General features: G+C 43.1%; 2 protein-coding genes across 2 annotated transcripts; both read right to left on the reverse strand.

Annotated features, from left to right (window-relative positions):
• Nucleotides 1-9,408: 9,408 nt before the first annotated feature.
• Nucleotides 9,409-10,466, reverse strand: LOC311243063 (uncharacterized protein; the record flags this gene model as incomplete). The annotated part of the gene is made up of 2 exons (XM_084332134.1): nucleotides 9,409-10,293; nucleotides 10,401-10,466. 2 exons carry the CDS (start codon nucleotides 10,464-10,466, stop codon nucleotides 9,409-9,411), a joined length of 951 nt encoding a protein of 316 aa, XP_084188260.1.
• Nucleotides 10,467-17,753: 7,287 nt separating this feature from the next.
• On the reverse strand, nucleotides 17,754-18,632 carry LOC311243064 (uncharacterized protein; the record flags this gene model as incomplete). The annotated part of the gene is made up of 1 exon (XM_084332135.1): nucleotides 17,754-18,632. The coding sequence occupies one exon, from the start codon at nucleotides 18,630-18,632 to the stop codon at nucleotides 17,754-17,756; it is 879 nt and encodes a 292-aa protein (XP_084188261.1).
• Nucleotides 18,633-72,089: the final 53,457 nt, after the last annotated feature.

A 72,089-nucleotide genomic window follows, 5' to 3' on the forward strand; every position in this document is an offset into this window, starting at 1 on the left:
GGGGTCCCCACCGCGACAGATACAGACACGACTTTCGCCTGAACACCTATTTACAAAACATAGTTTAGTCAAACAAGGGATTGATTGATAACTTTGCTCACTCACTCACTCACTCACTCACTCACTCACTCACTCACTCACTCACTCACTCACTCACTCACTCACACACACAGATGAATAATCTTTCGTCTTGTTTACATCAGGGTCCCCCATTTTCAATTCATCAGGACATATATGACATACATGACATACAGATAGTCAGTACTGCTACATCTATACATTTTAGGGCTGACCTTCGAAGCTTTTTTTGGCAATCGAAGCTTCGGGGCCGGGCTTCGATTTTAATTCGAAGCTTCGAAATTTTATTCGATTTTTTTTTTTATTATTTATTTTTTTTTATCTTATGTTGTGGGACTTGTACAGTACTTTCGTAAACGTTGTTTTTAAATGTGCTCTATAAATAAAGTGGGTTGGATTAATTAATTAAGTAGCCCCTTTCGTGACTGACGCATCCAACAAGGTTTCACTCGGCTGTGTGATTTAATTCAAGGTGGATCGCTGTTGTCGTTTGAACAACTTCAGATTTCATGGGAACTACCAATCCCCCAAATCAAGAATGTTTAAGATGAAAGAAGTAAGATTTTGATTATTTGAAATATGGCCTGTGTAGACTAAACTATGCACAGAATTATGTCAGTCTACAAGGTCCGGATTCTACATGGTCCGGCAATGTAGACCTTGTAGACTCCACTACAGACCAATTATCAGTGAATGTTCATGCATTTTTAAGAAGGGCAACTTCCACAAAAAAACAAAGAACTCACCAAAACATCTCAGTAGCACCTTATCTAAATGTTATATTTCATATATGGAGATTCATATTTATTTATGTATTGCATGCATTTCTACATTTTATTTCCTATTTTGTTTATTCATCCCAGTATCTTTCTTTATGTGTGGAATTCTACAAGGTGCGCGCACACACACACACACACACACACACCTACACACACACCTACACACACACACACTTACATTTAGTCATTTAGCTGACGCTTTTATCCAAAGCGACTTACAAGTTCTGTACGACAAGACAGCAAGAAGGGTACAACTCTATCAGCTGAGTAACAATGTGAGTAACAATGTTCATCAAAGTGTTGCGTGTTACAGTGTAGGTTAGTTTATTAGGACAAGTGCATGACAGTAAGGTTAGTCACGGTTAGATTTTTTTTTTTTTTTTTTATCATTTCAGATAATGGTTGAAGAAGTGAGTCTTTAGTCGACGGCGAAAGATTGGACGGGATTCGGCTGTCCTAACTGGGATGGGTAGTTCACACACACACACACACAAATCGAATTTTTTAACTTCGATTTTTTTTTAATGTTCGAAGCTTGTGCCATCGAATCGAACGTTCGAAGCTTCGAAGCATTTAAGACAGCCCTAATACATTTATGACATACCAGATTTGATTTGCAAATACAGTACTGTTTGTGATACAGAAGGAGTCAAGAAAAGGGAGTATATACATTTGACGTAGAAACTGTATATTGACAACCATACTGGGTAATTTACATTGGAGGTGGGGGGGGGGGGGCACACTGTATAAACAAGTAAAACTGTACATTGAGGGGGGGGGGGGGGACACTATACAAACAAACAAAATTGTACATTGGACTATTGACAAAACAATACTAGGTAAATGACTGTACATTGGAGGGGGTTGGGTTAGGATATTTACAGGGGCCAGTGTTGAATTGCAGTCTCCCGTAGGTGTCCCTTGAGAGATGTTTTGAAAGTGGGTAGTGATCCACATTCCTTTACAGCTTTGGGTGAAAGCGGTGAAAGGAAGGGCCAATCTACACAATCCTGGGTCACATTATTACATTACATCACACTGAGTTACAAACCTACCTTGACTCTTGACATGTGACCGTAGTGTTTTCATAGACAGCTGTGTACCAACAGAACGTATCTTTGGGTTGTCTGTCTGGCAACTGATGTCCCTTGAAGCAGAAGGCAGGCGTACATTGGCGCTGGAACTTGTGGCCTAAGAATGACCAAATAGTCAAACAATTACAATATAATCCAAGCCACAAATATAACGTTACCTTGTTTACCTCTCACTAGTTGTGTTTTTTTATTTAGCAGTTATGACTAGCTTGCTTCAATAGTTTTCTATAACGTTACTTTATAAAGAGCAGCAGTTATATACAATAACGTTAGATTGTATTTATGATAACATATCTCACCCACCCCCCAAGGTTCCCTCCCACATACAAACAGTGAACGTAGCTAGCAACAGTCAGTAAGTTAGCTGGCTAATTACGACATATCTACTTACTACTTGTGTCGGGTCGCGTATTGTCTACTTACTACTTGTGTCGGGTCGCGTATTGTCGGTACAACTCCTTTGTTTAGCACCAACATGGATACCACGCCAGCATCAAAAATAGTACAAACAGTACAAACCCGAGTATTAGACGTTGCGACAGAACTTGGAGGGTCGCCAAAAACGAACTTGTTCCATTGTTGGCGAAGTTCGGCATCAACGGGAAAACCGTGCAAAGACGTATTAGTAGCTTTACAGCCAGGAACAGAACATGTTCTGCGGGGTTTGCTCATCGTGGAAGATAGGCGAGTGACGGCATTCCTGTTTCTAGGTTGTAGGTCTAGGTTGTAGGTAGCAAGAATGGGGGCGGGCATTAGCTCCAACCACAGAGCCAATCGCATCACCGTGCGCTATCCACAGCGCCCAGTGACGTGCTCAGGGACTTCAAATCAAAATGACCCGATTTACTAGAGGCACAGAGGGGTTGGGCTGTAACTGAGCAATTCGCCAATATGGTATTTAGGCCCAAAAACACATTGATACGAACTCCTATTACTATAATACAATGCTAGAGACTGAAAAATGACATTTATAATGCATGGGACCTTTAACTTTAAATGGGACCGGAACAAAGTGAGATATCTGGGAATAACTATACCTAATAACCTAGACAATCTACATCAGTGTAATTATGGAAGTTTGGAGAACTCTGTAAAGGAAGATCTGAATAGGTGGAAAATTGTACCTCTCACTTTATTTGAAAAAATTTATATTATTAAAATGAACATCTTGCCACGTTTTCTATTTTTATTCCAAAACACCTAAATGTTTCAACGTTTGGGAGGGGCTGCTGAGAAAATTTATATGGGATGAAAAGAAACCTAGAGTCAAACTCAAAATCTTGCAACAAAAAAAAGGAGGGGGACTAGCATTACCAAATTTTATTAATTATTATTACGCAGCACAGGTAAAACCGATTCTAATATGGATGAAAAACGAGATGAGACCCAAATGGAAGTCAATTGAGTTGAATCTAGTGGAATCACTCAGCACATTGATCTTCTCCAGATATAAAAAAGCACAGATCAAAATACACAATTACTCTATATATAACACATTTAAAATCTGGAGGGAAATATGTAAAATAAATAAAATTAAGGAACAAGAAATGATCTGCTTAAGACAAATAGCATGGGACCCAGATTCTTCTCCAAACAGTATTGACGGTTTTTTTAAGACATGGGAAGCTAAGGGCCTCATACGTTTCTATCAAATGTACAATGGAGTGGATTCTTTTGAAAATGTAGCTAATAAATATGCCTGTCCTAGTAATCACTTTCACCGATACCTGCAAGTAAGAAGCTACTTAAGAGAAAAAGTCCAAATTAAAACTCTTGAAGATCTCCACCCCCTACTGAAATACATGATAAAGACTCAACAAAGCCATAACCTCAAAAACACAACTGGACAAATCTACAAAATGCTCCAAGAAAACAAAATTGAAGATTTAAGGCGAGACACTGCAGGTGAATAGTCAAATATACTTTTTTTTGTTGATTTTGAGATTGTTATATTTTGCTTCCTAAACATGTCTTCTATGAAACTAGTGACAATAAAACGTCAATAACACACATTTAGTTGTTTATTTTACATCATTTTGCCTTATTGCATCCATAAATGTGCATATATTTAATGGGGAAGTGCCTCATTTGCATATATAAACATACATTTCAGAAAACTTGCAATATATTTTTTCTTAGTTTATATGTACATAACACATTGGGAAAGTTTCATAGTGATATCTATTCAAATATGTTTTGCCTATTAGGGGGTACTACACTGTAGCCTGTGTGTAGTTCTGTTCAGTTCAATAACATCATTATTATTATTATTCAGTTATCAGACATGTGTTTAGGTTGTCTATTACTAATGGTTTGATTAGGTATTGTGTTTGTAAATATCTGTTTAAAAAAAAAGTATGGCATTTTACAATACAGAACTTTGAATGCGTTTTCCCAAAAATGAGTTTTAAGAGTTTTTCCTCATACTCTGAGCCAGAAATCTCCACTTCAGTAGCACTCACATACACTAAAACGTCCAGTTCTATTCATATCTATGTTCTGAAGGTATTTACAGAAGGGTTTGTTGATATCGCATTCATACCCTGATTTATATCACATTTTATTCCTAAAAACATGGCGAAATATGGAATTTTACCATAAAAATGGACTGAATGGAGTATTTTCTGATTTATGGAGTGATAAAAAGAGATATCCAAAATCCCCTCTGTAATAACCTTTGGCTCTAATATGTCAACAAAATGAAACTATCATTTTGAAAATGGCTTTATCCAATGTTCAGATTTCTGTCCTGGAATTATATGCAAATTAGTGCATATTTAAGTAGATTATGCCTCATTTGCATATTTAAACATACAATTTCAGAAAACTTGTAATACAAAAAAGTCTTGTCTTAATATAAGTAATCAACTGGGGAAGTTTCATTGTGATATCTATTAGTTAACTTTTTTACCCTATTCACCTGCAGTGTCTCCCCTTAAGCTATATTAAAAATAAATGGGAGAAGGAACTGAAAACAAACATACCAGATAAGGAGTGGAATCAAAGCTTTAAAGATATCTTCCATTACATAAAATCACCCTTTTGGCAGGAGTATGCTTGGAAAATAAATATGAGGTACTTTAGAACACCATCGAGTATGTCCAAATACGCACAAAATGATCCCGGCTGCTGGAGGGAGTGTGGGGAGAAGAATGCTGACCATACACATATTTTCTTTACATGTAAAAAATTTCAAATCTACTGGTCAGATATTCTAGACATAATGGAACAGATGTTTGAGAAATGGGTATAGAAAAACATGATATACTCTTAGGAACACGCCCCAAAAACCTACAAAAAGAAGAACTATACCTTTTTTTTATTTTGAGAGTTGCAGCACTTAAACAAATTACAAGAGCTTGGAAAAAACTTGAACCCCCGGAAGTAAACAAATGGTTAGAAACTGTAGAGGACGGGGCGGTTAGGTGGCCGAGCGGAGATTGCGTTCGTCACCAACCCCGGAGCTGTGAGCTGGATTCGCCTGTTCGAATCCAGCTCACAGCTCCGGGGTTGTCACCAGCTTGGCTGGCCGTCTGCACTAATACAATTGGCTGTATTAGAGGGTGGGAGAAGCTGGCGGGGTGGGTCCGGGTCGTTGTAAACAGCGACTCCTACAGTTCGGTCGGGGCGCCTGCTAAGCGCGGATAGGACTTGAGGGGGATAGTGTGGTCCTCCCACACGCTACGCCCTCCCTTTGTTTGTGTTTTTGTCTCTTGTTTTTTGTATGGGTGATGGGTACAAAGAAAAAAGTGTCAAGATTTGGAATATGCGTATGTACATTTGTGTGGGTATGTACGTATGTAAGTATGGACAGGTGCAGTTGTGTATGTGTATGTGGGTACACTTACTATACCTAAATGTAAAATGTTTTTCATTGACACAATAAAGTATAAAAAAAAAAAAAAAATAATGAGGGAAGCCAGAGGTATGGGAAATCATTTAAAAGCAAATAAATGACTCATTCAAATGTTTATATCAATAATTTTTATTGTGTTTATCCATTCATGTAATCAGTTGCATTTGCAGCTACAACCCCACGAGTGCTCACTCCACGCCCCCCAGTAGCCAGGCCACCTTCAGTGCTCACTCCACGCCCCCCAGTAGCCAGGCCACCTTCAGTGCTCACTCCACGCCCCCCAGTAGCCAGGCCACCTTCAGTGCTCACTCCACGCCCCCCAGTAGCCAGGCCACCTTCAGTGCTCACTCCACGCCCCGCAGTAGCCAGGCTACCTTCAGTGCTCACTCCACGCCCTCCAGTGGCCAGGCCATCCTCAGCCCCCACCCAGTACCCTCCAGTGGCCAGGCCACCCTCAGCCCCCACCCAGTACCCTCCAGTGGCTATTCGACCCTCAGCCCCCACCCAGTACCCTCCAGTGGCTATTCCACCCAGTACCCTCCAGTGGCCAGGCCACCCTCAGCCCATTCCACCCTCAGCCCTCAACCAGTACCCTCCAGTGGCTATTCCACCCTCAGCCCCCACCCAGTGCCCTCCAGTGGCCAGCCCCCACCCAGTACCCTCCAGTGGCTATTCCACCCTCAGCCCCCACCCAGTACCCTCCAGTGGCTATTCCACCCAGTACCCTCCAGTGGCCAGGCCACCCTCAGCCCCCACCCAGTACCCTCCAGTGGCAATTCCACTCTCAGCCCCCACCCAGTACCCTCCAGTGGCTATTCCACCCTCAGCCCCCACACAGTGCCCTCCAGTGGCCATTCCACACCTCACACCTGCATCTCCACAACAGTCAGGTCTGTACAAACAAGGTACATTAACCAAAATTACAACCTAAATAGAGCAAAGGACATTTACTTCACACACAACACAATAATGCTGCTCCTGGAGCTGACTAGGACCCACCAACACCTCTACTACCGCAATAAAATAGCATTCTACAAGAAGCTGGAGGAAGAATTCAAGAACCATGGCTACAACTTTATAATAGAAAAGCTGCGGAAAAAACTGGGCAACATGCTCATCACATATAAGAGGGCTAAGGACCGGAGTCACTCTACAGGAGAGGGGAGCATAACATGGGAATACTATACAGTATGTGCAGTTTGTTAATGCATTTCCAGTTGTAGCTTCTTTTCCAGTTGGAGCTTTTTCTTAACAACTGTGCTCTTCCACAGATAATGGATTACTTATTTGGGTCCTGTGGGGTCGGGAAGGCACCAAGCCCTCTATTCCCCAGGAAGAGGGGTTCGAGTGCCAGTGCTACATCCTCTGGGCCAGTGGTTCCCAACCTTTTTCCCCCCAGGGACCCCCAAGCATCTCTGATGAAATTCGCGGACCCCCTCCTAATAAGATACCATAAAATACGTTTTTTTTTTTTTTCATTTTAATAACAAACTGCTTATACACAGGCATATGCATCACAATTAGACCCACTATGCTTCTTTGACTTGTGCCTTCAATCAACAAATCTCATCTTGCACCATATGCATTTCAAAATGTTTGGCCAATATTCAAATGCTGTATTCATCCTCTCAAATCAGGCCCTAATGGTGAACGGTTTGCATTTATGGAACAAATCAATGCAACAAATTAAACTAAATAAGAGACAGGAAATTCCAATCAGTAGCAGAGAGAATCTGTCCTAGCTGGGTTTAATACCTTTTTTTTGTCATTTTAATAACAAACTGCTTATACACAGGCATATGCATCACAATTAGACCCACTATGCTTCTTTAACTTGTGCCTTCAATCAACAAATCTCATCTTGCACCATATGCATTTCAAAATGTTTGGCCAATATTCAAATCCTGTATTCATCCTCTCAAATCAGTCCCTAATGGTGAACGGTTTGCATTTATGGAACAAATCAATGCAACAAATTAAACTAAATATGAGACAGGAAATTCCAATCAGTAGCAGAGAGAATCTGTCCTAGCTGGGTTTAATACCTTTTTTTTGTCATTTTAATAACAAACTGCTTATACACAGGCATATGCATCATAATTAGACCCACTATGCTTCTTTGACTTGTGCCTTCAATCAACAAATCTAATCTTGCACCATATGTATTTCAAAATTTTGGCCAATATTCAAATCCTGTATTCTCTCAAATCAGGCCCTAATGGTGAACGGTTTGCATTTATGTTGAATGAAGTAAGAATCCACTGCAGTAAAAATATCCTCACCTCGAGTGGTGGTAGTAAGGTTGACTGACATGAGAATGTCCTGGTTCAGATCCTCATTTTCAATATATTGCACATAAACGATGAGCACAGCCTCGTCTGCGACAGTTGTAGTTTCATCAAGTTTTATGGCAAATGGACCCTTTCTAAGCTTTTCTGACAGCTGCTGCTCGCAATCACTTGACATCTTATCAATTCGGTCTTTCACTACATTGTTCGAGAGTGGTACTGATTTTAGTTTATCCGCCACCTGTGGGCCGCACAGTGTCTAAACCATTTTGATGCAGGCTGGTTTGATGAGCTGCTCGCCAATATTGTGCGGTTTCTTTGCTTTTGCAATTAAAAGCGAACACTCAAAGGAGGCTTCGGTAGCCTTCTGTAAATCACTGCCACCCCTGCTCCACGCTACTCTAACATCAACAGGCTTGTTCGCCTTGAGAGACTGTTCTTTCCTCCGAAAAAAGTCTGGATCCTTCCCAACGGTTTCTGGGTGCTTAGACGCCTGATGTCTCTTCAGCTTGCTGGGCTTCAGGCTCGAGTTTGCCAACTTTTCTCCACAAATCACACACTCAGGTCGTTTGTCTGGTCCCTCAGTGAAGCCCATGGTGATGTAATTTTCGCGATTGCTGTAGGTCCTAACTTTTTTTGCAGATGAGCTGCCGTCATCTCCTTTTCGTTTGTCACACATTTTCGCCTCTGGCGGCTGACTGCAGACGAGCCGAGAAAGTTAACTAGCGTGCTAGGCTAGCTACAGAAAGTGATAGTCAACTGATTCGCGTTTTAGCGGCTACCCGGTAGCCTACTGTTAACGTTCAAAAATCATGTCTAGATGTTTATTTATTTATCTTTATTTTTTATTGTAGTGGAGAGACTATTCATGCTTCTGATGATAAAAAAATTAAATAAATAAAAAAAAATAAAAATAAAAATACCTCAAATCATCTGTGGTCTGGCGGACCCCCTGCGCCCCCTGGCGGACCCCCAGGGGTCCGCGGACCCCAGGTTGGGAATCACTGATCTGGGCAACTCCCCAGCTTCCCTGAGGAGCAGCCTGGTCCTAGTGCTCCAGAGGTCCCTGAGGAGCAGCCCGGTCCTGGTGCTCTAGAGGTCCCTGAGGAGCAGCCTGGTCCCTCCACGTCCCTGCCCAGAACCACGGCCCTGCCCAGCACCATGGCCCTGCCCAGATCGACGAGTCGGAGAGAAGTCGTCCGCGTTTCGCCAAGACGTATGAGTCTCATGCAGAGAGAGGGACGGCGGCGTTGGAGGCCATGGGGGGGGGCTAAAAAAAACAATCAAGTGTGTGTCATTGGCAGAGGTGATGTTTACAAACCGAGACAGATTAGATCCCTACGATGATTTGCACCTCTGTCCTGGTCTACTGCTGGTGGCTCGTGATCGGCTTCTACCTCAACATCCTCTTCAGCTTGGTCAGTGGGCTCTATGCATACATTGTGCAGGATGCAACAGGCAAAGACTGCTGCGCTGATGTTTCCTGTATCCCTCATATGCAAGCATCTTAGCCTCCTGAACTTGTTCTTGAGGATGCCGAAGGAATGCTCGATCACCACACGAGCAGTATTCAACCTCTTGTTATACCGCCTCTGCCTAGCAGTCAAATGCCCGTTGTCCCTGTAGGGCTTCATGAGCTGGGGCATTAGTGGGTACGCAGAGTCCCCAATGATGTGCATCCCCTCCGGCACCAGGGACTGGGGATCTGCTTCTAGCAGCCGGCCAACCTCCGACAACCGAAATGCTCTCGCATCGTGCCAGCTACCAGGGTCGCCCACACTAACGTGACAGAACCGCCGATGGCTGTCACAGTACCCAGTGAGTATGACTGAATAGAACCCTTTCCTATTCAGATACACCACTGGGTTCTCGCAGTGTGGCCTCACAATGGGGATGTGGCAGCCATCCACGGCACAGACCGTGTTGGGGAATCCTGCTGCCCTGAATCCTAGCTCTGAGGAATGTAGCGCTTCCCCTGTGGGCCAGGAAATGTGATGGCCCATTTGTGCATTCAATAGTGCACAGAAGTCGTGCAGGTGTTTGCACCCGGTGGATTTCGTTGTGTTGAACCGATCTGCAACACCCCTATAGGACTCTTGATTAGACAGAGTCCACAGACATGCAAGCACACTGCGATTCAGTGGCAACTTTGTGTGCAGTGTGTTAGTATACACAGGGCCAATGGCAGTCATCAGCTCCTGAATGGTTGAGGAAAGAGCAAAGGGGAGTGATTTTCATTCAATGGTGTAGCAGCATGGGCTTTAATACTGTAATAGCCAACATAGAATGTCTGCTGATTGTATACCTCCACGTGCCCACGGGAGAGTCTGAAGTGACTTCTGAAGTCTGAAGGGGTATAGCGTGGGACCATCTCTTCGACAAAATAGTTGATTTTGGGAACCGATCTAGAACAGAAGGCAACTTCAGCATAATGTTTACTTTAACTACTACTATCTCAGTGTAGGCTAATACAAATGGCAACAATGTACTGGACGTGCATTGGCGACATTTTTAGTAGCCTTGCTTGGACCTTGTTGGAAATGTATTTACAAATATATGGCATGCACCATTTGATTGATCTGTGAAGTGCATCATTTAGGAAATGTGTCGTGATTGTACTGTGATTGTACTTGTCGATAGGGCAAACAATATTATGAGGGGGGGCAAATGTGTAGGAGTTGACAATATGTATTACACTTGATCAAGTGGAGCAAGATTGGCCCCCATTTCTTAAGAGGGGTGTAGTATTACATGATGTAGAATCTACCTATTACTGGACATGCTTTGTACAACCACAACACTAGATTAAACGCTTTTATTCAATTGCAAAATCACTGAAATAACACTTGTACTGCTACAGCAGATGAATGAATGACGTTGAATGCCCATCACGAGATTTCTCAGTTTTTTTTCTTTTTTAATTTTTTTTTATTAGCGTTCTGAAATCATATTGCATCAAGCGAGCCTACTGTTGGAGATCCAGGCACCGCCGGCGCTCAGATGTGAAAAAAGCGCCCCCTATCGTCTCCCAGATGGTAAATCACCCTTTTGGATTGGACTCAATGAAAGTGAATGGGAGAACGGATTTCTGACTCCACATTTTACTTCTCACTGATGTAACCGGGGTCTACCAGAGTTCATTCTGGAACCTTGGTGCCACGGCGAATATGTGTTATACTGTACACACGGTGGATCAATACAATTATCGATTTTTTCGAATGGTGATCAGGAATTGGAATATAACACTTGGATACCATCTGATGTCAGGTAAAAAATCTATGTTATCAGTCTTAGGATAATCAGACTCGTTTTCACGGAGATATAAGCGTATATATATATATATAATATGTGATATTGCTGTTTCACTGTAAAAGCCATCAGGAAATAAGAGCAGCGATTATCAGCGCGCGGCACGAGCGTGCGTGCGCACACATACTATCGATCATCTAGCGTTTATTTGAACTATTCATAAATAGGCTGACAAATGACAACGTTCTGGAATATTCCAGTAAAAGACGATTATCTACGATTATTTATGATTTACTACACAGTAGTAAAGAAGGCGATTTACTACACAGTAGTAAAGAAGGCGAAGCAGCGCCTCTACCACCTGAGACAGTTAAGGAAGTTCAGAGTATCGGGGAAGATACTCCAGTCCTTCTACTCAGGAGCTGTAGAGAGCATCTTGACCGGAAACATCACTGCCTGGTATGGAAACAGCACGGCACAGGACAAGAAGGCCCTACAGAGAGTGGTGCGCTCAGCCGAGCGTACCACGGGTATTGCACTACCTCCCCTGCAGGTTCTATACAACAAGAGGTGCAAATCCAGAGCCTGCAGAATAATGAAAGACCCCCACCACCCCAATAACAGCCTGTTCCAGCTGCTGAGGTCAGGCAGACGCCTGCGAACCCCAGCTACTAGGACAGAGAGGCTTAGGCTCAGCTTCTTCCCCCAGGCCATCAGAGCCTTGAACAATGAACAATCCACACACAAGCACACTAGCAGCCACTTTAACACTTTAACATGAGCGGGAACACACTCATGCCGCACACACCCGCTTATGGCCAAAAGGAAAGGCCACTTTAAATTAGTATAACAGTAACAGTGTATTGCACTACCAAAGCTACCTAGCATGTCCTATATGCTCTGTAAATAACTATACAGATACCGAGATGTCACACCATACCTGTTTATTGCACAATGTTGTTTTTATTGGATTCTATTATGTTGTACCACTGTATTGCACATCGTTGCGGGCAAGACCACCCGCATTTCATTGTATACTTGTATGCCGTGACAAATAAAACTCTTGACTTGACTTGACTTATCATCATAGGGTTGTTTTTTCCGCGAAAACGAGTGATTTTTCAAAATGCTATCAAACGGAAATGAAGCGATAAAAAAAAACAATCTGCCTTGACAATGTTGACTGGAAAATGAGTCTTTAATAAGCGACGGGCAGATTAGACACATAGCCATAATTTAAAACATAGATTAGGGGCGCCCCAGTGGCGGGGCACGTGGCGCGCTCAGCCGCGTCCGAACCCGTCGTTATTTGCCGAGTGTCTCCCCCCCGCTCTGTCTCCCATTCCTCCTCTGTCTCTCTCTACTGGACTGCCCAGTAGCAATAAAGCGATAAAACGCCAACAAATAAATATAAAAAAAAAAAACATAGATTAGGCGATATTAAATTAACATTGGAGTGGGTTTGGGCATCAAGGGGGTAAAAAGGAAAACACGGCATGGGGATGCAGACCAGATAAAGACTTTCGTGTACATCATCATACCCATCGTGTCCATGGTCATGCAAGAGTTGTCGGACTTCAATGGCATCGAACTCGTCAGCAACAAAGAACAAGTGTGCGACTGGTTGTTGTGCCATTACGACTAGGCGAGCAGAACGGTCTCGTGCAGGAAGTGTCCGCCTTTTTAACTCCTCCCCTGGCTTCACTCGGCTACTCTCGTCTATTTTCGAGGCGAGCTGAAATCCATCTCGAACGCGCCTAATGCCATAAGTGCAGGAAGTCTATATGCAAAGATCACAGCCAAGTGCAACACCTGTAAATAAAATGAATTATAAAGAAATCTATTTGTCTTTTTTCAATTCAGGTATTTTCATAAACGTGCGTTTCGCCATGTCCTGACCAATATGCGTAAATTCTTTTTTCTAATGAGCACATAATGTGAGTATAATGTGCAGCTGGTTGAAACGCTGGGATATTATGTAGAAAATGTATAAATGAATATTTGTATGCACGTCGAATATACTTTCCTCAGAGCGAGCCCAGCCCACTTGTGTCACCAGCTGTGATTGGTCGCGCCCCTATTTGCTCCCGGCTGCTCACTGGTGAGACGAGAGGGCTCACTCTGCATTGGGAGGGGCTCTGTGTTGAGATTATACCGGCAAACAAGTCTAATGTATCCCTGCTAGAAATATTAGCAATAACCGGTGCTTACTAACGTCAGCGTCTCAGCTATTTCTGACCGAAATAGTCAATTTTCTTTTTATAAGGGCACTTTCTTATTCACAGGGACTTTGTCCAGTTTTCACATGCTGGAATATGGGGTCTAAAACGTATAGAGATATGATAAATATGCCGTTTTCTGCTTTTTCCCCCCATAAAAACGGACTTACTATCAAACAAACACGAATATAAGTGGTTAAAATTCGGAAATATTTGTAATCTGTTACAGATATCTTGAGATTAGGCTATTAATGTTAATCATGGGAATTTTTTTTTAATATTAAAAATTATATGACTTTGAACTTGATCCATACTTTCATCCTCTAAGCCTCATGAGCTCCACCAGCGCCAGGGATGCACAAGGATGGATGACTTATTTAGGGAACTCCAGATCCCAACAATATCTGCTGAAGATAAAGCCCAACTCAAAGAACCCCTGACTCTTGAGGAATTGAACCATTCAATAAAGAACATGCAAACTTCTAAAGCTCCAGGACCGGATGGTTTTAGTACAGAGTTCTATAAGGCGTTTTCGGTCTTGCTTTCCCCTCTACTGCTTGATGTTTTTAATTAATCATTTGAGACCAATTATACTCTTCCCCCAACATTTTACCAGGCCTGCATCTCACTTTTGCTGAAGCGCGATAAGGACCCCCTTAACACTTTCACTGCCCAAGCTTAATTCCTTTTTACCTCCTTGAATGCCCAGCACCACTTCAATGTTAACGTCAATATCGCCTAATCTATGTTTTAAATTATGGCTGTGTCTAATCTGCCCGTCGCTTAAAGGATAACTCCACTATTTTGGGAAATTAGCTTATTTAACATCTTCCCTGGAGTTAGACAAGAAGATGCATACCTTTTTTGTCTCTGTGCGTGCATTTTAGCTTTGGGAATAGATGCTCCGTTAGCATAGCTTAGCTTCATCACTGGAAGTGAGGCAGGACAGTAGCCTTACAGTGCCTTACAGTGTATTGCAAGGTCTGACATTGACCAAACTTGATATGCATGACCTTGGTGGGCTCTAGGTCAACTCCTGAAAAGGGGGTCAATGTCAGACCTTGCAATCAAAAGTTAGGGGCGCACTGAAATTATGGCAAGGGTTATTAGCCCCCTAACTTTTGATAGCAAAGTCTGACATTGACCCCCTTTTCAGGAGTTGACCTAGAGTCAATGTCAGACCTTGCAATACACTGTAAGGCTACTGTCTATACCCATGGATATAGACAGGCCACATGTACATTGGCCATTCGGAATAGTTACCTCAACATGTGTGCCGGCTCCTTAGAACCACTCAATCCCAATCATTTAATACACATGTGCCACTCAGAAACATCCAATCAAGCAGGTGTGGTTCCTCATTAGGGCTTACCTATATAAAGCTACCAAATGAGATAACTTTCCTCTTGGACAAAAAAGGCTGTGATACTCAAAGACGCTCTCGGATCGCTAACCCTCATGGTTACCCCAGCCATGGCAGAAAGACTAGTGAATGGTGAGTACTTCTACTTCTAAATTACATGCTATACTATGTTATTTGATATTATCTTGTCTAGCACAGTCTCTGGAGCGTAACAGTAAGAAGCATTTTGTATGAAAGTATTCTGTACTTCTGTATGACAACTATTAAAGAAACTTGAAACTCGAGTAAACAAGTAAAGTGTAAATCAAATGTCATGTAACAATTATTACTGTAGGAAGGGACTTTGTTATTTGATACATCTGCTTTTTCAGATCAAAGATATGCAGCTCAGACGATGGGGGAAGCCAGAGGTATGGGAAATCATTCAAAAGCAAATAAATGACTCATTCAAATGTTTATATCAATAACTTTTATTGTGTTTCTCCATTTCATGTAATCAGCTTCATTGGCAGCTGCAACCCCACGAGCGCTCACTCCACACCCCCCAGTAGCCAGGCCACCTTCAGTGCTCACTCCACACCCCCCAGTAGCCAGGCCACCTTCAGCCCCCACCCAGTACCCTCCAGTGGCCAGGCCACCCTCAGCCCCCACCCAGTACTCTCCAGTGGCCAGGCCACCCTCAGCCCCCACCCAGTACTCTCCAGTGGCCAGGCCACCCTCAGCCCCCACCCAGTACCCTCCAGTGGCCATTCCACACCTCACACCTGCATCTCCACGACAGTCAGGTCTGTACAAACCAGGTACATTAACCAAAATTACAACCTAAATAGAGCAAAGGAAATCTGTTTGTCAACACTTGTGTCTTTACAGACTTCACACACAACACAATCATGCTGCTCCTGGAGCTGACTAGGACCCACCAACACCTCTACTACCGCAATAAGATAGCGTTTTACAAGAAGCCCGGAGGAGGACTTCAAGGGCCGTGGCTACAACATGACAATAGAGAAGCTGCGGAAGAAACTGGGCAACATGCTAATCACATACAAGAGGGCTAAGGACCGGAGTCACTCTACAGGAGGGGGGAGCATAACCTGGGAATACTATACAGTATGTGCAGTTTGTTAATGCATTTCCAGTTGTAGCTTCTTTTCCAGTTGGAGCTTTTTCTTAACAACTGTGCTCTTCCACAGATAATGGATGACTTATTTGGGTCCTGTGGGGTCGGGAAGGCACCACCAGGCACCATCGTGTCAAGCCCTCTATTCTCCATGAGGAGGGGTTCGAGTGCCAGTGCCACTGCTACATCCTCTGAGCAACTACCCAGCTTCCCTGAGGAGCAGCCTGGTCCTAGTGCTCCAGAGGTCCCTGAGGAGCAGCCCGGTCCTGGTGCTCCAGAGGTCCCCGAGGAGCAGCCTGGTCCCTCCACGGCCCTGCCCAGAACCACGGCCCTGCTCAGATCGACAAGTCGGAGGGAAGTCCTGCGCATCAATCGTCCGCGTTTCGCAGAGACGTACGAGTCTCATGCGGAGAGACGGACGGTGGCGTTGGAGTCCATGGCGATGCCCGATCAGGACCGACGGAGAAGGACAAAGGAGAGAAGGAGGAGAGCATTTGAGACACAACATTTACTTCTCGCCCAAACCAATAACACACTTTTAACTAGTCTCAACCACGGTGTCACCCAACTCACTAATACACTCCAAGAAATGGTCAGCCAGCAGAAAACACTTATAACACTCTTGTTGTCACGGGCACCACAGTCACCAGGTAACTAACATTTCATGCATACATGCCACTTTTGAGTTTCTTTTTTCAATCACAGTCACCAGATAACTAACATTTCATCCATGCATGCCACTTTTGAGTTTCTTTTTTCAATCACAGTCACCAGGTAACTAAACATTTCATGCATGCCACTTTTGAGTTTCATTTTCTTTTTTTGCAATGTTTTGGTTGTCACAGTTCCTGCCTGGATGTGCTCTCTCTCTCTCTCTCTTGTCCTTCCCCTGCAGGGCCACTGGAGGGTACTGGGTGAGCACTGAAGGTGGCCTGGCTACTAGAGGGCATGGAGTGTTGGCTGAAGGTGGAATGGCCACTGGGGGGCATGGAGTGTTGGCTGAAGGTGGAATGGCCACTGGGGGGCATGGAGTGTTGGCTGAAGGTGGAATGGCCACTGGGGGGCATGGAGTGAGCGCTCGTGGGGTTGTAGCTGCAAATTACATGAATGGAGGAACACAATAAAGGTGTTATTAACATAAACATTTGAATGAGTCATTTATTTGCTTTTAAATGATTTCCCATACCTCTGGCTTGCTATCTGAAAAAGCAGATTGTATCAAATGTCTGCATATTGGGTTCAGTACAAACCGTTATAGTTGTAGTGTCTGTGTCAAAGCATTTCTTTTATTCCCTGCTAGCCAGGGAATTCTAAACAGAATGTATTCAAGGTTTCTAGCACTAACAATGTTGTCTCACAACAAATGGGGCAGTGGTTGGTTGGCCATATTCATCCCCTTGACGTGACTCAGTACCTCTGGGGACCACTGATGCTCCGAGATCCCCTGCTGGTTTAGCCTGGCTTTTAAATCTCCCAGTTTCCATGAGCTGCCACACGGAGGCACAGCAGGAGTCTTGATGATGAAATACACTGTACAGAGTCAATGCATGTAATCCATGCCTGTTGACAAATACTCAATATGTGCATCACATCACCCTGTGGGATATGGCCCACCAGCTCACAAAAAAGGGGAGGGTGGGGGGCTAAAAAGAAAAGGGGAGGGTGGGGCGCTAAATGAACAATCAAGTGTGTGTCATTGGCAGAGGTTTACAAACTGAGACAGATTAGATCCCTACGATGATTTGCACCTCTGTCCTGGTCTACTGCTGGTGGCTTGTGATCGGCTTCTACCTCAACATCCTCTTCAACTTGGTCAGTGGGCTCTATGCATATATTGTGCAGGATGCAACAGGCAAAGACTGCTGCGCTGATGTGTCCTGTATCCCTCATATGCAAGCATCTAAGCCTCCTGAACTTGTTCTTGAGGATACCGAAGGAATGCTCGATCACCACACAAGCAGTATTCAACCTCTTGTTATACCGCCTCTGCCTAGCAGTCAAATGCCCGTTGTCCCTGTAGGGCTTCATGAGCTGGGGCATTAGTGGGTACGCAGAGTCCCCAATGATGTGCATCCCCTCCGGCACCAGGGACTGGGGATCTGCTTCTAGCAGCCGGCCAACCTCCGACACCCGAAATGCTCTCGCATCGTGCCAGCTACCAGGGTCGCCCACACTAACGTGACAGAACCGCCGATGGCTGTCACAGTACCCAGTGAGTATGACTGAATAGAACCCTTTCCTATTCAGATACGCCACTGGGTTCTCGCAGTGTGGCCTCACCATGGGGATGTGGCAGCCATCCACGGCACAGACCGTGTTGGGGAATCCTGCTGCCCTGAATCCTAGCTCTGAGGAATGTAGCGCTTCCCCTGTGGGCCAGGAAATGTGATGGGACATGTGTGCATTCACTAGTGCACAGAAGTCGTGCAGGTGTTTGCACACTGTGGATTTTGTGGTGTTGAACCGATCTCCAACACCCCTATAGGACTCTTGATTCGACAGAGTCCACAGACATGCCAGCACACTGCGATTCAGTGGCAACTTTGTGTGCAGTGTGTTGTTGTACACAGGGCCAATGGCAGTCATCAGCTCCTGAATGGTTGAGGAAAGAGCAAAGGGGAGTGATTTCCATTCAATGGTGTAGCAGCATGGGCTTTAATACTGTAATAGCCAACATAGAATGTCTGCTGATTGTATACATACCTCCACGTGCCCACGGGAGAGTCTGAAGTGACTTCTGAAGTCTGAAGGGGTATAACGTGGGACCACCTCTTCGACGAAATAGTTGATCTTGGGAACCGATCTAGAACAGAAGGCAACTTCAGCATAATGTTTACTTTAACTACTACTATCTCAGTGTAGGCTAATACAAATGGCAACAATGTACTGGACGTGCATTGGCGACATTTTAAGTAGCCTTGCTTGGACCTTGTTGGAAATGTATTTACAAATATATGGCATGCACCATTTGATTGATCTGTGAAGTGCATTTAGGAAATGTGTCGTGATTGTACTTGTCGATAGGGAAAACAATATTATGAGGGGGGCAAATGTGTAGGAGTTAATATGTATTACACTTGATCAAGTGGAGCAAGATTGGCCCCCATTTCTTAACACTTTGACTGCCTAAAAACGATTTACAACGTCTTTGCTGGCGATGCTAAAGTTGCCGGGGGACGCTGTACAGCGTCCTTATATCAATATTTCAAAAATCTGGAATCGGATTCATATTCCCCCTCCGCTGGCCTGAGATTCACCAGCAGGACCCACTGAGCTCTCTGGCGGTTCAGGAGCGCCATCTGGTGGCCGATCGGCGCAACTGCTTAACAGGAAGCGCAGTAGAGGTTTTGCTGGTCGGCCCTATTGCTTCCGGCCACTCGGGATAGGTTCCGGCACTCTAGCTCGTCACTCTACATAGCGATCGATTGCCAATAACTCGATAAACAACATGATTTGGACGTATATACCATTATACAAGCTGGAGATGGACCGGGTAATAATATATCCCATAATGATAAAATTTCTACTCGACGATGATCGCCCAACGGCGCGCGGAGACTGGGGTGAGTTTCAGCGTGTAACGTTACCATCTTCGATACTAACTGCTTTTATCAACATTTGACCCACATTAGATGATTGGTATAACGCTGCCCACGGAATTATAAACGCCCCCTCGCCCATCCGGTCAACATCAGATGACGTGTAGTAACTTCTAGAAGTACGTCTAGTTGGAATTTTTTATATCGCGCTGATTGCCATCAAACTGTATTTCATCATCAATATAATGCATTTGGGGCTATATATCACGTTCTGGAGAAAGTTGCAGAAAGAGATGAAAACATACTTATACATTAGACCATACTTTACTATGAATATGTGAATGAAAAAGTTTAACGTTGCTACACAATGAACAATACATATAGGACTTTGAATGGGCCCTAATAATGGCAATGTAGCAATAGAATTTAAAAAGTTATAGCCCTGCAAAGAAGGGGACGTTCTCCATAGACAAATAGCGCTGGCAATCTATGGTATATCATTAATTTAACCCATGGCAGCCAAAGTGTTAAGAGGGGTGTGGTATTACATGATGTAGAATCTACCTATTACTGGAAATGCTTTGTACAACCACAACACTAGATTAAACGCTTTTATTCAATTGCAAAATCACTGAAATAACACTTGTACTGCTACAGCAGATGAATGAATGAATGAAAACCTTATTGATTGCAGGATGGGTACAATACAGTACGGCTCAATACACACAATTGTTGAGGGGATGCAGATCAGAGAAAGACTTTCGTCTTGTTTACATCAGGGTTCCCCATTTTCCATTCATAATGATGGATTACCTCCACGGACGACGTCCATCATGTACATCATCATACACATCGTGTCCATGGTCATCCAAGAGTTGTCGGACTTCAATGGCATCGAACTCGTCAGCAACAAAAAACATGCGTGCGACGTGTTATTATGTCATTACGACTAGGCGAGCAGAACGGTCTCGACTCTCGTGCAGGAAGTGTCCGCCCTCTTAACTCCTCCCCCGGCTTCACTCGGCTACTCTCGTCTACTAGTCGAGGCAAACCGAAATCCATCTTGAACAAGCCTATAGTCAGACATACTTGCTTTGTTTACGTCTTGGCTACTGCGTTCTGCAGAATGCTGCAGAAAACGATAAAAACATATTTATACTTTAGACCGTATTTTTGTATGAATATGTGAATGAAAAAGTATAACGTTGCTACATCCTAAGCGATAGATACTTGACGTTGAATGGGCCATAGTAATGTCAATTTAGCAATACAATTTAAAAAGTTATAGCCCTGCAAAGAAGGGGAACATCTCCATAGATTTACAGTACTGGCAGACAGTGGATTAAGATCAGAATAATCCCTGGCAGATAAAGGGTTAAATAATAGAATGTTGTAGTAACACAAGCACTCCTCCTCTGTCCCTGCTGTCATGCTGTCAGAAAAACACAGTATATTAACACTTTGGATGCCCATAACGAGAATATTCGTTTTTTTCTCGTTTTTATTTTTTATTAGTGATCTGAATTCATATTTCATCAACCGAGTCTACCGTTGGTAAATCAGCCACTCCAGGCGCTCAGATGTGAAAAAAGCGCCCCCTATCGTCTCCCAGATGGTAATTCACCCTTTTGGATTGGAAGGCATGAGAAAAAAAGACCCGGGGGCCCTCATGTATCAACCTGACTTACGCACAGATATGTGCGTAAGCCGTGCGTACGACCATTCCTAAGCAAAGTGTGGGATTTATCTATTTGAACTTGTGCTTGACTTTGTACTTATGTCTACGCACAGCTCTGAGCATGCTTAGCTGACGCCCAGTGGTAGAATATCGTTACTACGTCTACGGCATAAGCGCTCCTCAGTTCATGCATTCGTTTCAACGCGGAAACAAGACACTGGCGCGTGTTCTGTACGACCCCCGTAATTCATTATAGTTCATTGTGAAATAGCGATAGTAGTGTAATTATTGTCAAACCCTAAATAGCATCAATCTCTGAATGTAGGATGCAGGATGGTTAACGTTGCATTTGGCCGATAAGTTGTTGGCTGATAAGGAACGCATGACTCAGGTCTAATCTTATTTAATTAAATTGTAATGTTATTATATCTGTCATCAAAACATCACTTAAATGCATGTGATCACGGTTATCCACTGAAGCCATGCGTGGCTAGAATCGTCCCTGACCAACAACGACCCAATTGGAGCGCAGATTGAAAGAAAATCAATCAAGAGTTACAATATACCCAGGTGTTCTGTATGACCCGTAATCAAATTAGCGACATGAGTGTAATCGTCGGCAAACCCTATAAATTACATTTGGAACATGGATTTCAGAATGTATTCAGCATGGATAACGCAGTCCTTGCATTGTTGCATGATTTGGCAATGGGCCATGGTGCGCTCCGCAGCGCGTCTTCAGGGACAGGGCAGACCTGTTTGCCGAGAGTACAGAGTGGCTCATGAGCAGATTCCGCTTCCCCAGGGCAATCCTGCTCGACCTGTGCCAGAATCTGGGACCCGTATTGGAGCGCCAAACAAGGCGCACACATGCCATCCCCGTCCACATCCAAGTCCTCTCCACCCTGGGATTCTTGGCCACCGGGACGTTCCAGCGGGAGATCGCAGATCGCTCGGGCATCTCCCAACCCTCACTCAGCAGGATCATGCCCACAGTACATCAAATTCCCATACACACACGCACAGCAGGTCGAGGTCAAGAGGGCTTTCCACGCCATCGCCGGTTTCCCCAACATAATTGGAGCAATAGACTGCACACACATAGCCATCAAAACACCATCACAAAATGAATTCAATTATGTTAACAGGAAGGGGTTCCACTCGGTAAATGTCCAAGTGATCTGCGATGCCCGTTTGGCACTCCTAAATGTCGTTGCCCGGTGGCCAGGAGGAACGCACGACTCGTTTGTGGTGCAGAACAGCTCTGTGGGCATTCGTCTCCAGGCTGGGGTTGTTGAAGACGGGTGGCTTATTGGTGAGTGTTACACATTTAGGCCTATATTTAATTAAATTGTAATGTTATTACTGGTATCTGTAATTAAATTATATCTCTTTTAATGCAGGGGATCGTGGCTATCCACTGAAGCCATGGCTGATGACGCCACTGACCCAACCCCACTACCGAACAGGAGGGCACCTATAACCGGGCGCACGCACGCACAAGAGTCACCGTGGAGCGTGCAATTGGTCTCCTGAAGGGTCGGTGGCTCTGCCTGTCTGGCACGGGGGGCACACTGCAGTACCGGCCTGAAAAGGTCTGCAACATCATCGTGGCCTGCAGTGTGCTCCATAACATGGCCATCAGGCATGGCATCCCGCTGCTGAACCCAGAACTACCTGACGACCCCATGCCAGACGTGGAACAGCCACCTCCAAACGCCACTGGAATGCAGACAAGAGCTAGGATCATAGAGCAGTTTTGAGTGAGTCTACCCCATGCACTGTAAGAACTGAGATTTGGGTTAATTCAAAAGTGACCAGATGACACTCAGTTTACCGTGCATGCAGGGTATCAATCAAACTTTAAAAGAACGGAACGAAAAAAGGCATTCATCCAGCTAATAATTATTTGATTATAATAATGACACCAACGCCAAAAGTGGTTACGGTCTTTATTTATCCTTGTCGGCGAGTTTCTGGAGACTGTCGCCGATGCCCGACAGGACCGCGACCAGCTGGGGCAGGTACTCAGCCAGAGTCTGGCGTGTGAGCCTCTGCTCGTCCCTCATGTCGCTCAGGAGGGTGATGGTGGTCTCCTGATTGGACATGACGGCCCCCGTAAGGACCGGGTCCGGGTGGGCCCTCTGCCCCCTGCGCGCCGAAGGGGGTCGGCTGCAGGACGCCTCCTGCTCCTCCTGGGTGTCGACAGGATCGACGGTCAACTCAGCCGAGTTGCCTGTGGAATGAATAGGCAATTTAATAACGTTTTATTTATTTGCTAGAAAGGTTCGGAACCATACGGTTAAATATTGTTTCAAATAAATGAAGAGATTCTTGTCATGTTCCTCAATAAAATCGTTGACGACAAAGTTATTTCTATGCCAGTCTTCTTTACTGATGTGACAATTCCTGTATGAAAGGTGCTATACAAATGAAGTGTATATTATATTATTACCTTCCACCTGTTGGCTGGATGGCCCAGCCACATCGTAGGTGTCGGTGGTGCGTACAATGCCTCCCACCATCTCGTCCCCGATGATGCTGGCAATCCGCATGTCCAGCGGGGACAGCTCACTCTGACTCTGAATTGAATTGATTGAAAGACTGTATTAACAGGTTGCAGAATGGGTACAATACAGTACAGCTCAATACACACAAACAAAGGGGATGCAGACCAGATAAATACTTTCGTCTTGTTTACATCAGGGTCCCCCATTTTCAATTCATCAAAACAGATATATCATAATATGATTGACATATGACATACCTGCCCCCCGCCAGTCGCACTGGCATTCTTCCTATGATCGGCCAGGCGCTTCTTAGCCGTCAGTTTCACATCGAACCACTTTTTTCTGGTCTCCACAATAGTTCGCTGCTGCGGTGGAAATCGAATTCACAGCGTCGGTGACTGCCTCCCACGCAGCAGTCTTCCTCTTGGTGGTTATGCCAAGGCTGAGGGAACCAAAAAGTACCCCCGCCCTGGCATCCACCTCTGTGACGAGGACTTCCACCTCAGTGTCTGTGTAATTGCATTTCTTGGTGCGCTTGGCCATTTTCCAACATTCCACGCACAGGAATTTCCTCATGGTATTTGAAGGGGAGGGCCTGACCATATTTGGTTAATCGGGGCGGTTTTGGTATGCAAATACGTGAGTGTGCACGAGCCTTGGCGTAGGGCCAAGGTGATATTCATCATGACAGGTGTGCGTAGGACCTGTGTACGCACGTGTGGTAAATCCTGTTTTTTTTGTGCATGCACACATTCTAAATTCTGAGCTTACGTGTGGAAATAGAACATTTTCTACGTCACGTTGATGAATGAGGGCCCCGGACTCCACATTTTACTTCTCACGCATGTGACCGGAGTCGATCAGCTTCATTCTGGACCCTCAGTATACGCGGTGGATCAATAAAAGGATCGATTTTCGGAATGGCGATCAGGAATTGGAATAATCCATTTGGATACCATCTGATCTCAGGTAAGGAATCTATTTGACCAGTATTAGGATAATCAGACCCGTTTTCACGGAGATATAAGCTTTTTCTTTTTTTTTTGTAATATGGCTGTTTGACTCTAAGAGCGATCAGGAACTGAGAATCGATTTTCAGCGCGCGGCACTAGCGTGCACACGTACACATACTATCGATAATCTAGCGTTTATTTGAAAACGATTAATAAATAGGCAGACAAATGACAACGTTCTAGAATATTACAGTACGGGGCGATTATCATGGAATCCTCATTTTTTTCCGTGAAAACGAGGGGTTTTCTAAATGCTATGAAACGGAAATGAACCGATAAAAAAACAAAAACAATCTGCTTCGACAATGTTGACTGGAAATATGTCATTGATAATGCGATGGGCAGATTAGACACATAATTTAAAACATAGATTAGGCGATATTAATGCTAACATTGAAGTGGATGTGGGCATTCAAAGTGTGTTGTAGTAACACAAGCACTTTCTCCTCTGTCCCTGCCATCATTCCGTTAAAAAAACACTATATTAAAGAATAGAATGTTGTAGTAACACAAGCACTTTCTCCTCTGTCCCTGATATCATGCTGTCAGAAAAACACACTATATTAAAGAATAGAATGTTGTAGTAACACAAGCACTTTCTCCTCTGTCCCTGCCATCATTCTGTCAGAAAAACACACTATATTAAAGAATAGAATGTTGTAGTAACACAAGCACTTTCTCCTTTGTCCCTGCTATCATGCTGTCAGAAAAACAGACACAATATTATTTGTTTATTGGCATCATCATCACATCAAAGCTTCACACACCAAAGCCATGGTATCATTATAATCACTGCCTGTTCTACATTTATTGTCCACTTGATGGCACAGTAGAGCAAATACACCATGAAGCTTCAACACGTGTGGTACTATTGGATGGAAAGCCTCAATGCTTCATGAAGCTTCATCTCGCCATCACTACTATAAAGTATAGATTTAGCTCTACAAACAGCCTCACATACAATGCAAGTCTGTTTTGAAATGCTGGCCGTTTAGCGTGAGATTAGACGGCCCCCAATGTGTTAAGGGGTTCTATTGAGAAATTCCATAAGACTTGGCAACCCTTCATTGACTACATTGAAGCTAGGAAACTGGGTAGTACCCGTCAATAGCTATGTAGAGCAGCTCTGTACTAATGTTAACACTTTGAGTGCCACTCACGGCTAATCTTGTGTTTACGATAGTTACGTTGAAAGCCACTCACGAGATTTCTCTGAATTATTTTTTTCTTTTCTTTTTTTAGCGATCTGAAATCATATTGCATCACGCGAGCCTACCCTAGCCTACCCAAGGGCCGCCGGCGATCAGATGTGGAAAAAAGCGCCCCCTATCGTCTCCCAGATGGTAAATGGTAAATGGAATGGACTCAATGAAAATGGATGGGGGGAAAAAAATATTCCAGTCCACTGATGCAGCTGGGGTTACCAGAGTTCATTCTGGAGCCTCTGAGCCACGGGGAATCATGTGTTCTACTGTACACACGTTAGATCTATACACTTATTGATTTTTTCGAATGGTGATCAGGAATTGGAATATACCATTTGGATACCATCTGATGTCAGGTAAGGAATCTATGTTATCAGTGTTAGGATAATCACTCGTTTTCATGAAGATATAAGCTGTTTTGTGAAATGTGCTCTATCGGTTTCACTGTAAAATCCATGAGGAAATGAAAACGGCTATTATCAGCGCGCGCCTCGAATGTGCGTGCGTGCACGTATACTATTGACCATCTAGCGTTTATTTGAAAACTATTCATGAATAGGCCGACAAATATCAACGTTCTGGAATATTCCAGTAAAAGGCGATTATCACAGAATGGCCTGTTTTTCACCTGAAAACGGGCGCTTTTCAAAATTCTCTCAAACGGAAATGAAGCGATAAAAAACCAATCTGCCTTGACAGCACTGACTGGAAAATGATTCTTTGATAAGCGACGGGCAGATTAGACACATAATTTAAAACATAGATTAGGCGATATTAACGTTAACATTGGCGCAGATGGTGGCATTCAAGCACTAAGTCGTGCGCCCCCTGGTGGCACTGAAAGTGTTAAAGGGGAACTATCTTATAAATGGCCTTTTTCAGTGTTTAGCATTGTTTCCTAGCTATGTGGACTTATATTAATATGATCTATGTCTCTAATTCTCATATTGGTGCATTCTTCCAATTCTCCTCTCACAATATTCACCCTCACTGAACTGAGTCATCTGAAAATGTGCTGATTTGTGATGTCAAAGATGTCTCAGCTGCATGAGACTCCACACACTCCACAGTTCCCACCGTGGTTGGAGCCCAGGCTCAAAATGGCTTAAGATCTTGAGGTAGAAAAATGCTGTTTTTGAGGACTTGATTAGAAATACAAAACAATGAATAAAAAAAAATAGAAAATTACAGAGGTGTTCCATAAACTCACAGGAATTGTGTAAAAGTGCCCAAATAGTGAAAGAAATAGTAAAATAGTTCCCCTTTAATACAAATGTTAGTTGTGTTTTTGTATGTGTGTCTCCTATGTGATTGAGTATGTGCGTATGTGTATAAATGTAATGTTAGTACCATTTGAAACTGTCAATCGTAAAATGTAAAAAAGAAAAATGAAAATGCCAATAAACATGTAAAAAAATTAAATAAAAGTGTATAGAAATCTGAAACAAAGCCCCTTGAGGTTCTATCCGATGAGTAAAAAGTTAAATAAAAGGGTGTGGATGTAGTGGCTGACCCCACGGGACCCCTCTCAGGTCATTGTTAAAACGTTTGTATAACGGTTAGTGGCCATAGAGCTAGTCGTCATTTAACGTAGCTTACTTTGTTGTACTATACTTGTAGTTGGCAGTATTTTTCTGTTCTGCCTTACATATATCTCTGTTCTGTATTGTATCACTAATGTGTGTTATTTTCAGGAAGCACTGATTGGGTGAGCCACCATTTCATTTGGTGTCAGGATTGGGGACAAACACACACACAGACAAACACAAACATGGGAATCACTGAGCGATAAGAGGGCGGGGGAAAACTCAAGAATAAAATCAATTAAAAAAAAAACTGTAGGAAACACAAAACACCAGTATAAAATAACTGGGTAAAAATCCCAAAATAACCACCACTGCGCCTAGCAGTTGAAGACAACAATAAAAACAATAGCACTTAGAGACAGACAGAAAACCCTAGAAACATGAGCTCCTCTACTGTTGAGGGAAAAACATGAAATGGACAATCATCCGAACACAGTCAACCAAGCCTACTTAAAGGCACTGCAAACCTGACACCAATTAGGTGGCAATCAAGCCCACACACCTGCCATGCCGCATGGCAATTAACTGCAGAGGCCAGTGATTGACAGCTGTCCCTCACAGAAAGATGAAATAGACAGCCATCCCTCACAGGAAGACGAAATAGACAGCCATCCCTCACAGAAAGATGAAATAAAGCCAAAGCACCTTAGAATAAACTAAAATAAAACCCACATAAACCATGATCCATCACATTTGGGTATTGTTTTTTTCCTGTTTTTGTTAGGTAATGGCTTAGGTTATTGAATATAATACATTTTTACCAAAGGTTAGGTTGGTTTGTTTTGAGAATAGTGGTGTTTGTTGACATCCTTTTTATCAACCAATATTTATGTTACAGCCTTTTTACCCTTAGACCTCAGGGCCCAGGAGTTCAAAACTTGTAATCCCTATTGATTGATTGATTGAATTTAATTAACAGATTGTAGAATGGGTACAGTACAGTACAATACACACAATTGTTAACACAATCCCGCCCAACAATGTATAACCGTGTTTCGAATCCATGCTTAACACTTTGGATGCCACGCCCGAGATTTCTCGGGTTTACCCCCCGACCGTTGAATGCCCATCACGAGATTTATCGGTTTTTTTTATTAATTTTTTTTATTAGCGATCTGAAATCATATTGCATCAAGCGAGCCTACCGTTGGATATCCAGTCACCCCAGGCTCTCAGATGTTAAAAAAGCTCATTCTGGAGCCGCTGAGCCGCGGCGATTATGTGTTATACTGTACACACGGTGGATCAATACAATTATTCGAATGGTGATCAGGAATTGGAATATACCATTTGGATACCATCTGATGTCAGGTAAGGAATCTATGTTATCAGTCTTAGGATAATCAGACTCGTTTTCACAGAGATATAAGCGTTTCCACTATATGTGATATTGCTCTTTCACTGTAAAAGCCATCAGGAAATAAGAGCAGCTATTATCAGCACGCGGCACGAGCGTGCGTGCGCACACATATACTATCGATCATCTAGCGTTTATTTGAAAACGATTCATAAATAGGCCGACAAATGACAACGTAGAATGGGTCGTTTTTTCCGCGAAAACGAGTGATTTTCAAAATGCTATCAAACGAAAATTAAGCGATAAAAAAACAATCTGCCGTGACAATGTTGACTGGAAAATGAGTCTTTGATAAGCGACGGGCAGATTAGACACATAGCCATAATTTAAAACATAGATTAGGCGATATTAAGTTAACATTGGAGTGGGTTTGGGCATCAAGGGGGTAAAAAGGAAAACACGGCGTGGCATCCAAAGTGTTAAAGGACCGAGGACGGATATATCCGTGGCAAGGTTGTTTTGGCTTTTATTCCATTTTAATAACCTATTCAAGGTCGCAGAGCGGCACTACAGATGTACCCTACTCTTTGAATTCGAGAAAGTGCATTACCGGCCAGATCCTCTTAGGGGCGCTATCTCGATAATGCAGTGTTCCCTGTGGCAGAAGCTGTCTTTTTTTTTTTCTGGATCTCTAATGTAGTTTTCACCTGAAGCGATCGCTATTCTCCGCTTGCACAACCTGAAAGTAGGCACTTCCGGCTGACTTCCGGTTGCCAATGGTACTTCCTGTCCCATCCAAATACATTGGTTTTAGCTACTTTTCTCCCCTTATTTAAACAACTTTGTCGTCACAGAGAGGCAATGAAACGTTTGTATTATTATAGTATAGAATGTATTTAATAAGCAAACGTTTGTCAGCAGGGTTTTTGGGCTGTATTTCATGTAAAAACGTTTACTGTTAGTTTCCTTGCTCAGCCAGCATTAGCCTTCATTAGCTAACAGAAGCTAGTGGTTAAACAGGCCGGATTAGCTTTGAGCTAACTATCTTTCCCGACCCATGTATTCATTCCATTCTAAACATAACGTTAGTTTACAAAACATGACCTGTCTATATAACGTTGAGGAACAAATTATAAGTGTGTGGGTGTGTGTTTTGGTGAACATTGGACTGCAAACAGAAAATGCATCACAGTTAGACAGTAGCTACTGTTAGATGCCCTTCCGGATTAGCTTTGAGCTAACTATCTTTCCCGACCCATGTATTCATTCCATTCTAAACATAACGTTAGTTTACAAAACATGACCTGTCTATATAACGTTGAGGAACAAATTATAACGTGTGTGGGTGTGTGTTTTGGTGAACATTGGACTGCAAACAGAAAATGCATCACAGTTAGACAGTAGCTACTGTTAGCTGCCCTTCCGGATTAGCTTTGAGCTAACTATCTTTCCCGAACCATGTATTCATTCCATTCTAAACATAACGTTAGTTTACAAAACATGACCTGTCTATATAACGTTGAGGAACAAATTATAACGTGTGTGGGTGTGTTTTGGTGAACATTGGACTGCAAACAGAAAATGCATCACAGTTAGACAGTAGCTACTGTTAGCTGCCCTTCCGGATTAGCTTTGAGCTAACTATCTTTCCCGACCCATGTATTCATTCCATTCTAAACATAACGTTAGTTTACAAAACATGACCCGTCTATATAACGTTGAGGAACAAATTATATAGACGGGAATGGAATGCATCGGCAAAGATCGTTAGCTCAAAGCTATTCCGGCCAGTTTATCAACTTCCTGTCATTTAGAAATATGATTTTATAGTGAAAATCATTACCAAAACGTCCGGAAAAACCTCACGGGAGCATTATAGACTGTCATACAAATGTACAAATGCTATAAGGTGGCAAGAAATGCACTATAAACAATACTTTGCGGCGTCGTTTCTTGCGCTAGCTTCTGTTAGCCATCATTAGCCTCAAGAAACGATGCCGCAAAGTATTGTTTTAATAATAAACAAACACTCTGAAAGTATCATTACTGTCCTCTTACCGTTCGCCGATGAGACTGGAGGAAAATGATCCCACTTATTTGATGGCGATATACTAGATCCATTTCCGGTTTGTATAATAATAATAAACGCCCAAATCATATCGATTATTGAGTTATGGCAGCGATCCATATACAAGGATGTGTGTCTAGAGTCCAGCAACTATATGTGAGTGCCGGACGCATTTCCCAGATGCACGGAGATCACCAGAGATCCATTTCCGGTTGTAACTCGCCGATCATCCACCAGGCGGCAGTATTGAAGCGTTGCAGAGTTGTGCAGGCTCCCACTGTATCAGCCGAGGCTGGGTGAGGGAATTATGAATACCATGGCGAAAAAATTTAATATGATATCAATAACGTCGTACGCCGTGGTTTGGCAGAATTAGCATGACCTTGAAACACATTGTACGACGTTATTGGCGCCCAATGTGTTAAGGGGTTGCAGACCAGAGAAATACTTTCGTCTTGTTTACATCAGGGTCCCCCATTTTCAATTCATAATGAGTTGAAATTAATTAATCCAAATCTGGGGATTAAAAGTTTTGAACTCCTGGGCCCAGGGGTCGTAACACTGCTCTTTGTAGATTACCTGGTCCTGCTGTCCCCCACAGCAGACGGCCTACAGCAGAGCCTGGATCTGCTAGAGCATTACTTTTACCAACTGGATTGCTCTCTGGATCAGCTCGCCGAACAACAACAATGGCCTGCTGAGATCTTGAGGACAACAGGACCAGACTGTTAGATATAACCATCAAACTGGGTGATAGAATTAATATTTTATATTTAAAGGCACGTATATCTGCCTTCTCCTCTCTCCTGCATTTTGGCTTGACCTCCCTGACCCTTGGTGCAGGCTGCAGTCTATTTTTCCACACACAGTTTAAGTGACCTGATGACTGTAGGCTCATTCCACACACACACCCATTAACACACATAGATGGACACACATACACACAAACCCCTCTCACACACACACACGCGCCTCACACACACGCGCCTCACACACACACATACCCATGTCTCCCTCACACGCACACAAACTCATGTACGCACACTCATACACACTTACCAATACATACACACAGGTAGTCTCCCACATGGCCCTAGGAAGTCATTTACTAGCCTCAGAGACACATGGCCCTTGGAAGTCATTACTAAGCCTCCTCTTCCGAAGCACACACGCACACACGCTCACGTGCACACACACACATCGCTCACCTACACTTACTGGCGCATACACACGGATACACACCGACTGTCATGAAAATCATGAAAGGACCCTTGACTAAGTGCTGGGTCAAACAGGTAAACTAGTTACATACAGACATAATTACTTTGAACTCTCAATGATCTGCTCGCATTGCACGTACTCACGCAAACACAAACAAACAACACAACATGTACACAACAGCCCCAAATGAGGGGGACTTCAGGGACTCATTAGCCCAGGCCCCCACCGCTACGGAGAAACACGTGCTGGGACCCCCCTCCCACCTAACCATGCGGATTCTCTTTGTTCTCAACTAGGACTGTGACAGCTATCATCATTAAACCAGAAAGAGGTGTGTCTAACTACAAATGTATAAAAGGGTGTATCTGTATATTATCGTGGCCATTCTGCGTTTGTCTGAATTCAAGCAGGTGGTCCAGATTGATCTGTTGTTCTTGTGTTCTTCTTGTCCTCTGAGATAAAAAACCTTGCAGCCATCTGACTCCAGACTCAACTGTGTCTCACCGCTTCTTTCAACTAAAAGAACTCAGTGTTAGTTTACATTATAGGAGGAGGCCCGTGGTAGAATTTCCTTATAAGACCTCGGCCCACACAACAAAGGAGACAGACGGCGAGGAAGGAGAGCCAGCGTCCGAAACAGACTGCGATCCAGGCGTCACAGAATGCCACTGCCCAGCATATTGTTGGCCAATGTGCAATCAATAGAAAATAAACTGGATGACATCAGAGCACGGATTCAATTCCAAAGAGACGTTAGAGACTAATGTTCTCTGCTTCACCGAGACGTGGTTGACGGCGGACATCCCTGACCACGCCATACAACCGGCGGATCACTTCTTCACTCACCGCAAAGACCGTTCAGAGGAAGAAACTGGTAAAAAGCGGGGAGGTGGGATAGCCTTCATGTTGAACAACAATTGGTGTGAGCCAGGCAACGTGAAGGGGCTCTCAAACAACTGCTCCCCCAACCTGGAGTATATATCCATCAAGTGCCGGCCATTCTTTCTCCCGAGAGAATTAACGTCGGTCATCTTGATCGGAGTGTATATTCAACCACAAGCAAACACTGGAGTCGCGCTGTCCTTGCTTCACGACGAGGTAAACAAACTCCAAGCAGCTAACATTGACGCTGCTATTGTGGTTGTGGGTGATTTCAATAGCGCTAATCTGAGAAAAGTGTTGCCAAACTTCTACCAGCACATGACTTGTACTACCAGAGGCGGGAATATTTTAGACCATTGCTACTCGCAATTCAAGAGTGGATATAAGTCTCAGGCTGCTAGTGGTTTCGGCAAGTCAGATCACGACGCCATCTTCCTTTTACCACAATATAAACAAAGTCTCAAGCGCATTCCTGTAGTATCGCGAGAGGTGAAGCATTGGTCTGTAGAATCAGAGGAGACGCTCCAAGCTGCACTTGAATGTACAGACTGGGGTGTGTTCCGAGACAACACAGATAACATTAATGACGACACGGAAACAGTGCTGGACTTTGTTTGTACTTTGGTAGAAGAAACAATCCCCACTACCACAATTAGAGTTTACCCAAACCAAAAGCCCTGGGTAGACAAATCCGTCCGCAAAGCTCTGAAGGTGCGCACCTCAGCCTACAACGCCGGGCTTGTGGCAGGCAACATGAATGACCACAAGGTTGCGAGATACAATGTTAGGAGGGCAGTAATAGAAGCAAAAAGGCGCTACAGGGATCAAATTGAACTTCAATATGAACAGGCTGGGCGGCTAGGTGGCACAGTGGGCAAGGCGCTCGCCACCAACGCAGGAGATGCTGGGTTCGAGCCCAGCTCTCGGCGTTGCTACCATCTTGGCTGGTCGTTCATACTAATACAATTGGCAGTATTAGGGGGTGGGAAGCTGGTGGGTGGGGATCGGACGTTGTGGACAGCGACTCCTACAGGTCGGTTGGTGCGCCTGCACAGTAGAATCAGGAAGCAACAGGGGCGGTGTGTCCCTCCCACGCAGACCCTCGCCGCTGAGAGATCGCGCTGTGCAGGTGAAAAGATGCGACGGCTGCCTCGAGTACCGGAGGGGACACGTGATGCAAGGCTTTGTCCACATTGCAGCCGGCTTGTGGGAGGCATGGCCTAACAGCGTTCGAGACAGGGGAGGGTAGAATTGTACAATACGAAATTGGGGAAAGGAGAAAAATAGAAAATGGGGGAGAAAAAGTAGTTAAAAAAAAATATGAACAGGCTGACTAACAGTTTTAAGTACCTTGGAGTCCACATATCCGAGGACTTGACATGGACCACACACATTGACAGTGTTATCAAGAAGGCACGACAATGCCTCCACTTCCTTAGGCGCTTAACACTTTGAATGCCCATCACGAGATATCTCGGGTTATCAGCCCGCGGGTTAAATGCCCATCACGAGAATTCTCGTTTTATTTTTTTTATTAGCGATCTGAATTCATATTTCATCAACCGAGTTTACCGTTGGTAACCCTGCCCCGCCAGGCACTCAGATGTGAAAAAAGCGCCCCCTATGTCTCCCAGATGGTAATGCACCCTTTTGGATTGGACTCAATGAAAATGGATGAGAAAAAAAAACTCCGGAATCCACATTTTACTTCTCACGCATGTAACCTGTGCCGATCAGATTCATTCTGGACCCTCAGCACAGCGTGTAATATGTGTTTTGTAGTATACACGTTGGATCAATAAAAGGATCGATTTTTGGAATGGCGATCAGGAATTGGAATAATCCATTTGGATACCATCTGATCTCAGGTAAGGAATCTATTTTACCAGTCTTAGGATAATCAGACCTGTTTTCACTGAGATATAAGCTTTTCCCCTATATGTTGATATGGCTGTTTGACTGTAAGAGCGATCAGGAACTGAGAGAATCGATGTTCAGCTCGCGGCACCAGCATGCACACGTACACATATACTATCGATAATCTAGCGTTTATTTGAAAACCGATTCATAAATAGGCCAAAAAATTACAACGTTCTAGAATATTACAGTACAGGGCGATTATCATGGAATCTTTTTTATTTTTTGAAAACGAGGGCTTTTCAAAATGCTATAAAACGGAAATGAACCGATAAAAAAAAAAATCCGCTTCGACAATGTTGACTGGAAATGAGTCATTGATAAGCGACAGGCAGATTAGACACATAATTTAAAACATAGATTAGGCGATATTAATGCTAACCCAAGTGGATGGTGGGCATTCAAGCACTAATCCGCTTCGACAATGTTGACTGGAAATGAGTCATTGATAAGCGACAGGCAGATTAGACACATAATTTAAAACATAGATTAGGCGATATTAATGCTAACCCAAGTGGATGGTGGGCATTCAAGCACTAAATGTGCGCCCCCTGCTGGGCACTGAAAGTGTTAAGGAAGTTCAACGTGAGTCAGAAGATCCTCAAGAACTTCTACTCATGCACAATAGAGAGCATCCTGACTGGCAATATCACCTCCTGGTTTGGGAATAGCACTGCACAAGACCGCAGCAGACTACAGAGAGTGGCCCGCTCAGCCGAACGCACAATTGGAGGGGGGCTTCCCACTCTCCAAGGCATTTACAACAAGCGGTGCATGAGCAAGGCTAAGAGAATAATCAAAGACTCCAGCCACCCAAACAACTGCCTCTTTGAACTACTGCGGTCAGGCAAGCGATACCGGAGTCTCATGGCAAGCACAGAGAGACTCAGAAGGAGCTTCTATCCCCAGGCCATCAGGATGCTCAATGACCAATAAGCAACCATCAACACACCCACAGCGCACATACATTCACTTAAATAAACAACACACTGTAGCACCCACTTTAGTTTCAAGTTTCAAGTTCAAGTTTCTTTAATAGTTGTCATACAGAAGTACAGAATACTTTCATACAAAATGCTTCTTACTGTTACGCTCCAGAGACTGTGCTAGACAAGATAGTATCAAATAACATAGTATAGCATGTAATTTAGAAGTAGAAAATGAGGTCACAGTGTTCAGTATAGACATATGTACAATGTTCGATGCAGAATAGACGTAACTGAGTTACCATATAATATACAATACTATGCAGTGTACTAATGTACAGTACTATATAGTGCAAAGCAGAAATGGGATGAGGTACAATTTAGGTACAATTTACAGTAAGGTGTACGAGTTGTAGTGCAATCCTTCATCAATAAATATAAAGTGTGGGGAGTGGGTGCTACAGTGTTTGTTTAAAGTGGGTGTGTGCTATAAAGTGTGTGGAGTGGGTGCTACAGTGTGTTTGTTTAAAGTGAGTGTGTGCGTGTGGATGTGTGTGCTATGTGCGTTTGATGGTTGTTGTTGTGTAGTGTTCATTGTTCGTTTAGCAGCCTGATGGCCTGGGGATAGAAGCTTCTTCTGAGTCTTTCTGTGCTCGCCTTGAGACTCCGGTATCGCTTGCCTGACCGCAGCAGTTCAAAGAGGCAGTTGTTCGGGTGACTGGAGTCTTTAATGATTCTCTTAGCCTTGCCCTTGCAATGCTTGTTGTAAATGTTCTGGAGGGTGGGGAGCCCCCCTCCAATTGTGCGTTCGGCTGAACGTGTCACTCTTTGTAGTCTGCTTCGGTCTTGTGCAGTGCTATTCCCAAACCAGGAGGTGATGTTGCCAGTCAAGATGCTCTCTATTGTACATGAGTAGAAGTTCTTAAGGATCTTCTGACTGACTTGGAACTTCCTTAGGCGCCTGAGGAAGTAGAGGCGTTGTCGTGCCTTCTTCACAACACTGTCAATGTGTGTGGTCCATGTCAAGTCCTCGGATATGTAGGCTCCGAGGTACTTAAAGCTGTTGACTCTCTCAACCGGTGCCCCGTCGATGCTGAGGGGGCTGTAGTCCTTGACCCCCGACCTCCTGAAGTCCACAATCATCTCCTTTGTTTGGCTGACGTTCAGGGAGAGGCTGTTTTCCTGGCACCATCCCGCCAGGACCTTGACCTCTTCCAGGTAGGCCCTCTCGTCGTTGGCAGAGATCAGGCCCACCACCACTGTGTCGTCAGCAAATTTGATGATTGTATTGCTACTCCGCTGAGCCACACAGTCGTGTGTGTACAGGGAATAGAGGAGGGGACTCAGAACACAGCCCTGGGGGGCCCCTATGTTGAGGGTGATGGATGAGGAGGTGCAGTTGCCTGCTCTCACCACCTGGGGTCTGCCCGTCAGGAAGTCCAAGACCCACTGGCAGAGGTCATAGTTCAAGCCCAGGTCCCTGAGCTTGGCTATGAGTATGGAGGGGACTATGGTATTGAATGCCGAGCTGTAGTCGATGAATAGCATTCTCACATTCTTAGCATTCTAGCATTCTTTAGACACACTTTACACTTTATATTTATATTATAGGTAAGGAAATTGCACATCATTCTCATTCCTTATTGCACCTCCCTATTGCACCTCACCACTACAAGGTGGCACCACAAGCTAAGCTATACCTCATAATTTTGTACCAGCTGTACATACTGTATATATAGATACACTGAACAATTTTGTTGTTTACACTTGTTTACGTACTTGAATTCTTGACTTTCTATTTTATACTTATTATAATTATTTTATACTATCTTGTTATTATCTAGCACACTCTCAGGAGCACACAGAAAGAAACATTTCATGCAAAGTATTCTGTATTCTGTATGACAACTAATAAAGAAACTTGAACGTGAACTAGAGTACTGCACACACTACACCCAGTGTTCGAATTATGAGGGGGCCAATGTCAGTTTTTTTTTACGAATTAGTATTATTTATGTTACCTAAATAAATAGTTAATAGATAATATTTTTCTTTTCAGTTTTTAAAAGAACAGAGTAATTAATGTTGTGGAATAGGCTGCATTTCACCTCCAAGCCGCTATGCGTCACCCATAAGTTTAACGCTACTGCAACCTAGTGAAGAAGAAGCAGCAAGCAGCTGATGTAAACAGAAGGCTGCAGGTCCGTGTCCTGCAACTGAAAACATAAACACTAAACAGTACGCCACATGCCGCCAAAAAATTTAAAGAAAGGCTCAACCCGCCGCAAGGCTGTACAAAGCTGGACAGCTTTGGTTTTATAAAAAGGCCAAAGACTGACGCTGTTAGTGTAGCAGCTAGTAGCGCTACTGTCACTGAAGTTGACACTGCTAGTGCTAGTACTAGTGTTAGCTCTGCTGCTCCTGTGCGCAGTGCACCTGTTATTGTTACCACGCCGGTTGTCACTGCCAGACCCGAGTCTCCACCACTAGACCTGGACTGCGCTGCTACTCAACCACCACAATGCTGGGGTCCGAGTCAGTGGAACTTTTGGAAAAATAAATATGGCTGGTTATTTGCCAAGGAAGGATGCATTGGCTGCCTTCCATGTAAAAACGCCAAGATATTGTTAAATAAATCATTTGGAGCCCATTTGGCAGAGCAGTGGATGAATGGGACTGTGACTAGCTCTCAGAGCAAGAAGTTGACGAAGAGAATATAGTCGTCACTACTCGCTTTGGATAAAAGAGGTCAGTGGTTTGAATCCCTTCTCTTCCAGTCTGCATGTCGGTGACATGCTGCAGTAGTTACTTTTCTTCTTGTTGTTCTAAGAAGATGCTGCTACTATTTTTCATACAGTTCTTGATTACCTGTGCACATTTGTTTATAACATTATTTATTTTGATTTATACAAGTATTTATTTTATGTTCATTTTATTATCAGATGATAATGTTACTTACTGTATCCTGATAAATGCTGCTGTTGTGCCATACAACTATTTATTTTCCATTAGATTATTTTGTTAGTTTTTGATTTATAAGTGCAGAGACAAATAAATGTTAATTCAAGTTCATAAATTTGGTCTCATTTTTCAAATTAAATTGTTGTATTTTTTCAGATACAAAATGCAAATAAGTAAATATGGCATTATATATCAGAGGTGAGTAAGAAAATGAACAAATATTGATGGTTAAGAATGAGCCTGAATAATGACATCACACAATAGTCTAATGATTAGAATGTTGTGTGATGTCATTATTACTTAGTATTAGACTAATCCTAATGAGATATTCCTCTAAATATGACTAAGAAAACAGCCACAATTCCAGGAAAAAAAATAGTAAAAAAAAAATTCAGGGGGCCCCCATAGCTCTCAGGTGATAATTCGAACCCTGACTACACTTATTTAGGATTAAAGCTAAATTCAACTGGACATTTTAATGAAGCAGTCAATGAGCTGAGAGGGAAAGCACGCCAGGCTTTCTATGCCATGAAAAAAAAGAAAGAAACTGAGATACCAATTTGGTTAACATTTATTTAATGTGTTATTGAACCAATTGCACTCTATGGCAGTAAGGTGTTGGGTCCACTTACAAAACAAGACTTTATTCAATGGGATAAACACCCCATTGAGACCCTGCATGCAGAGTTCTGTAAGATTCTCCTACATAGAGAGGAGCACTACAAACAATAGGCTGATACTCACAAATACTAAAAAGAGCAATTCACTTTTGGACCTAAAACAAAGTGTATCGTACCATTATCAAGCCCTGCAGTGCCAAGAGCTGAGGAACATTAGGAACCCCTTTACCCAGCTGGTCCTGAGGCTGAGTCCACAAAGCAGCTCTATTAACACACCTCAGGAACAGAACACATCACTGATCAGAATCAATCAAATTACTACACAGTTAAAACAAAACTACATCACCTATTGGAAACAAACAAAAGCACAGAGCAAAATGCAGTGCTATCTGGCTCTAAATGGACAGTACACCATAGCAGATATTTGAGCATGGTGACTAGGGATGGGTACCTTTCACATTTGAACCGATACGGTACCGGTACCTGTGAATCGATACCGGTACCCAACGGTACCTTTTTTTCTGTACTTTAGTCTAAAAAAAAATTATTTACCTACCTCAGTCGTAAAAAAAAAAAAATCCTAACTTCAAATAACTACAATTTCGACCGTTTTCGGCTTGCCATTGCTCCAACTGCTTTGTTGTTGAATCAAGTCAAATCCTAGGTAAGCATATATTGTGCGTGTGAACGTTGACATGAAAAGAAAAAAGGTAAAAAAAAGGGTAAAAAAAATTAAAAAGTTAAAAACATTTTTATTTTATTTTTTTTTGGTATCTCACTTGAATCGATACTCGGTAGTACCGACGTGTTTCGGTTCTGTACCTCAAAAGAACCGAATTCGGTACCCATCCCTAATGGTGACTGATCAACAACTAAAAAGAACCTTGACAAAATACAGACTGAGAGTGAGCACAGCCTCGCTATTAAAAAGTGGAGGCACAGGAAAACCTGGCTTCGTGCAGAGCAAATGCATCCTCAATGAGCCTGAAACAGAGCTACACCTCACCAAATGTGAAAAATATTAAAATCCTAGAGAAACACATTTTAAAAGATTTTACTTAATAACAAAAGGTTTTCTTAAACTATTAGATACAGAAAAACGACCAGTCCTACTAGGGGAGGACTGAACAAGGTGTGGGGCTAGCAGCGGTCTATGTTGCTGCCATAAACTGAGGGACAGTGAGTGACAGTTACCTGACGTTTTGGCTGTTATATTTGATGATATTGTTATGTTCATAGATATCATCTGTTTTCTAATTAACACATCAAGTGCCATTCAGCAGGGGGCGCTGTGGGCCGTGAGTGCTAGCGCTCTGTTCAATGGGGATAAATGCCGGTTTTTGCAGTGCTAAACCTATATTAAATATTATAGCTATGGATCTAATAACAACGTCGATTGTCAGTGAGTTTCTTCCGGTCAACATGCAAAAAACATAATTTTTTCATCCATACATTTCTGTTTTATACCGTGGTGAATATGAGTATAGTTTTAGAGTGATCCTGTGTAATCCCAGGAAACTCCAACAAACAGCGCTTTACTGCATTTCCTTACAAATCGTGCCATTTCTCGCCTGATTATTGAATCGATCTGAAATCAACGCTAGATTATCGGTATTATGTTTCATCATGCATGCATGAAAGGGTGGGGGGGTTCTATGCTTTGATCGTCACCAACGGAATACGTTACACAGTACATTACACACATACATCGCGATACCAAACTAAACGCTGCATAGCGGTGTTTCCTGGGATTAGACAAAATTACTCAAAAAATAAATCACAAATTGAACGATAGATACTCGATGTCAAATGGGCAATAGTTTTATATCCATAGCTATGATATTTAATATAGTTTTAGCCCTGCAAACACTGCCATGTATCCCTATTCTTTAAAGCACTGGCATTCTTACCACACGGCCCACAGCGACCTCTGGCGCTGAAAGTGTTAAAAATAAAATAATAATATTCGGATCAAGCAGAAATCATGGGATGGAAATCAGAGCGTGTCAATGCGAAAAGTGGCATCTCCGCTCAAATGCGAGATGAGGGACCAAGTCCCGGGAGGGGATCATCCCTATGTTCCCCGGGTCCTATGTTCCCCGGGTTCTATGTTCCCCGCTTTGATTGATTAATAGATTGAACATTTTATAAATGTTTATTATTTTATTAATTATTAATGTCCGCCTTGTTTCGAACGGTTAAGCTTAGGCCCTCTTTCGAACTGGTTAAGGTTAGAGTTTGGAATCAGGGCTGGTGGTCTAAAATGTTCAATCAATCAAAGCGGGGAACATAGAACCCGGGGAACATAGACATGCTCCCCCAGGGAGAACCTACAGCCTGCAGTCATCTAGTTCCAGTTCAAAACAAATCACACAGCAAAACGGTCATCGAGTTCCAGTTCAAAACCAATCACAGCTTGCAATTCCAGTGTCAGAACAATAAGTCACAGCAACGTGTGCCAGAGGGTATTCTCTTGCCAAGAGTTTAAAGGGGACATGTCTTGCTATTCCTTTCACTATTTGGGCAACTGTACACAATTCCTGTGAGTCTATGGAACACATCTGTAAAGTTTTTTTCAAAAAGATTCTTTGTTTTGTATTTCTAATCAAGTACTCTAAAGCAGAATTTTTCCATTTCAAGATTTCAAGCTGTTTTGGGCTGGGCTCCGCCCATAAGCGATTTGAGTGACAATCACCCACAGTCTGACTGGCAGACAGAGAGAGATTGAGGGGGATACTAATTAATTTTGCCACGGGACAATGCATTGGTAACTTGTTGTCAGATGATTTCCAAAAAAAAATTAAAAATCCAAAAATAATTTATTTATTATTATTATTTTTTATGCAGTCAGGCCACTGAACTTAGAAGCAGGCCAGGCCAGTGTTTCTAGTTGCAGCGGCACAATAGGTGGATAACCTAGGTGGGGAACAACCAGGAGATCACTGCAACTCACACAAGTTGGAGAACTATCTCTCTCTCTCTCTTGCTCACACACAAAGGGAGCCGCATGTGATTGGTGGAGGCGGGACCCTTACAAAAAACAAAAAATCCATCAAAATCAGTGTTGTTGCAAATCATTGACACATGCTAGCCTGTAATAATCCCCCCCAGAAAAATCTACTTTGCATTTGATATATTGCAAATATATGCCATCACACACACTGGCATTTAAAGGGTTAGAATTATGTGGTGTTATGATCAGGGCTGAAGTTGAATAAAAGATTGTATTATTTTCAATCTGACATTACAAAAAAACAGAAAATCCATTGTTGCTATCATATGCTAGCCTGTTTTTTAACAATAATTTGTTAAATGTCCTGGTGGGGGCCCCCCAGACCCCCCGCTTAAAAAGTGGCCTGACTGGGGCTATATTTCACACTATATTTCCTGGCCTGAATGATTTCCCCAGTCCGGCCCTGGTTAATAGCCTCCAATGCTTATTAGTGTGTGTGCGTTTGAACGTTTGCATGTTTCAACCATACATTTCCATTAACACTTTGATCGCCATGGGTTAAATTCATAATTTACCATCCCTAGCCAGCTCTATTTGTCTATGGAGAAGTTCCCCTTCTTTGCAGGGCTATAACTTTTTTAATTCTATTGCTAAATTGCCATTATTATGGCCCATTCAATGTCCTATATGTATTGTTCAGGGTGTAGCAACGTTAAACTTTTTCATTCACATATTCATACTAAAATATGGTCTAAAGTATAAGTATGTTTTTATCGTTTTCTGCAGCTTTCTCCAGAACTAGATTTATAGCTCCAAATGCATTATATTGATGATGAAATACAGTTTGATAGCAATCGGCGCGTGATAAAAAATTTCAACTGGACGTGGTTCTAGAAGTTACTACGTATCATCTGATGACCGGATGGGCGGGGGGGCGTTTATAATTCCGTGGGCAACGTTATACCATTCGTCTAGTGTGGGTGATATGATCATCAGAGCAGTTAGTAAAGAACATGTTGGAAAATAACGCTGGATCTTACCGTATCTTCCTCGCGCCGTTGGGCGATGAGCGTGGAGCAGAGATATTCCTATTATGGGATGTCGAAATACCCGATCCATCTCCAGGTTGTATAATAGTATATACGTCCAAATCATGTTGTTTGTCGAGTTATTTGCACCGATCGGTGTTCACTGTGTCAAGATGGAGTCCTGCTAATGATAGCGAGTGCCCGGAGGAAATATGGGTGAGCACCACTTCATCCACATGACTTCCTGTTGGGCGATCTGCCGATCGGCCACCAGATGGCGCTCTTGAACCGTTAGAGAGTTGGAGCTCAGCAGTATATCTCAGGTCCCCGGAGGAGAAATATGATTTCGATCACAGATTTTTGAAATATTGATATCAAAGACGTGTTACGGCGTCTTCGGCAGAATGAGCATGGCGGGCAATGACGAGTTTCGGCGTTTCCGGCGATTAAAGTGTTAAGAACTCTGGTGACAGATGCATCGAGCTCCTTGTGAAACTGGTAAACAACATCTATAACTCAGGAAATCTTCCAAATGATTTCCTAAAATCAATGTTCATTCCGATCCCAAAGACCAGAAGAGCCACAGAATGCGACAATTACAGTTTGATATCTCATGCATCAAAAGTACTCCTGAAAATCATCAAGAACAGAATATAACCCATAATTGAACATCAGCTCTCGGATAGCCAAATGGGTTTTCGCAAAGGAAAAGGAACAAGAGATGCAATCTGCCAACTCAGAATCATTGGTGAAAAATCGATAGACCAACAGAAGAAGCTGTATATTTGCTTCATCGATTTCACGAAGGCCTTCGACAGAGTTGAACATACAACATTGATGAGAACAATGGAAGAATTCAAAATACCAGTTTCTGACCGAAGAATAATTGCCAACTTATACTGGAGGCAGAAGGCTGATGTTAGAATAGGAAAGGAGAAATCAAGAGACTTCCCGTGGAGAAGGGTGTAAGACAAGGATGCATCTTGTCCCCTGTACTCTTTAACCCTTTATCTGCCAGGGATTATTCTGATTTTATACCGTCCTCTGCCAGCTCTATTTGTCTATGGAGATGTTCCCCTTCTTTGCAGGGCTATAACTTTTTTAATTGTATTGCTAAATTGACATTACTATGGCCCATTCAACATCAAGTATCTATCGTTTAGGATGTAGCAACGTTCTACTTTTTCATTCACACATTCATACTAAAATATGGTCTAAAGCAGGGGTCTCAAACTCAATTTACCTGGGGGCCGCTGGAGGTAGAGTCTGGGTGAGGCTGGGCCGCATCAAATATTCCACAAAAAAGGGTTTCAAGTATTCAAAAAAAAAGTACAACTGATCCAATCTTCTCAATCTTTAGCAATAACATTTCAGAACATGAACAGTTCTTCAGAACATGAACGGTTCTTCAGACTTCTCAGTGGTGTCAGTGGACTCATCCACAGCTATGGAAATGCACTGTGCATTTTTTTTTATTCTATCACAAAGCTGTTTATAAAAAAAATAGGTAAAAACCATATTATGCGTTTTCATCAATAAATAAATGCCCCAATTTTTTTTATAGATTGGGGGCCCCACATTTTTTAATAGATTGGGGGCCCACAAATTGATTCCTTCATGGGGCCCAGAATCTCCAGCTACGCCCCTGGCTGGGATTTTTTCCGTCCATTCACCTTTGAATTGCAGTCGACTTTTCTTTTACTGACCATCTTTGAAAATGCCATATTTTTCTGCTGGCGAAAATAGGCTAATAGCTACATTTATCTCACAGAGATAAAACTGGGAGTGAGTTTACTGTAGATGCGCTGTCAACTCTGCTCCGACTTGAACTGAAAGAGAAAGACGACATGCAGTCCGTGAAGACCCGCCCTACTCCCCTACTCTGCCTCTGATTCGCAGACTTGAAAGGATATCAACCATCATTTAATATCCCATTCGATTAGTTTGTTCTCTCCTCTCCCGCATTTTGGTTTGACCTACTTACTCTGCAGGCCAAGCCAAGGCTGTCTGGCCAAGTCTGTTTTACACACAGCTTGGTTTGACCTGCCGACCTTTTGACCCCGGACCCCTCTCCCCACACAGACCCATGCACACACGAGCAGATCTCCTCTTGCTTGCTGCTTGCGTCTGACGACTGGCCGGCACACATGCACGCACGCATATACACCCACACACTGATAGAAAGTTCGTACACACACCCTTACACACAAATATACACACAGATAAACACACATAGGATTAATGGACAGCATAAATTCATGGACTGCCGTGGTTAAGTATCACAAAGTGTGTCAAACCTCATACTGACCTCTGACAAGTCCAAGATCTCCAATAAAGGGGTTATAGCATGCGGGTTAAGTGATCATTATATGATATTCTGTACCCGCAAAAAGCTAAAACTAAAGGCTGGCTGTCACAAAACAGTCACATCTAGAGACCTCAAAACCTACTCTAGCGAGGCCTTTAACCTTGAACTGGAGAGTCTGGACTGGTCAGATGAACTCAATGGTACACTGGTTGAAGAAACTTGGCTTGGCTTCAAAACCAAATTTTCATCAATACTAAACAACATGGCCCCCCTAAGAACCACCAGGGTAAAAAATCGCGCTGAGCCATGGATGCACACTGAAATACTGACCGCTATGAAAGCCAGAGACAAAAAATGCTCTGAGTTTCGTAAAAGTCAGTCAAAGCTTACCAAAAGCACGAGCAGTGAACTCCAAGACCACGTGACTGAACTCAAACTAGAAAGAAACAGACTAAGAAATGACGTAAACTCCATGATCAAAACAGCTAAAAAAAATTTCATCAATGACAAAACCGAGGAAAACAAAAATAAACCACGTGAACTTTGGAAATTACTCAACAATCAACTAGGCTGCAGTAAAAAACTCAAAACCAGGTTCTCAAACATAAACATAAAGACGGACAACACGCTCATCACAGACAAGCTGGATGTAGCCAATTACTTAAACACTTTCTTCACAAACATACCCACAACACTGGTAAACAAACTACCCTCCCACGCAGGGCAGTATGGGGTAGAACACATAGTAGCATACTACAAGAACCTAGGCGTCCACAAAGACGACTTCAAACTGGAAATAGTAACTACAGATGAGGTACTCAAAAAACTGAGCGCCCTCCAACCAAACAAGGCCACTGGCCATGACAACATCCCCTCCAAATTCCTCAGAGACTCAGCAGCAGCCATCACCCCAGTCATCACACACATAATAAACCTCTCCATAAAACAGGGACACGTCCCCAAGGACTTCAAAATTGCGAGAGTAACACCCCTGCACAAAAAGGGCAGCAAATTAGACCCGGGTAACTACCGCCCTGTTTCTATCCTTACATCCATCTCGAAAGTCATGGAAAAAATAGTATACGAACAGATCGAAAAGTACCTAGCGGAAAAAAATCTAATCTACGAATTCCAATCTGGCTTCAGAACATCCCACTCCACTGACACATGCCTTCTCTACTTGAACGACCACATCAAACAAGAGGTGGACGCGGGCAAATACTGCGGCATGGTCATGCTGGACCTACAAAAGGCCTTCGACACTGTCAATCACACCATTCTGATTGACAAGCTGAAAGCAATTGGTTTTGATAGTTTATCAGTGAGCTGGATACAATCCTACCTGGAGGGGAGGGAACAGATGGTGGAAGTAAACGGTACACTATCCCCCCCCCTCACAGTGAGCTGTGGTGTTCCACAAGGAAGCATACTAGGACCGCTACTATTCCTAATTTATGCAAATGACATGTCGTCAGCTTGTGACTGCAACTTGTTCCTGTTTGCAGACGACTCAGCCCTGCTGGTCTCTGACAAGAACAAGTTACAGGTTGAAAAAGCTCTCAGCTCGGAACTAGGCAAAATCTGCATATGGCTCGCCGACAACAAACTATCATTACACATGGGCAAAACAGAGTCCATTCTCTTCGGTTCAAATAACAAACTCAGCAAGACCGACGGCTTCTCGGTTACAGTGGGTGACAATATTATCACAAGGAAAGATGAAATTACCTACCTGGGTTCCATCCTAGAGGCTAATCTTTCCTGTGACAAAATGGCATCCAATGTAATAAAAAAAGTCAACCAACGAACGCGATTCTTGTACCGGATCTCCTCTCTGGTAAACAAGAATACCCTGAAGACTCTAGCAGGAGCACTCATTCAAGGGTACTACGACTATGCTTGCACCTCATGGTACCAAAGCACCTCAAAGGCACTAAAAAACAAATTACAAACATCTCAAAACAAGCTAGTCAGACTACTACTTGACCTGACTCCTAGAACCCACCTCACCCCTGCCCACTTTGACAACCTAGGATGGCTTAGAGTAGACGACAGAGTACAGCAACTTGCAATGGGCCTGGTCTACAAGATACACTACGCGACCAAGGTACCCATGTACATGTCAAAATACTTCCCAAAGGTCAGTGAATACCACGATCACAACACCAGAGGGAGCTCCACAAATCATGTAAAACCCAGATTCGGCTCAAACAAGGGACTAAACACGTTTCGCAATTATGCCACATCAATGTGGAACGCCCTGCCTAAAGCTGTAAAGGAATGTGAATCACTACCCACCTTCAAAAACACTCTCAAAAAACACCTACGTGAGACTGCAATTCGAAACTGGCCCCTACAAATGTCCTAACCTAGTTGTACAGTAAATGACAAAGTAAGGCTTTGTCAATATTCCAATGTACAGTGTAAAATGTGTGTGTCCCCTTCCCAACCCCCCCCCCCCCCCCCCCCACCTCCAATGTACAGCCCTCACCCAACCCACCCAACCCCACCCCACCCAACCAACCTCCTCCAATGTACAGTTTCTATGCCAAATGTATATACACTCCTTTTCTGGACACTTTTGTATCACAAACAGTACTGTATTTGCAAATCTGATATGTCATAAATGTATAGATGTAGCAGTACTGTCTATCTGTATGTCATGTATGTCATATATGTTATGATTAATTGAAAATGGGGGACCCTGATGTAAACAAGACGAAAGTCTTTCTCTGGTCTGCATCCCCTTAACAATTGTATGTATTGAGCTGTACTGTACTGTACCCATTCTGCAATCTGTTAATAAACTTTTCAATCAATCAATCAATCAATCAATCAATCAATCATAGTAAAAGACAAATTACTAAAGTGAGGACACGACCCCAAGTCTGGCCCCATACACACTGATTCAAAAAGCATACACAACCATGTACACACCGTCCAAATGCGGGGGACCCCAGAGGACACTTATCGTTCAGCCCCCACCCTTACTGGAAAGCCCGTATTGAAAACAGCCCCTCCTTCTACTCATGTTCCCGCCTAAAAGTTCTTTGTCCTCAAGTGATGACGCGACGACTATCAATCATCCAGTCAGAAAAGAGGTGTGTTTAGCTAGTACTGTATACAAGTGGGTCAATGTATTCTCGAGACCACCACTTGGCACTTGCTCGTGTGGAGGTGCGTGGTCCGGATTGTGATCTATTTGTGCTGTGAGAGTTCAGTAAAACTTTACAGACTGCCATCTGACTCTTTGTCTCATCTCTCTGTTCACCTCGCCGACATTCAATTAAAAGAACCCAGGGTTAATTTACAGTATATCTTGATCTTTTTCAAGTGGAGGCACCGTGGTAAAATTTAAAGGGCTCGTCCGGAGGAAAAACCTTTCAGACTGTGGGTGAGGGGGAAAAACGCTGACGGGACGTGTATGTGATTGAACCAGACTCGTACACAGACAGACGGTGGCAGTGCAGGCGGACAGCGCGCAGCACTGCTCGCAGAGGAGAGAGATAGCGAGGATGCATTTGCTTCCACTTTACTTGATATCATATCACTCCGGAATCACGTTTAAACCAAGTCACTAACATAACGTTGCTGTCATGAGCCTGCGCTATGGTAGCCTACAAGTGATCAAATAAATAAAACTTCCAACTCTCGCGCAACGACTCGGCAAACAGTAGTGCACGGGCCGCATTAACACTACACTTTGATGTCCAGTAGGGGGCCGCAAAATATCATCCCGCGGGCCGCAATTGGCCCGTGGGCCGCGAGTTTGAGACCCCTAATCTAAAGTATAAATATGTTTTTATCGTTTTCTGCAGCATTCCATAGAACGTGAGTTATAGCCACAAATACATATATTAGATCATCAAATGTAGTTTCATACCGATTGACGTCAGATAAAAAAATTCAATTGTACAAGGTCCTAAACGTCATGCCTCATCATCTGCTGGTGACCGGAGGGGGGGGGGGGGGGGGGTTTATAAGTCCGTGGCCGACGTTAAATGATTCATGTAGTATGGGCAATATATATATCAGAGCAGATTATACGGTTAATAATAATCAAACACGCTGAAACTCACCGCGGCTTCCTCTGACCGTTGGGTGATCAGCGTGGAGCAGAAAGATCGCTATTATGGGATGTTGATATATGCGATCCATTTCCAGGTTGTATAATACTATATGCGTCCAAATCATGTTGTTTATCGAGTTATTTGCAACCGATCGATGTCCAGTGTATCAAGATGGAGTCCCGCTAGCGATAGCGAGTGCCTGGACGAAATATGGGCGAGCACCACTTCCGGTTTTGTCGATTCGCCGATCGGCCACCCGATGGCGGTCTTGAACCGTTGGAGAGTTGAGAGGAGATCTACAGGAGATCTCAAGTCTCCGTGGGTGAAATATGATTGCCATGACAGATTTTTGAAATATTGATCTCAAAGACGCTGTACGACGTCATTGGCAGATTACGCATGGCGGAGAATGACGTGTTAAGTCGTCCTTGGCGATTAAAGGGTTAATATGTACAGTGAATCACTGATGAAAAAAGGTCTGAGAGGAGGGAAAGGAGTAAAACTTGGCGAAGAGAACATCACCAATATAAGATACGTGGATGACACTGCTATAGTCTGTAACTGTCAAGATCTACAGGACATGATGAATAAGCTGAATGTCGAATGCAAAAACTATGGAATGTCGCTAAACACAAAGAAAACTAAAGTAATGATCATTGAAAAAACACCAGGAACTGTTTGTAAAATACAGGTGGATGGAGAAAAACTTGAACAAGTGAAGGAGTACATGCAGGGCCGCCTGGGAGAAATGCGAGGCCCTGTGCGAGATTTAAACGCGAGCCCCCCCCCCCCCCCTAAAAGGTAAAAAAAAAATATATATACAATTTTTTATTTAATTTTTCTTCATACAGTCAACATATTCTTAAATAATAGCACTGCCCGATGCTAGGCATGATACAGTCAACATATAGCAAGAGAGAGAGCGAGAGAGAGCTCCCGTTCTACAGTCAATATACAGTGTTATCGCTGCTGTGAGGATTGGTTCATTCCCCGCCACAGGCTTCTTAAGGTACTGTGATGATTGGTCCGTTCCCCACCACATGCTCCGCTCCTTTAAGGTACTGTGTTGATTGATGCATTCCCCGCCACACGCTCCGCTCCTTTAAGGTGCTGTGTTGATTGGTGCATTCCCCGCCACACGCTTTTGGAGCAAGTGTCAATTCCAGCGCGCACCTGTCATAGTTTTTGATTAGCGCCCCAGAGGCTTTTTATACTGGGACTTCCCTTCAATCGAGGTCGGGTCGTTTTGGAATACAACTGCTTTTGCCTGCTTTTTCCCCGTTGCTGTGCCTCGTCTTCTTTCCCTCCAGGACTTTCTGTGGAGATCCGCTGATGAGAACCTTGTTCCCCGTTTGGAGCTGCGCCTCGTTTACCCGCTTTACGCGTTTGCGCTTGGGTGAGTTGGAACCAAACCCCTCTGGATTATTCTGTCTGTGTGTGTGACGAACACCGAAGATTATCATTTTTGCTTGCACTGGACTCAGTTGAAGTGTGTGTTTTGAAGGGACACTGAAGATATCATTTCTGTTTGCACTAAACTCAGCTAACTTGTGTGTTGTGGAGAACACTGAAGATTGTTACTGTTCATTGGTTCTGGACACAGCTAAGGGAGGAGGGAACCACACTGCCTCTGTGTTTCGTTGGACTGTTATTGATATCTCTCTCTCTCTCCGTTTTCCACCTCGAGTTAAAGCTGGGAGTATCTGCAGAGCCGCTACAACGTCAAATACCGATTCCCCACCGCTATCACCAGGAGGATCTGCAGAGCCGCAGAGAACTCTGCCGATGGCAGTCTCCCTTGTTGTTTCATAATTGTTACTTTACCCCTTTTGTGACTCTGTAAATAAATACGCCCTAGTATCTAAACTTCCTGTCTGTGCCGTGCGTTTGAGGTCGGTTCAAACCCTAACAGCTGCACAGACCCGGCAATGCCCCTGACCCTCCACCAGAGCAAGGCCAGCGAGAGAGAGAGAGAGAGACACATTGGAAAGAAACAACCCAAAACCAGAGCAAATTGAAATGATATTTGGCCCTAAACAGAGAGTACACAGTGGCAGAATACCTGAGCACTGTGACTGACCCAATACTAAGAAGATCCTTGACTAGGTACAGACTCAGCGAGCACAGCCTAGCCATCGAGAAAGGCCGCCATAGGCAGACCTGGCTCCCAAGCGAAGACAGACCCACTGCACACTAGGGTTGGGCACCGAGAACCGGTTCTAAAAAGAACCGGTTCCTAACTTCCGGTTCTGGAAGTAACATGTTTGCATTTCGATTATTTTTTTCGATTCCATCCTAAATGCCCGCACTAGTTTGTTTTCTGGGGGTTGTAATTACTCCTCCCGTGCTCCGCTCGTGCTCCGCTAGTAAAAAAAAAAACACCAATGAAGAAGAACATCCTCTTGGAGTAGTCGCAAAACAAAACATGGAACAGAGGAAACGCCGTTCGAAAGCTTGGCTTCATTTCACGTTAATAAAGGACGGGTTGGCACAGTGCAACACCTGTGACAAACGTATTTCCAACAAAGGAGGATGCAGTTATAGATAAAGTTATAGACTACCAATTGCTAAAACGGTGTCAAATCTGTTCATAGTTGTTGAACGCTCGCAGCGTGATGCTCATTCTAACGTCAGCCAGCCTGGAGCGGCTGCTGCTGCTACTGCTACCAGCCAGCGACCGCAGCCAGCTGGGTAGTTTCTTCAACCGCAACGCGACACCCCATTCACTTTGGCAGCAAGGGGAAAGCTGTCGAAGGAGCGAGTTGCAGAGTGCCACAGAGAGTAACTGCTTATGTGGTGAAAAGGCTGCATCCCTTTTCAGACGTTGAATCGCCCACATTTTGGTAAGCAATAAGAATAACGTTAAGCTAACTAACTTAGCATGGTAGGGTAGCTACTAATAGTTATCTACCCCTGACCTAACGTTACAGTAACAGTTCAGGTTTAACTGTATTGACAGATTTGTCTTTGGCACGTTAATCGCTATGTCTCTCTCTCGCTCCCTCCCTCCCTCTCTCTCTATATTTCTCTCTCTATCCCTCCCTCTCCTTCATGTAAATATAGATACATTCACGTTGTCTTATCACTGTCTGTCACTGACTAGCAAGTCTTAGTGAGGCTGAGAAGTGAGAACAGCCATACATATATAAAAATGCATTTGTGTGATGCAAGTCAATAGATGAGATGAATGAATGACCCAAGCGAACTTGTGAGTTGAATGCAAATAAGAGTGACACAGAGGTTACAGGGTGTTTCTGTGTACTGTATATCTTATGTTTGTTTTGTGTTTGCAGGGCTATGATCCATTCAATTAATCCAAAGTACACCCCCCCCCTACAAGGGACTATTTAGCTAACGCATTGATCCCATCTTGGTACCAGGTTGAAAAATCTAATCTAATCTCTCAGCTTAGTGAGGTCAACCACATCTTACTTACTTCATTTATTAAGTTAAGAGTTTCATGTACATATGTGCCTTTTCAGTTTACAGTTACAGTTATTTAAGTTTGAGAGATGGCCCGGCAGCTCTTTGTTTTTTAGACTGACTGCTGCCAACTTGCAATGTTATTTCAGCAGGTTTCAGTTTATTAAGTTAAGAGTTTCATGTACATATGTGCCTTCAGTTTTACAGTTAGTTATTGAAGTTTGAGAGACTGGAGCAGGGGGAGAGACGGGAGCAGGGGGAGAGGGGAGCAGGGGAGCAGGGGGAGAGAGGGGAGCACACACGTACAAACACACAAATACACATACACACATACTGTATGGTGGACTATGACAAGAGGCAAACCAAGCTGGCACATGCCAAGGCCGGAGACGCCTCCCTGCTCTTTATTTAATTTATCACATGACTGTTTTATTTTGTTTCATATCTCAACACCCACCTGGGCTGCAGCTCTTTGTTTTAGACTGCTGCCAACTTGCAATGTTATAAGAGTTTCATGTACACGTGTGCCTTTTCAGTTTACAGTGTATGTAAAATATATATATATTTTACAATATATATTATGTGAATAATATGGAAAAAAAGGATTTTTCAAATAAATGTTCTCCTGCGAAATAAGCTGTGACCTGTTTTGACCTGCACCTCAAAGAATCGGAATCGAGAATCGTTTAGAACAGGAATCGATAAGGAGAACCGGAATCGGAATCGGTCAAATCCAAACGATACCCAACCCTACTGCACACAAGATGAGGTGGAAACCGAGCTCCACTTCTTAACAACCTGCCCACTATACCAAGACATACTTCCCACAAATTGCAAACACCCAAAGAGACTTTGAAAACATCGAGAATAACTCAAAACTCCCATACCTACTGGGAGAAATACAAGAATGTGAAATAAAGCCCATTTGAATTGAAGAGAGAGAGATAGATAGAGCATGTCTGTGTGTGTTAGAAAGAGAGAGATAGAGAGAGAGCATGTCTGTTTGTGTGTGTGTGTTAGAGAGAGAGCATGTATATGTGTGTTAGAAAGAGAGAGAAATATAGAGAGAGAGCATGTCATTTTGTGTGTTAGAGAGAGATATAGAGCATGTCTGTGTGTGTTAGAAAGAGAGAGAGAGAGAGAGAGCATGTGTGTTTGTGTGTTAGAGAGAGAGAGCATGTCTGTGTGTGTGTGTTAGAGAGAGAGCATGTATGAGAGAGATAAGCAAAGATGAGCCCCTAAATGATATTCAACTTTTAATGGAAGAACAAAACAGAAGGAAAAGATAACTTCACAAAGGCAACATGAATATACATAGATCCAAAAGGACAAAGATCAACACTTAAATCCAAAGAGAAGAGGGTCTATACCAGAGAAAACAAAGTAGCAAGGAGCCAATGGCCGACATCAGCTAAATAGGCTAACTGCAAATAGAGTAGCCAGGTACTGACACCAGGCCACACACCGTTAGCTACTACAACAGCTAGCCGGCTTGTTTGGCTCAATATAACGTTAGCTAGCCGGCCCGCTTTGGCTCAATATAACATTAGCTACAACAGCTAGCCGGCCCGTTTGGCTCCCGAGAGAGAGAGAGAGAGAGAGAGATATATCCACGGCGGGAATAGAATAGAGTGCATTAAAAACTCACCAAACGTCCAAGAGGATGGAGACAACCGCGTGGAGTTGACGAAGTTCATCTGCCGAATGACCGTCCTCTTCATCTTGGCATAACAATGCTGCACGCGCTCTCTCTAGGTTAGCTAACGCTAGTTAGCCTTTAGCTAAGCTAGCTACTAGCCGACATCATCATGGCTATCCCGACTGAACCACACGTTAGCACTCGATATTATAACGTAGCTAAAGCTAACTAGCTGTCCCTGCCTTTAGCTAAGCCGACATAGCTAGCCTGACTGAACTGTCTAACATGCAACAACTTTCATCTTCAGTCCATCTGCCGAATGACCGTCCTCTTCCTCTTGGCTGGCATAACTAAGCATAACCTCCAAAGCTGCACGCGCGAAATAGTCAAACGCAGCTGACGCACGCCGGCGTACACATGATGTAACCCCTCCCTTCGTTGAAACCAATAGTATGTCTGCTGCAGAGCCCCAGAGCTCCAATAGTGAGTATGTCTGCTGCAGAGCCAGGAACAAGTCACACACATTCTACAAACGTGTCTAATGTGAAATATATAAGCATATAAGCAAAACTAGATTTTAGGTCTGTGATGAAAAAGGGCCTCGCGGGAAGGGGGGCCTCGCAAAAAATAAAAAAAATTAAAAATTGTGCGCGGCCCCCCTTCCCGCGAGGCCATGTGCGACCGCACTGCTCGCACACCCCCTGAGGCGGCCCTGAGTACATGTACCTTGGAAGCTGGATCAGTGAAGGTGAAAGAGCTAACATGGACATTAAGAGAAGAACCGGAATTGCAAAGGGCGCATTCTGGAACCATAAAGAATTATTGAGAAGTTGGAAAACGAAGACCAGGATTTTGGAAACGTATGTTATGTCAGTCTTTTCATACGGAGCATAAGCATGGACGCTGAATGAAGAGGCAAAGAGGATGATAGACTCTTTTGAAATGTGGACGCTGAGGAAGATGCTGAAGATAACATGGAAGGATAAGATCAAGAATGAGGAGGTACTGAGAAGAGCGGATATGCAAGGAGGACAGCTGCTGGAGAGGTTGAAAAAGAGAAAGATGGAGTTGTGTTGTTCTGAGAGGATCCAGCGGGGAGATGTTCAAGAAGGCGGTGATGGGGAAGGTGGATGGAAAGAGAGGAAGTGGAAGACCAAGAAGAGGCTGGGTAGACGACGTCTGTGATTGGAGCGGAGTGAGAGGCGGAGTCACAGAGTTGGAGAGAAGAAGTGGGGACAGAATGGGTTGGAGAGTGATAGGCAACCTTCGGAACGAAGAAGCCACCTAATGATGATGTGATGCGCCTGCAGCCACAGGAGCAAAGCTCGAGTGGCTTAGGCATCACAGAGTGGCAATATTCATGATATCCCACTGGTTCGAGTGTATTATTGCTTTTATTTTTTTTTATCCACTTTTTCTCCCATTTTCTATATTTTCTCCCATCCCAATTTCGTATCATCCAATTCAACCCTCCCCTGTCACGAACGCTGTTTCTTGCCTCCCACAAGCCGGCTGCAATGTGGACTAAGTCATACATAGCACAAGTCCCCTACGGTACTTGAGGTAACAGCAGTCGCATCTTTTCACCTGCGCAGCTCGATCTCTCAGTGGCGAGGAGTAACGCGTCGGAGGCTCACGCTGCCCCCGACACTTCCTGATTCTACTGCGCATGGTGGTGAACCTGTCTCCCTGGTGGTGAACCTGTCTCCCTGGTGGTGAACCTGTCTCTCTGGTGGTGAACCTGTCTCCCCCTGGTGGTGAACCTGTCTTTCTGGTGGTGAACCTGTCTCCCTAGTGGTGAACCTGTCTCCCTGGTGGTGAACCTGTCTCTCTGGTGGTGAACCTGTCTCCCTGGTGGTGAACCTGTCTCCCTGGTGGTGAACCTGTCTCCCTGGTGGTGAACCTGTAGGAGTCGCTGTCCACAACGCCCGATCCCCACCCATCAGTTTCCCACCCCCTAATACGGCCAATGTGTATTAGTATGAACGACCAGCTAAACTGAAAGCAATGTGGAGCGCTGGGCTCGAACAGGCGAGCCCAGCATCTCTGCATTTGTGGCGAGCGCCTTGCCCACTATGCCACGTAGCCGCCCGAGTGTATTATTGCTTTTATACAGCAAGTTGCACCATCGGAAAACATATAGGATGAATACAGACAATTCTAGGGTATTTTATATCGATTTCATTGAACTTGGCATAGAAAAATTGTTCATAGAGATGTCTCGTTGCTATGGAATTTCAAACGGAGTAGGCTATCAACAAGCTATCGAAAGTCGAAAAAAGTCATCAGCACCTCGGACAGTTCCGGGAGTTGGCCCAGTTCAATGCCCAGGCTGTTGAAGGATTAATTGCGGCTTTTCTCCAGCACGTCCAGCTCGTCTTTCATTGGATTGGCATGTATTTATACCACTACACATACATTATACATTATGTTTTGAAAGAGGTTAGCAATGGTTACAGGCAGCCATTGGAAGAAAGAGACCTGCATAAACTTGCAAGCAAGGCCTCTATTGTTTGGCAGAACATGCAGTAGCTTTGAAGAAACAAAAAGCCATAAAGTCAGGAGAATAATGGATTCCATATGCCGGCAGGTTAGGATTATGGCTGCCTTCATAACGCGCCTCGGCTAATTATGTTAGCATGGAGCGCTAACGTGCTTCTTCTAATGCAAACTGCCAGATTCACTGAGTCCTAACAGCTAGGCTTAATTACACAGAGAGAGAGGTCATACATCACCGTGATGGCAGTATTACTGCTACTGCTTATGCTATGTACTGTACCTCACCTGCAGAAAGAGAGAGAGATCTTCCAGAGTCATCTGTTCCCTTCTCATCGATCTGAAATGGAGAAAGTTATGTTTAATATTAGTGTTTTAATTAGAATACAAGGTAACCTGAGTATCATGCTCTGTATAGGGGGGGAGGGGGTCCTCAGATACCCCCCTCCCCCACATACCCCCCCTCCCCCACACATACTGTACACTCTTATACACACAAATGCATGTGCACGTACTGTACCACCCTTAGATCAATACTAGTGCATATCCATCAACATTACAACATGGCATTGACTGATTCAGACCATACACAGATCCATTAAGCCCACATGAACACATCAATGCAGGCGATCGATGCTGCGGGACCAAACATCTCCAAAGAGTCGGCTCTCCAGGAATAAAGAAAAATAAGCCTATTTTAATATTGACAGCCGTGCATTATTGAAAGAGCATTATCCAAAGTCCTTGGACATTTTTTTTTGTCTTACAGTAAGGCCGTGGAATTTAAGGGAAAACCAACCTAAAATAGAATCGACATACAGCATGTTATTTCTATGATAATGTACAGCTCAGTTTTTTTTGTTTTTTTAATCCTCTTCTTCTCCGGCTGATTTTCTATTTTTCTCCCCATCCCAATTTAGTCATTATGCCAATTCCCCTCCTCCCCTACCTGGTTGTTGTGCGCATGTTCCTCCTACTGGTCGGTACAAGGGAACCCTGAAGTCTACCACACGCTTCCTCCGACACATGTGGAGACAGCCAGTGGCTCTTTTTTCACCTGGCAGCGAGGACTCTCATTGGTGAAGCGTAACGCGTGGGAGGTCACGCTGCCTTCACAATATCCTGCCTTTCGCTGAGCAGGCACCCAGACCTGACCTGTAGGCGTCGCTGTCCACAACGCCAGATTACCACCCTCGACTTCCCTCCCGCTAACTCAGCCAAACGAGTTAGTATGACGACCAGCCCAAGCCGCAGGCAATGCTGACTCCGGGAGTCGAGACCGCAGCCTCTTGCATTGGTGACGAGCGCAATCTCCGCTACGCCATTCGACCGCCTTTGTACAGCTCAGTTTTGATTTGTGAATATGAAGTCACTCCTCAAAGGGATAGTTTGGATTTTTGGACGTGGTATGAAATACTTGCTAGCAGTGTAGTTGATCTTTATTTTTTATTTAACCTTTATTTAACCAGGAAAGTCACATTGAGATGAAACATCTCTTTTTCAAGTGAGACCTGGCCAAGTTTATAACCACTTAATAAACACACTCGTTTTTCAATCTCTCTTTCCTCTCTCGATAGTTGATACCTCTCTCCATACCTCTCTTTTTGTGTCACAGGCCAGAGAGAGAAAGAGCCTACAGTGAAAACCTTATGAATATCAAATATGCAAGACAAGCTGCAGCGAAGGAATACAAAAGTTGAACATAAATAAATTTTTTTTTTTTTAAATAATTACACAAATACACTAAACAACCAATATCAGAGGCAACCTAGCAGGGCAGGCAGAAACAATAGCATCCAGTGATACATAGTCAGAGTTTCAGGTCATTCTAATGTCTATGATCTAATGTCTTTAGCTCACTCACGAGTCCTGTGGTTGGAGTTCTGGCCCGGTTCTGAGCAACCTGGGAAGCTGCCATGGGTTCATTATGTGGCAACTTGACACCTTCAGCTCCAGCATACAGAACGCTGAGGAGGCATCGACATGTCCTGAGAATACAAGCGGCCAACATGGAATTCCTGGTAAATATCAATGAACGCTTGTTGCTCATTTGCATATTTATAGCTCCTTGCATTCTCAACGAGGGTAAAGGTGTAGAGATGCTGCTGATCCGTTTGCAGTAGTTTATTGAACAATTTGGTGAGAAAAACATTAAAAAAACGTGTTATTCAATATAGAACATCTCTAAGGGTTTGAAATACATCTGGAGGGGGTCCTTACTCCCTGAGAAGTGACACAATGTTTTCACACATTAATACTGGAATGCATAATACAGGGAGGAAGGAATGTACCGCGTGTGGGATTCATTAGCGTTATTGATCGCTGATCGGGAGTCCATGGGAGGAATCTATTGATTGATTACAGTAAGTGCAGTCTATTGATTACTGGGGTACTTTAACATGGTTGATATTGACCTTTATAACCACTTAATAAACACGCTCGTTTTTCAATCTATTTCCTCTCTTGATAGTTGATACCTCTCTCCCTACCTCTCTCTTTTTGTGTCACAGGCCAGAGAGAGAGAGCCTACCGTGAAAACCTTATGAATATCAAGTATGCAAATGTGGAGGGGGGAGGGGGGCAACATCCACAGAACAATTCAAACAGAAAATCAGACCTGACTTAAAAAGGGTATTTTTAACCTGAATCCTATCTTTTTGTTGTGAGGACATAGAACCTACCAACGTGTTGTGTCTTGAAAACTCTGTTTCAAGTCAAATCAAGTTAATCAGCAGCAGGTAGCAAACTGTTACGATTCTGTTTCTTGACTACGGTCGGGAACCTCCCACCTTCTCTGTCATCTGTCACTTGATTACTGTCACTTGTTTTCCCTGTCATTTAGTGCTGTCAATTAGGGGTTGGCTTCTGATTGGCTGTCACGGGGGTGTGTGTGGAATGTTGGTATTTGGTGGCTATATAACATTAATTTCCTCTGCTTGTCATTTGTCAGGCCTTCACTATAGGCGTTCGGAGATAACGCGGGCGGTTCCAGTTCGCATACGTCTGTCTCAAAGAGTCCTGCGTGTATCAACAACTGTGAATTTGGTGAATTTATGAATTTATTACTATCAAATGTAATAATTGTGGAATATTACTATAATGAGCTGTATGTGTATGAACCAAGCATCCTTTGTGAAGCACTTTGGTTGACAAGTGTCATGTTTAAATGTGCTATATAAATAAATTTGATTGACTGTTGTCTTATCTCACACATGTATGTGCATACACACACATCCAAGGTTAGCAATCACGAGGTGTCCCACCCCCTGCCTTCAGCCAACAAGCCTATGAAACCACTTGCAGTGCCGGTAAATTAGTTTACGTCCGATTAGCATATTATTGTAATTAGCATATTACCCTTCGCCCCATTATCGCTTAACTCTAATGAACAGAGGCTAATTAGAAAATAATCCGTATTTTCTTAAATAAATGACCTCTGCACATAACGGTGGAATATGAGAGTTTAGGCAACAATGTGAGAATGTGTTGTCAGATATATAAAAGATAGTCAGATAGAGAAAATCCACCATAAAACAATTTACATTACTTTACTTTTAGCAAGGAAGAAAAATACAGATTTCTTTTCAGACTGAATACTACTAGTACTACTACTGCTGTTACTACTACTACTACTGCTACTACTACTGCTGTTACTACTACTGCTACTACAACTACTACCAGTGTGCGAACCATACCATGGTCTTCGGGGGAGCTCATTATATTTGGGGGGGGATCAGCAGCGCTGCGCGTGCCTCACAGGGAGGACTTTACTGTGACACTTGCTGACATAGGCTATAGGAGTAACTGTTGACAGAATCCGGCTATAGGGCGACAATAATGTGGTCAAGAGGCATGGTTTCTATCTTTAGCCTTTAACTACATGGCAGAGCAGCAGTTCTAGAGTTCTCCTCTCACTGAGAGGCGAACTCTGCGAAGGCAACCATCCTTCCAGCAAACATACTCATGGTAGAGCACTTTAAATGCCTTGGGATTGAAATATTCCCAACTGTTAACCAGACAGTAAAGTATAACTACTCCAGCTTTGGTGACAGGATTATGAAGGATTTTGACAGGTGGTCCAAATTAAAGAACTCATTACAGGCCTGTGCCTCAATAATTAAGATGAATGTTTTACCCAGAATAAATTTTATCAGCTCCATGCTACCGTTGTCTCCCCCTGTTGGTTACTGGCAAAAACTGGACTCTGCTGCATATAAATTCGTCTGGAATAACAAACGCCTACGCTTAAAGAGATCCACTGCACAGAGGAGTTTGTGCAGTGGATCTCTTTAACACTTTAACTGCCACACACGAGATATCTCGGGTTTATTTTTATGTGGTTGAAAGCCACTCACGAGATTTCTCTGATTTTTTTTTTCTTTTTTTTTAAGCGATCTGAAATCATATTGCATCACGCGAGCCTACCCGAGTATACACGAGGACCGCCGGAGATCATATGTGGAAAAAAGCACCCCGTATCGTCTTTCAGATGACATAAGGGATTTTGGAATGGACTCAATGAAAATGGATGGGGAAAAAAATCCGGTACTCCACATTTTCCAGTCCACTGATCCAGCCGGGGTTACCACAGTTCATTCTGGAGCCTCTGAGCCCTGCTGATCATGGAGTTCTACTGTATCGCGTTGGATCCATACACTTATCGATTTTTTTGAATGGTGATCAGGAATTGGAATATACCAGTTCGATACCATCTGATGTCAGGTAAGGACTCTATGTTATCAGTGTTAGGATAATCAGACTAATTTTGATGAAGTTATAAGCTTTGTGAAATGGGCTCTTTCAGTTTCACTGTACAAGTCCGAGAGGAAATCAACGCGGCGATTATCCGTGCGCAGCCCGAATGTGCTTGCGTGCACGTATAATATTGATCATCTAGCGTTTATTTGAAAACGATTCATAAAAAGGCAGACGAATATCAACGTTGTGGAATATTCCAGTAAAAGACGATTTTCATAGAATGGTCCAGAATGGGCTGTTTTTTATCTCAAAACGGGTGCTTTTCTAAATGCTCTGAAACGGAAATGACGCGATAAAAAAACAATCTGCCTTGACAGCACTGACTGGAAAATAGTCTTTGATAATGCGATGGGCAGATTAGACACATAGCCATAATTTAAAACATAGATTAGGCGATATTAACGTTAACATTGGCGACGATGGTGGCATTCAGGGGGTAAAAAGGAAAACCCAGCGTGGCACTCAAAGTGTTAAGCTAGACTGGGGTTTAGCATTTCCAGACTTCAAGTATTATTTTCAAGCTTACTCTTTGAGACCTCTTATCACTTGGTTTGACGCTCAAGCAGCTGTGTCCTGGCGACCATTGGAGGAGAAGATGGTGTCCCCACATAGACTTCAAGATGTCGTGTATACCAACATTTCAATTAAGCAATGCAAATTATGATTTGGCCCTCTGATCACACATGTGTCTTCAGATGTCTTTTATGTATTATTGTTACTTATTGTGTTGTGAGTTGTGTTGTTTCTTGTTTGAAAAAAAAAGAAAAAAAAAGATTTGATACAAAAAAAGGAAATAATATAATCCAAAACATCAACAGGGTATGAGTCAATATTTACACATTAAACATGACCCTTGCAAATCCCTTCAATTTTTATTTGGAACAGGTTTCCTCATAGTGTCTGCTACCCTGTTGTCCGTTGGACAGTAAACCAGTGTCATTCTTTCTTCTCTGATGACAGATCTGATGAGATGATATTTTCTATATTGACATGTTTACATCTATGTCGACACACTGGGTTCCTAGCAATCAAAATGGTTCCCTGGTTGCCCTCATAAACAACAGCCTTCATATATACACAGTGTCCATGTTGACCAGAAGCAACTCACTGACAATCGACAGTGTTATTAGACCCATAGCTATAATATAAGATATATTTTAAGCACTCGCAAATTTCGCAGTCTCCCCATTGATTAAAGCCCGGGCGTTCTAGCCAGAAGGTAGACAACTCCTGGCGCTGATTGAGTTAATGTCGCACCAAATTACCAAATACAATTCCTTGTATGTGTAAACTACTTGGCAATAAAGACCTTTCTGATTCTGATATAGAACATGCTTTAAATGTTTGAAATACATCTGGAGGGGATATTTAATAATATGTAAGTACACGTCGACCTGTAGGCCTAAACATGTCCTCCAAGCTTGAATATATAGAAAAATAGCAGGGGGCTGAGAACACAGCCTTGGGGGGACCCGATGTTCAGGGTGATTGAGTTGGAGGTGTGTCCACCCACCCTGACCGCCTGGGGCCTGTCGGTCAGAAAGTCCAGGATCCAGACCCAGATCAATCAGCTTGTCAACCAGTCTGGTGGGGACTATGGTGTTGAAAGCTGAACTATAGTCAATGAACAGCAATCTCACATGTCCCCCCTTCTGACTGTCAAGGTGAGAAAGGGTGTTGTGCAGTACCTGGGAGACGGCGTCGTCAGTGGACCTGTTTGTCCTGTATGCAAACTGCAATGGGTCCATGTTACTGGGGAGGGAATGAATGAATGAAAACTTTTTAAATGCATTGTTTTATATTTCTTATCAAGTACTCAAAAGCATAATTTTCCAGCCTCAGGATTTCAGGCTATTTTTGGATGGGCTCTGCCCATACTAGCAGAATGCTTTGAGTGACAGCCACAAAGAATGGATTGCACGGTGCAAGTTGCACCCTTACTTACAATTCATTATGAATTGAAATGGGGGACCCTGATGTAAACAAGACGAAAGTCTTTCTCTGGTCTGCATCCCCTTAACAATTGTGCATTGAGCCGTACTGTATTGTACCCATTCTGCAATCTGTTAATAACATTTTCAATCAATCAATCTGCGTGGTGATTGATTGAATGACAATTTTATTTTGAGTAAATTGTAATGAACCAAATGAGAATATCAATAATCTTTTTTAAATCTTTGACTGTGATTAACACTATATGCTCAAATTGACCAGACCTGAAAAATCTAAGCAAATTAATAGATGGAAGATGATTAAACAGAAGGTTTTGTAGATACAGTACTGAATTCTGCCATCCGGACACATGCAATTTGAAATATGATTATAGAATATTGAATATCAGGCATTAAATGGTTATGCGATTAAAATGCGATTAATTAGATTAATTAACACTTTGATCGCCATGGTTCAAATTCATAATTTACCATCCCTAGCCAGCTCTATTTGTCTATGGAGAAGTTCCCCTTCTTTGCAGGGCTATAACTTTTTAAATTATATTGCTAAATTGCCATTATTATGGCCCATTCAATGTCCTATATCCATTGTTCAGGGTGTAGCAACGATATACTTTTTCATTCACATATTCATACTAAAATATGGTCTAAAGTATAAGTATGTTTTTATCGTTTTCTGCAGCTTTCTCCAGAACTTGATTTATAGCTCCAAATGCATTATATTGATGATCAAATACAGTTTGGTAGCGATCGTTGCCAGATGAAAAATTTCAACTGGAGGTACTTCTAGAAGTTACTACGTATCATCTGATATTGACCGGATGGGCGAGGGGGCGTTTATAATTCCGTGGGCAACGTTATACCATTCATCTAGTGTGGGTCATATGATCATCAGATCAGTTAGTATAGAATACGTTAGAAAATAACGTTGAAACTCACCGTATCTTCCTCGCGCCGTTGGACGATCAGCGTGGAGTAGACAGTTTTCGATTATGGGATGTTGATCCTGATGAACCATTTCCAGGTTGTATAATACTATATACGTCCAAATAACGTTGTTTATTGAGTTAGGGCGAGCGATTGATTATCCAGTGTGTTGAGATAGAGTCCTGCTAATGATCGCGAGTGCCCGGACGATATATGGATGAGCACTTCCTGTTTGACGAGTCACTTCCTGTTGGCGATCTGCCGATCGGCCACCAGATGGCGCTCTTGAACCGCTAGAGAATTTAGTGGAGCTCAGCTGTACATCTCAGGTCCCCGGAGGAGAAATATGATTTCGATCACAGATCGAAATATTGACATCAAAGACGAGTTACGGCGTCTTCGGCAGAATGAGCATGGCTAGGAATGACGTCTAAACACGTCATCGGCGATTAAAGTGTTAATTATAATTCCTGTAATTAATTAGATAAAAAAATGTAATCGCCTGACAACACTAATATATATATATATATATATATTATATAAATTATACCTTTTTTTTTTACAGATACTGTTTTATATATACTGTTTTTTTTGTAATAACTAGAAAGTAATGGTATTTATTCAACAACAGGTGATTGTATAGATTAGTATTAGTATCATTAATCAATGAGTATGGGGCTGTGGCACTGCAGATATACCCTACTCCAATGATCCGCACGGACGTTAGACGGTGTTGCACTCGCTACCCAGTCTGTTAGTAGCAGAGGCTCTGACTAGTATTAACGTTCATGTTGTGATTTTCTATACAAAATAAATATTTAACATTCTCTTTTGAGACTCCGCCTCAGACTCTTATCCTTTGGCACTTGGAACTTGCTGTACTTTGCTTGCAGGTCTGCAGCCATTATTGCTGGATTATGAATAGCACCAACTTTAGCCACAGTACCGTTATCAAGCTAAGCTAGCTGACCTAGCTCGTCTTCCCCGCATTGACATTTGATAACGTTAGTCAGCTTGACTTAAATACGATTCACCGTGGGTGCATTATTGTTGATAGACGGACAGTGTCAGGTCTTGGAGAAAGGACAGGCGATCATCTGATTTGATGTAACGTTAAAGCGGATGCTGTTCCAACTAGCTAGCTTTTCAGCTAATGCTATCATAACACCAGCAAGCAAAACACATCCCGTCCGAGCTCCCCGTCACACGCTCTGTCGGGGACAATGGAATTTAAGAAAGTAAAATGACAAACAGCATCACACTTTAAAACACGTTCATTTTATAATCCTCACTCTCCGCAGGAGATAAATTACGTCATGGGATCGGAGGCTAGAATTTACGTGTACTCGCCGATACCGATACCAGCATTTTAGGCAGTATCGGCGGCATTTCCGATACTGGTATCGGAACAACTCTAGTGATAAGGTAGCCTACTTTAGCTTAGCATAGCTAAAAGTAGCCTGATTGATTATTCATTCTGAAAGCAATGAAAAGATGATGAAGCGATAAAAGATGGTAAATAGCTTTTATTTTCTGAATGCCTGCTTGACGCAGGCCAGGTTTTTCTAGCACCCCGTTCCACCCTGGGAGCAGTTCCAGGAGTCCCGGCCGACCACCATTCACCACGTGTGCCCACGCGTGACGAGGCAGTGTGCCGGACTGATACAAGAAGGCGAGCCAACCCACTGAACCTTTGATATAGATCAAGGCTAATGCCGGCCTGATTCGAATACCCCTGTTGCTCAACTCCTTTTGCCTCAACAGTCCGGTAGGATTGAACTGATGGAACTTGAGTCATAAGAACTTCCAAGGACCATATCCTTTTCTATGACACGAACTGATTGAACGAGAATACAAGGACTTCCAAGGGCTTCGACCCCGTTCACCTTTTGTTATTTTGATATTGTATTTTGTATTTGATTTGATTTAATATATGGGTACTGATATTTCTCCTATAAGGGAGAATTAAAGGGTAAATACACCCAGTAAGATACTTGAACCACTGATAATTCTCCATTAAGAAAGGAGAATTAAAGGGTAAATATGCCCAGTAAGATACCTGAACAACTGATGTTCTCCATTATAGAGGACAAGTTAAAGGGTCTATGTACCCAGTAAGATACTTGAATCTCATTGATGACATATTGATTATAGCTGAATCACTGATGGTTCTCCTGTAAAGAAAGATGGTTTAAAGGGTAAATTCACCTAATAAGGTATTTGCATTCCTATAACCTGGAATATTTCTATTGGTACTTAAGAGTTTAAAGGGGCATTTCACCTAATAAGGTACTTACATTCCATGCACATTTAAAGGTTTAAATTAATATGTTTAAACACTTACCTATTGAAATGATAAACTGATATAGAGTTTACTGATCTGCAATTGCAGAAGAAAAGATAACGAGTTACTCATGATAAAAGGGATACATCCAATATCCAACCTTGAACCTAGCTTTAGCTAGAGATAACCTCAGAGACGTCTGAACCAACCCTAATGTGTTGATCCAATCAACCTAGGACTTGATATCGAACTAACCCTCTCGAAAGAAGGAGTGGTTAATGAAAGAACCTAAAAGGGATACTTCACACTACTACTTTGTAATTCACGTTTGTATGTATTATTATTGTCTAGTTAGTGCGCTTAGAAATAAAACCGGTCATTGTTATAACTCTGTCTCTGGTCTACTATTCCTTTAATTGTGTATATTACTCCTCTCCTTGTTACGAACGAGGTAAGTGAGTTCCAAGTTGTCGAGAAGAATGAGACAGAGAATAGGTTACTCTGTCTCATTACAAAACAGGTTCCACTGTTTATTACAAGTGTAAGAGTATTCAAGTACAGAGAGAGAGAACTTAGGTCAGCGCTTTGTTCCAGCTGCAATCTTGTCCGTAGTGTTAGGTGAAGCTCTAGCAAATGACAGAGATAGAGCAAACATTAAATAGGCACATACCAAACATTCCACGCTGTCAATAAGTGACAGCAGTCTGACATCCAATGACAGCACCCAGGTGTGACAGAAAATTAGTGTAGACAGCAAATCAGTGGTGACATACAAGGTGAACCCAAAACAACAGGAAGTAACCCAGGTAGACAGTAGGATACTATCCTAAGGAGGATAGGATCCAGAACGTTACATCTCCTCATTCGAATCTAGAACTGTGCCCGTGGCGAACAGCTGTTACTGTTAGTGACACAAGTGCTACAACTGCACTTCTTTGGTCTGCTCTAGGTGGGCGGGCATTGGCTCCAACCACAGAGCCAATCGGATCACTATCCGCTCCATCCTCGCCTCGTTACGTCACGATGCAAGTCAAATCAGAATGACCTAATTAACTGGAGCAGGAAATGGTCTGACCTGAATGAGAGCAATCCGCCAATATGGTATTTAGAGACACAGACACATTGATACTGATAAAGCATTCTTTTATTGACCTTGAAAGATGAGGAGAGGGTGTTAGCAATCAAATATTTATTACAGAGTGAATATTCAATATTACAGATAGGGATGTCCGATATTATCGGCCGACCGATATTATCAGCCGATATCGGCAGTAAAATGTGATATCGGAAAATATCGGTATCGGATTTTTTTTTCTTTTTTTTTTTTTACATTTATTTAACCTTTATTTACCCAGGCAAGCAAGTAAGAACCAATTCTTATTTTATTTATTGTCAAAAGTATGCATGTTGGTTTAATTCAACAACAAGAGATATGTAATGTTAATTTTTACTTTTTTAATTATCATATTTTGCACAGATAATGCTTACATTTAGAAAGCCTTTTGAATGCATCCAGTGAAATTATTAATTACCTGAAATTATTCAGTTTTTTGGGGGGGAAACCCTGCATATATCGGTATCGGTTGATATCGGTATCGGTATCGGTATCGAAATTAAGAGTTGGACAATATCGGAATATCGGTAAAAAAGCCAATATCGAGCATCCCTAATTACAGAGTATTTACACAAACAGCTGAGAGTGGACACGGTTCTACTTAGCTGGTTGGTGGCACAGCAGAAGTGTGTCCCCGGCCCCCATCACATTGTCATTTTATAGTCAGCTGGTTGGTGTTCTGAGCGAATGAGGTGGCTTTCTTCCAAATTAGCAGCAAGGTTCAGGGCTTTAAACAATGCCTATATAAGGTAAATGGCAAGGATCTAGAATTATGTCTGTCTCTGTGGTTTTCTGAAGGACAGCTGGTCATGGTGACACATGTTGCTTGTTTTAATACCATATAATAATAATAATAATAATAATAATAACACATTTTAATGGTACAAACATTTGTAGATATTTGTCTATGGTCTTACAATAGATAAATGGATTGATTCATAGATATTATACATTATTGTAGATCCTGACAATGCTGCCTGGTCAGTAGTCAGCCAAAACCGTCACCTCATCAGTTCTTGGGCCTGTGGCTTTTTAGCAACAGCTGCAGTGACCCTTCCGGTCCCACATAGATTTTGACACCTCAGTTTGAGACATGCTCAAATAAATACAGGCTGAGACATGAGACATGATACTAAAATATGGGTAAATGTATTTAGGGACATAAATAAATGGATTTTAGCCCAGAATACTAACTCCTATTACTATAATACAATGCTAGACACTGAAAAAAGCCATTTATAATGCATGTCACCTTTAACAGATTGCAGAATGGGTACAATATGGGTACAATACAGTATGGCTCAATACACACAATTGTTAAGGGAATGCAGACCAGAGAAAGACGTTTGTCTTGTTTACATCAGGATCCCCCATTTTCAATTCATAGTGACATTTATGACATACACAACATATATGACATCATGACATTTATGGCATAGGGACATACATGACATACAGGTATATAGTACTGTTACATTTGTGACATATACGATATGCAAATATACAGTACTGTTACCCATAGATCCTGACAGAGAGTATATACATATGATGGGGAGGAGACTGTACATTAGGAGGAGGTGGGTGGGTGGGAGAGAACTATACATACGGTGGGGAGATAATATATACATACGGTGGGGAGGAGACTGTACATTAGGAGGGGGTGGGTGGGTGGGAGAGAAATATATTAGGAGGGGGTGGGGGGGTTTGGACATTTACGGTGGCCAGTTTAGAATTGGAGCCTCCCGTAGGTGCTCTTTAACACTTTGAGTGCCAGCCACGAGAAATTCTCGTTAGTTCATGCCATGTGTTGAGTGCCAAGAACGAGAAATCTCGTTATTTAATCGTTATTTTTTTTATTATCGATTTCCATGAATTTTTCATCAATCTAGCCTCACGTTACCAGTGGGGATCTATCTGAGCCCGAACAGGGAAAATACCACCCCCTATCGTCTCTCTGGATGGTATTGCACCCATTGGATTGGACTGAATGAAATAGATGGGGAAAAAGAGTCCGGAATCCACATTTGTCAGGCATGTAACCAGAGACAATCCCATTCATTGCTGAGCCGCAGAACAGCGTGGAATATGTGTTTCCAGTACCCAGCGTTGGATCAATAAACGCGATCGATATTTGGAATGGCGATCAGGAATTGGAATAATCTTTTTGGAGAACATCTGATCTGAGGTAAGGAATCTATTTTACCAGTCTTGTGATAATCAGAGTTTTTTTCACCTATATCTCAGCGTGTCCCATATGTGTGTGTGTGGCTGTGAGTGTGTGTGTGCTGATCAGGAAATAAGATAATCGATTTTTCAGCCCGCTTCTCTAGCGTGCATAAGTACACATATACTATCGATAATCTAGCGTTTATTTGAAAACGATTCATAAATAGGCAGAAAAATGACAACGTGTTTTGTGTATTTCACTAAAGCGCGATTCCTGCACAATCACTTTTTTTTTACTACAGCGCTGGCACTCAAGCGCTATTTCTGGCGCCCCCTGCTGGCACTCAAAGTGTTAAGAGCTGTTTTGAATGTGGGTAGGGATTCACATTCCTTTACAGCTTTGGGTAGGGCGTTCCACATTGATGTGGCATAATTGCGAAACGTGTTTAGTCCCTTGTTTGAGCCAAATCTGGGTTTAACATGATTTGTTGAGCTCCCTCTGGTGTTGTGGTCGTGGTATTCACTGACCTTTGGGAAGTATTTTGACATGTACATGGGTACCTTAGTCGTATAGTGTATCTTGTAGACCAGGCCCATTGCAAGGTGCTGTACTCTGTCGTCTACTCTAAGCCATCCTAGGTAGTCAAAGTGGGCAGGGGTGAGGTGGGTTCTAGGAGTAAGGTCAAGTAGTAGTCTGACCAGTTTGTTTTGTGATGTTTGTAATCTTGTTTTTCGCGCATTTGAGGTGCTTTGGTACCATGAGGTGCAAGCATAGTCGTAATACCCTTGAATGAGTGCTCCTGCCAGAGTCTTCAGGGTATTCTTGTTTACCAGAGAGGAGATCCGGTACAAGAATCTAGTTTGTTGGTTGACTTTTTTTATTACCTTGGATGCCATTTTGTCACAGGAAAGATTTGCCTCTAGGATGGAACCTAGGTATGTAATTTAATCTTTCCTTGTGACAATATTGTCACCCACTGTAACTGAGAAGCCGTCGGTCTTGCTGAGTTTGTTATTTGATCCGAAGAGAATGGACTCTGTTTTACCCAGGTGTAATGATAGTTTGTTATCAGCGAGCCAGGTGCAGATTCTGCTGAGTTCTGAGCTGAGGGTTTTAGCAGGGCTGAGTCGTCCGCGAACAAGAACAAGTTGCAGTCACAAGCTGACGACATGTCATTTGCATGAATTAGGAACAGTAGCGGTCCAGCTCACTGATAAACTATAAAAACCAATTGCTTTTAGCTTGTCAATCAGAATGGAGTGATTGACAGTGTCGAGGGCCTTTTGTAGGTCCAGCATGACCATGCCGCAGTATTTGCCCACGTCCACCTCTTGTTTGATGTGGTTGTTCAAATAGAGAAGGCATGTGTCAGTGGAGTGGGATGTTCTGAAGCCAGATTGGAATTCGTAGATTCGATTATTTTCCCGCTAGGTACTTTTCTACCTGTTCGTAGAATTTTTTTTCCATGACTTTCGAGATGGAGGTAAGAATAGAAACAGGG

Source organism: Notolepis coatsorum (genome assembly GCF_963971535.1).
Source record: "Notolepis coatsorum genome assembly, chromosome: 16".
Lineage (NCBI taxonomy): Eukaryota > Metazoa > Chordata > Actinopteri > Aulopiformes > Paralepididae > Notolepis > Notolepis coatsorum.